Here is a 72,089-nt window from a genome sequence, read left to right as displayed (position 1 = left end):
TAAAAGACTGACTGACTCGAACTCTACTAAAACCTGCTTTAGATCCTGGTGCTAGCAATGTTCCATTCGAGGAAATTGCTGTCTTTGAGGCTGAAATGCACCATCTCACTTATGAAAAGTAGTGTTAAATTCTCACGGTAGGAAGCTCATCTAACCTCTTCTCCAACACTCTATATGTTTGACTCTGATACTCAAGATGGATTGTTGTTAAGGATAGTCCGTCTATGTACCTCCATCCCACTTTCAAGAAGGACACAGTGCTTTGACTGGTTCAGATTCCTTTACCATTCCCTCTCCTACGTGGCTGGAAGTCATGAATACAGATAGTAAGCTACTGCATAACTTCTGATATCTCATCCTCCTGTGTGGTCAGCTTCCACAAGGACAATTGGTCCAGGGGTGTCTGACATCATAAAGCTAAAGCTAAAGCAAGAAGTTGTCTGACATGAGATGCCATTCTGTTGCCTAGCAGTCTGAGATCATAAAGCTAAAGCAAGATGCTTTCTGACTAGAGGGCCACTCTGTTGCGTAGCAGCTGACATTATTAAGGTCAATCAAGATGTTGTCTGACATGAGAGCCGCTCGGTTGCCTAACAAGGAGTAGCATACATTTATCTAGGTAATTGTATGAGTTGCAGGATAGACAGGTTGCCCAACTGAAAGATGAGGTGGTAAGATGAAAGAAATTAGGACTTTATTTAGACTTATACATTTGTATGAACGGAAGTTTGAGCATAAAAGACTCAACTTCACTGTTGATGAACTGGTAGGATTTGGCTAAAGAGAAGATGGAAATGATGCTATTCATATTTTCTATTATTCCCGTTAACTGTAGCATAACCCTTAATCTCTCAACTTATCAGCTGGCTTCATTGCTACTGGTGTACCATATCCTAAAACAAAAGAAGTGAGAAGGGTGTGCTGCCTCTTGGCTGGCAAAAAGATCTAGGTCCTAATGTACATGCTACAATTGTTTAGAGAGTGTTAGCAAATGAGGCAAGGGAATGCAGAGAAGTATGGGAGGTTATAAACACAAATTGAGATTTGATTTTTTTTATTCAGCTGTTGATTTTCACTATAAAACTGACTCCATAGTTTAGATCTGGTTACCCTTTATAAAAATCTAAACGTTTTGTATTGCTTATATTAAATGTACTAACAGTGGACTTTTCCATCTGCAGATTATACTGAATGACCAGCAGTGGCAGTGTTTCACAGCAGAGTTTCTCTGAATTGCCAAGACTGAAGCAAACAAAAAAAAAAGGAAGTCTTGTGGCATACTGCATCATTTTATCAATTTATGTGGTAAGTAAAACGCCCAATCATTCTTTTAGGCATTAAAAAGATGTTCATAGCATCGGAATGTCCTCACTACTTTATAGTGGGAGCCTGTGCCTGAATATAATTTCTGTTAAGAAAGAAGTAATATGGATCACATTATGTTGGTCATGATATTTAATAAAAGACTGACTGACTCGAACTCTACTAAAACCTGCTTTAGATCCTGGTGCTAGCAATGTTCCATTCGAGGAAATTGCTGTCTTTGAGGCTGAAATGCACCATCTCACTTATGAAAAGTAGTGTAAAATTCTCACGGTAGGAAGCTCATCTAACCTCTTCTCCAACACTCTATATGTTTGACTCTGATACTCAAGATGGATTGTTGTTAAGGATAGTCCGTCTATGTACCTCCATCCCACTTTCAAGAAGGACACAGTGCTTTGACTGGTTCAGATTCCTTTACCATTCCCTCTCCTACGTGGCTGGAAGTCATGAATACAGATAGTAAGCTACTGCATAACTTCTGATATCTCATCCTCCTGTGTGGTCAGCTTCCACAAGGACAATTGGTCCAGGGGTGTCTGACATCATAAAGCTAAAGCTAAAGCAAGAAGTTGTCTGACATGAGATGCCATTCTGTTGCCTAGCAGTCTGACATCATAAAGCTAAAGCAAGATGCTTTCTGACTAGAGGGCCACTCTGTTGCGTAGCAGCTGACATCATTAAGGTCAATCAAGATGTTGTCTGACATGAGAGCCGCTCGGTTGCCTAACAAGGAGTAGGATACATTTATCTAGGTAATTGTATGAGTTGCAGGATAGACAGGTTGCCCAACTGAAAGATGAGGTGGTAAGATGAAAGAAATTAGGACTTTATTTAGACTTATACATTTGTATGAACGGAAGTTTGAGCATAAAAGACTCAACTTCACTGTTGCTGAACTGGTAGGATTTGGCTAAAGAGAAGATGGAAATGATGCTATTCATAGTTTCTATTATTTCCGTTAACTGTAGCATAACCCTTAATCTCTCAACTTATCAGCTGGCTTCATTGCTACTGGTGTACCATATCCTAAAACAAAGGAAGTGAGAGGGGTGTGCTGCCTCTTGGCTGGCAAAAAGATCTAGGTCCTAATGTACATGCTACAATTGTTTAGAGAGTGTTAGCAAATGAGGCAAGGGAATGCAGAGAAGTATGGGAGGTTATAAACACAAATTGAGATTTGATTTTTTTTCTTAAGCTGTTGATTTTCACTATAAAACTGACTCCATAGTTTAGATCTGGTTACCCTTTATAAAAATCTAAACTTTTTGTATTGCTTATATTAAATGTACTAACAGTGGACTTTTCCATCTGCAGATTATACCGAATGACCAGCAGTGGCAGTGTTTCACAGCAGAGTTTCTCTGAATTGCCAAGACTGAAGCAAACAAAAAAAAAGGAAGTCTTGTGGCATACTGCATCATTTTATCAATTTATGTGGTAAGTAAAACGCCCAATCATTCTTTTAGGCATTAAAAAGATGTTCATAGCATCAGAATGTCCTCACTACTTTATAGTGGGAGCCTGTGCCTGAATATAATTTCTGTTAAGAAAGAAGTAATATGGATCACATTATGTTGGTCATGATATTTAATAAAAGACTGACTGACTCGAACTCTACTAAAACCTGCTTTAGATCCTGGTGCTAGCAATGTTCCATTCGAGGAAATTGCTGTCTTTGAGGCTGAAATGCACCATCTCACTTATGAAAAGTAGTGTTAAATTCTCACGGTAGGAAGCTCATCTAACCTCTTCCCCAACACTCTATATGTTTGACTCTGATACTCAAGATGGATTGTTGTTAAGGATAGTCCGTCTATGTACCTCCATCCCACTTTCAAGAAGGACACAGTGCTTTGACTGGTTCAGATTCCTTTACCATTCCCTCTCCTACGTGGCTGGAAGTCATGAATACAGATAGTAAGCTACTGCATAACTTCTGATATCTCATCCTCCTGTGTGGTCAGCTTCCACAAGGACAATTGGTCCAGGGGTGTCTGACATCATAAAGCTAAAGCAAGAAGTTGTCTGACATGAGATGCCATTCTGTTGCCTAGCAGTCTGAGATCATAAAGCTAAAGCAAGATGCTTTCTGACTAGAGGGCCACTCTGTTGCGTAGCAGCTGACATCATTAAGGTCAATCAAGATGTTGTCTGACATGAGAGCCGCTCGGTTGCCTAACAAGGAGTAGCATACATTTATCTAGGTAATTGTATGAGTTGCAGGATAGACAGGTTGCCCAACTGAAAGATGAGGTGGTAAGATGAAAGCAATTAGGACTTTATTTAGACTTATACATTTGTATGAACGGAAGTTTGAGCATAAAAGACTCAACTTCACTGTTGCTGAACTGGTAGGATTTGGCTAAAGAGAAGATGGAAATGATGCTATTCATAGTTTCTATTATTCCCGTTAACTGTAGCATAACCCTTAATCTCTCAACTTATCAGCTGGCTTCATTGCTACTGGTGTACCATATCCTAAAAGAAAGGAAGTGAGAGGGGTGTGCTGCCTCTTGGCTGGCAAAAAGATCTAGGTCCTAATGTACATGCTACAATTGTTTAGAGAGTGTTAGCAAATGAGGCAAGGGAATGCAGAGAAGTATGGGAGGTTATAAACACAAATTGAGATTTGATTTTTTTTATTCAGCTGTTGATTTTCACTATAAAACTGACTCCATAGTTTAGATCTGGTTACCCTTTATAAAAATCTAAACTTTTTGTATTGCTTATATTAAATGTACTAACAGTGGACTTTTCCATCTGCAGATTATACTGAATGACCAGCAGTGGCAGTGTTTCACAGCAGAGTTTCTCTGAATTGCCAAGACTGAAGCAAACAAAAAAAAAGGAAGTCTTGTGGCATACTGCATCATTTTATCAATTTATGTGGTAAGTAAAACGCCCAATCATTCTTTTAGGCATTAAAAAGATGTTCATAGCATCGGAATGTCCTCACTACTTTATAGTGGGAGCCTGTGCCTGAATATAATTTCTGTTAAGAAAGAAGTAATATGGATCACATTATGTTGGTCATGATATTTAATAAAAGACTGACTGACTCGAACTCTACTAAACCTGCTTTAGATCCTGGTGCTAGCAATGTTCCATTCAAGGAAATTGCTGTCTTTGAGGCTGAAATGCACCATCTCACTTATGAAAAGTAGTGTTAAATTCTCACGGTAGGAAGCTCATCTAACCTCTTCTCCAACACTCTATATGTTTGACTCTGATACTCAAGATGGATTGTTGTTAAGGATAGTCCGTCTATGTACCTCCATCCCACTTTCAAGAAGGACACAGTGCTTTGACTGGTTCAGATTCCTTTACCATTCCCTCTCCTACGTGGCTGGAAGTCATGAATACAGATAGTAAGCTACTGCATAACTTCTGATATCTCATCCTCCTGTGTGGTCAGCTTCCACAAGGACAATTGGTCCAGGGGTGTCTGACATCATAAAGCTAAAGCTAAAGCAAGAAGTTGTCTGACATGAGATGCCATTCTGTTGCCTAGCAGTCTGAGATCATAAAGCTAAAGCAAGATGCTTTCTGACTAGAGGGCCACTCTGTTGCGTAGCAGCTGACATCATTAAGGTCAATCAAGATGTTGTCTGACATGAGAGCCGCTCGGTTGCCTAACAAGGAGTAGCATACATTTATCTAGGTAATTTTATGAGTTGCAGGATAGACAGGTTGCCCAACTGAAAGATGAGGTGGTAAGATGAAAGAAATTAGGACTTTATTTAGACTTATACATTTGTATGAACGGAAGTTTGAGCATAAAAGACTCAACTTCACTGTTGCTGAACTGGTGGGATTTGGCTAAAGAGAAGATGGAAATGATGCTATTCATAGTTTCTATTATTCCCGTTAACTGTAGCATAACCCTTAATCTCTCAACTTATCAGCTGGCTTCATTGCTACTGGTGTACCATATCCTAAAACAAAGGAAGTGAGAAGGGTGTGCTGCCTCTTGGCTGGCAAAAAGATCTAGGTCCTAATGTACATGCTACAATTGTTTAGAGAGTGTTAGCAAATGAGGCAAGGGAATGCAGAGAAGTATGGGAGGTTATAAACACAAATTGAGATTTGATTTTTTTTCTTCAGCTGTTGATTTTCACTATAAAACTGACTCCATAGTTTAGATCTGGTTACCCTTTATAAAAATCTAAACTTTTTGTATTGCTTATATTAAATGTACTAACAGTGGACTTTTCCATCTGCAGATTATACTGAATGACCAGCAGTGGCAGTGTTTCACAGCAGAGTTTCTCTGAATTGCCAAGACTGAAGCAAACAAAAAAAAAAGGAAGTCTTGTGGCATACTGCATCATTTTATCAATTTATGTGGTAAGTAAAACGCCCAATCATTCTTTTAGGCATTAAAAAGATGTTCATAGCATCGGAATGTCCTCACTACTTTATAGTGGGAGCCTGTGCCTGAATATAATTTCTGTTAAGAAAGAAGTAATATGGATCACATTATGTTGGTCATGATATTTAATAAAAGACTGACTGACTCGAACTCTACTAAACCTGCTTTAGATCCTGGTGCTAGCAATGTTCCATTCAAGGAAATTGCTGTCTTTGAGGCTGAAATGCACCATCTCACTTATGAAAAGTAGTGTTAAATTCTCACGGTAGGAAGCTCATCTAACCTCTTCTCCAACACTCTATATGTTTGACTCTGATACTCAAGATGGATTGTTGTTAAGGATAGTCCGTCTATGTACCTCCATCCCACTTTCAAGAAGGACACAGTGCTTTGACTGGTTCAGATTCCTTTACCATTCCCTCTCCTACGTGGCTGGAAGTCATGAATACAGATAGTAAGCTACTGCATAACTTCTGATATCTCATCCTCCTGTGTGGTCAGCTTCCACAAGGACAATTGGTCCAGGGGTGTCTGACATCATAAAGCTAAAGCTAAAGCAAGAAGTTGTCTGACATGAGATGCCATTCTGTTGCCTAGCAGTCTGAGATCATAAAGCTAAAGCAAGATGCTTTCTGACTAGAGGGCCACTCTGTTGCGTAGCAGCTGACATCATTAAGGTCAATCAAGATGTTGTCTGACATGAGAGCCGCTCGGTTGCCTAACAAGGAGTAGCATACATTTATCTAGGTAATTGTATGAGTTGCAGGATAGACAGGTTGCCCAACTGAAAGATGAGGTGGTAAGATGAAAGAAATTAGGACTTTATTTAGACTTATACATTTGTATGAACGGAAGTTTGAGCATAAAAGACTCAACTTCACTGTTGCTGAACTGGTAGGATTTGGCTAAAGAGAAGATGGAAATGATGCTATTCATAGTTTCTATTATTCCCGTTAACTGTAGCATAACCCTTAATCTCTCAACTTATCAGCTGGCTTCATTGCTACTGGTGTACCATATCCTAAAACAAAGGAAGTGAGAGGGGTGTGCTGCCTCTTGGCTGGCAAAAAGATCTAGGTCCTAATGTACATGCTACAATTGTTTAGAGAGTGTTAGCAAATGAGGCAAGGGAATGCAGAGAAGTATGGGAGGTTATAAACACAAATTGAGATTTGATTTTTTTTATTCAGCTGTTGATTTTCACTATAAAACTGACTCCATAGTTTAGATCTGGTTACCCTTTATAAAAATCTAAACTTTTTGTATTGCTTATATTAAATGTACTAACAGTGGACTTTTCCACCTGCAGATTATACTGAATGACCAGCAGTGGCAGTGTTTCACAGCAGAGTTTCTCTGAATTGCCAAGACTGAAGCAAACAAAAGAAAAAAGGAAGTCTTGTGGCATACTGCATCATTTTATCAATTTATGTGGTAAGTAAAACGCCCAATCATTCTTTTAGGCATTAAAAAGATGTTCATAGCATCGGAATGTCCTCACTACTTTATAGTGGGAGCCTGTGCCTGAATATAATTTCTGTTAAGAAAGAAGTAATATGGATCACATTATGTTGGTCATGATATTTAATAAAAGACTGACTGACTCGAACTCTACTAAAACCTGCTTTAGATCCTGGTGCTAGCAATGTTCCATTCGAGGAAATTGCTGTCTTTGAGGCTGAAATGCACCATCTCACTTATGAAAAGTAGTGTTAAATTCTCACGGTAGGAAGCTCATCTAACCTCTTCTCCAACACTCTATATGTTTGACTCTGATACTCAAGATGGATTGTTGTTAAGGATAGTCCGTCTATGTACCTCCATCCCACTTTCAAGAAGGACACAGTGCTTTGACTGGTTCAGATTCCTTTACCATTCCCTCTCCTACGTGGCTGGAAGTCATGAATACAGATAGTAAGCTACTGCATAACTTCTGATATCTCATCCTCCTGTGTGGTCAGCTTCCACAAGGACAATTGGTCCAGGGGTGTCTGACATCATAAAGCTAAAGCTAAAGCAAGAAGTTGTCTGACATGAGATGCCATTCTGTTGCCTAGCAGTCTGAGATCATAAAGCTAAAGCAAGATGCTTTCTGACTAGAGGGCCACTCTGTTGCGTAGCAGCTGACATCATTAAGGTCAATCAAGATGTTGTCTGACATGAGAGCCGCTCGGTTGCCTAACAAGGAGTAGCATACATTTATCTAGGTAATTGTATGAGTTGCAGGATAGACAGGTTGCCCAACTGAAAGATGAGGTGGTAAGATGAAAGAAATTAGGACTTTATTTAGACTTATACATTTGTATGAACGGAAGTTTGAGCATAAAAGACTCAACTTCACTGTTGCTGAACTGGCAGGATTTGGCTAAAGAGAAGATGGAAATGATGCTATTCATAGTTTCTATTATTCCCGTTAACTGTAGCATAACCCTTAATCTCTCAACTTATCAGCTGGCTTCATTGCTACTGGTGTACCATATCCTAAAACAAAGGAAGTGAGAGGGGTGTGCTGCCTCTTGGCTGGCAAAAAGATCTAGGTCCTAATGTACATGCTACAATTGTTTAGAGAGTGTTAGCAAATGAGGCAAGGGAATGCAGAGAAGTATGGGAGGTTATAAACACAAATTGAGATTTGATTTTTTTTATTCAGCTGTTGATTTTCACTATAAAACTGACTCCATAGTTTAGATCTGGTTACCCTTTATAAAAATCTAAACTTTTTGTATTGCTTATATTAAATGTACTAACAGTGGACTTTTCCATCTGCAGATTATACTGAATGACCAGCAGTGGCAGTGTTTCACAGCAGAGTTTCTCTGAATTGCCAAGACTGAAGCAAACAAAAAAAAAGGAAGTCTTGTGGCATACTGCATCATTTTATCAATTTATGTGGTAAGTAAAACGCCCAATCATTCTTTTAGGCATTAAAAAGATGTTCATAGCATCAGAATGTCCTCACTACTTTATAGTGGGAGCCTGTGCCTGAATATAATTTCTGTTAAGAAAGAAGTAATATGGATCACATTATGTTGGTCATGATATTTAATAAAAGACTGACTGACTCGAACTCTACTAAAACCTGCTTTAGATCCTGGTGCTAGCAATGTTCCATTCGAGGAAATTGCTGTCTTTGAGGCTGAAATGCACCATCTCACTTATGAAAAGTAGTGTTAAATTCTCACGGTAGGAAGCTCATCTAACCTCTTCTCCAACACTCTATATGTTTGACTCTGATACTCAAGATGGATTGTTGTTAAGGATAGTCCGTCTATGTACCTCCATCCCACTTTCAAGAAGGACACAGTGCTTTGACTGGTTCAGATTCCTTTACCATTCCCTCTCCTACGTGGCTGGAAGTCATGAATACAGATAGTAAGCTACTGCCTAACTTCTGATATCTCATCCTCCTGTGTGGTCAGCTTCCACAAGGACAATTGGTCCAGGGGTGTCTGACATCATAAAGCTAAAGCAAGAAGTTGTCTGACATGAGATGCCATTCTGTTGCCTAGCAGTCTGACATCATAAAGCTAAAGCAAGATGCTTTCTGACTAGAGGGCCACTCTGTTGCGTAGCAGCTGACATCATTAAGGTCAATCAAGATGTTGTCTGACATGAGAGCCGCTCGGTTGCCTAACAAGGAGTAGGATACATTTATCTAGGTAATTGTATGAGTTGCAGGATAGACAGGTTGCCCAACTGAAAGATGAGGTGGTAAGATGAAAGAAATTAGGACTTTATTTAGACTTATACATTTGTATGAACGGAAGTTTGAGCATAAAAGACTCAACTTCACTGTTGCTGAACTGGTAGGATTTGGCTAAAGAGAAGATGGAAATGATGCTATTCATAGTTTCTATTATTCCCGTTAACTGTAGCATAACCCTTAATCTCTCAACTTATCAGCTGGCTTCATTGCTACTGGTGTACCATATCCTAAAACAAAGGAAGTGAGAGGGGTGTGCTGCCTCTTGGCTGGCAAAAAGATCTAGGTCCTAATGTACATGCTACAATTGTTTAGAGAGTGTTAGCAAATGAGGCAAGGGAATGCAGAGAAGTATGGGAGGTTATAAACACAAATTGAGATTTGATTTTTTTTCTTCAGCTGTTGATTTTCACTATAAAACTGACTCCATAGTTTAGATCTGGTTACCCTTTATAAAAATCTAAACTTTTTGTATTGCTTATATTAAATGTACTAACAGTGGACTTTTCCATCTGCAGATTATACTGAATGACCAGCAGTGGCAGTGTTTCACAGCAGAGTTTCTCTGAATTGCCAAGACTGAAGCAAACAAAAAAAAAGGAAGTCTTGTGGCATACTGCATCATTTTATCAATTTATGTGGTAAGTAAAACGCCCAATCATTCTTTTAGGCATTAAAAAGATGTTCATAGCATCGGAATGTCCTCACTACTTTATAGTGGGAGCCTGTGCCTGAATATAATTTCTGTTAAGAAAGAAGTAATATGGATCACATTATGTTGGTCATGATATTTAATAAAAGACTGACTGACTCGAACTCTACTAAACCTGCTTTAGATCCTGGTGCTAGCAATGTTCTATTCAAGGAAATTGCTGTCTTTGAGGCTGAAATGCACCATCTCACTTATGAAAAGTAGTGTTAAATTCTCACGGTAGGAAGCTCATCTAACCTCTTCTCCAACACTCTATATGTTTGACTCTGATACTCAAGATGGATTGTTGTTAAGGATATTCCGTCTATGTACCTCCATCCCACTTTCAAGAAGGACACAGTGCTTTGACTGGTTCAGATTCCTTTACCATTCCCTCTCCTACGTGGCTGGAAGTCATGAATACAGATAGTAAGCTACTGCATAACTTCTGATATCTCATCCTCCTGTGTGGTCAGCTTCCACAAGGACAATTGGTCCAGGGGTGTCTGACATCATAAAGCTAAAGCTAAAGCAAGAAGTTGTCTGACATGAGATGCCATTCTGTTGCCTAGCAGTCTGAGATCATAAAGCTAAAGCAAGATGCTTTCTGACTAGAGGGCCACTCTGTTGCGTAGCAGCTGACATCATTAAGGTCAATCAAGATGTTGTCTGACATGAGAGCCGCTCGGTTGCCTAACAAGGAGTAGCATACATTTATCTAGGTAATTGTATGAGTTGCAGGATAGACAGGTTGCCCAACTGAAAGATGAGGTGGTAAGATGAAAGAAATTAGGACTTTATTTAGACTTATACATTTGTATGAACGGAAGTTTGAGCATAAAAGACTCAACTTCACTGTTGCTGAACTGGTAGGATTTGGCTAAAGAGAAGATGGAAATGATGCTATTCATAGTTTCTATTATTCCCGTTAACTGTAGCATAACCCTTAATCTCTCAACTTATCAGCTGGCTTCATTGCTACTGGTGTACCATATCCTAAAACAAAGGAAGTGAGAGGGGTGTGCTGCCTCTTGGCTGGCAAAAAGATCTAGGTCCTAATGTACATGCTACAATTGTTTAGAGAGTGTTAGCAAATGAGGCAAGGGAATGCAGAGAAGTATGGGAGGTTATAAACACAAATTGAGATTTGATTTTTTTTCTTCAGCTGTTGATTTTCACTATAAAACTGACTCCATAGTTTAGATCTGGTTACCCTTTATAAAAATCTAAACTTTTTGTATTGCTTATATTAAATGTACTAACAGTGGACTTTTCCATCTGCAGATTATACTGAATGACCAGCAGTGGCAGTGTTTCACAGCAGAGTTTCTCTGAATTGCCAAGACTGAAGCAAACAAAAAAAAAAGGAAGTCTTGTGGCATACTGCATCATTTTATCAATTTATGTGGTAAGTAAAACGCCCAATCATTCTTTTAGGCATTAAAAAGATGTTCATAGCATCAGAATGTCCTCACTACTTTATAGTGGGAGCCTGTGCCTGAATATAATTTCTGTTAAGAAAGAAGTAATATGGATCACATTATGTTGGTCATGATATTTAATAAAAGACTGACTGACTCGAACTCTACTAAAACCTGCTTTAGATCCTGGTGCTAGCAATGTTCCATTCGAGGAAATAGCTGTCTTTGAGGCTGAAATGCACCATCTCACTTATGAAAAGTAGTGTTAAATTCTCACGGTAGGAAGTTCATCTAACCTCTTCTCCTGCACTCTATATGTTTGACTCTGATACTCAAGATGGATTGTTGTTAAGGATAGTCCGTCTATGTACCTCCATCCCACTTTGAAGAAGGACACAGTGCTTTGACTGGTTCAGATTCCTTTACCATTCCCTCTCCTACGTGGCTGGAAGTCATGAATACAGATAGTAAGCTACTGCATAACTTCTGATATCTCATCCTCCTGTGTGGTCAGCTTCCACAAGGACAATTGGTCCAGGGGTGTCTGACATCATAAAGCTAAAGCTAAAGCAAGAAGTTGTCTGACATGAGATGCCATTCTGTTGCCTAGCAGTCTGACATCATAAAGCTAAAGCAAGATGCTTTCTGACTAGAGGGCCACTCTGTTGCGTAGCAGCTGACATCATTAAGGTCAATCAAGATGTTGTCTGACATGAGAGCCGCTCGGTTGCCTAACAAGGAGTAGGATACATTTATCTAGGTAATTGTATGAGTTGCAGGATAGACAGGTTGCCCAACTGAAAGATGAGGTGGTAAGATGAAAGAAATTAGGACTTTATTTAGACTTATACATTTGTATGAACGGAAGTTTGAGCATAAAAGACTCAACTTCACTGTTGCTGAACTGGTAGGATTTGGCTAAAGAGAAGATGGAAATGATGCTATTCATAGTTTCTATTATTCCCGTTAACTGTAGCATAACCCTTAATCTCTCAACTTATCAGCTGGCTTCATTGCTACTGGTGTACCATATCCTAAAACAAAGGAAGTGAGAGGGGTGTGCTGCCTCTTGGCTGGCAAAAAGATCTAGGTCCTAATGTACATGCTACAATTGTTTAGAGAGTGTTAGCAAATGAGGCAAGGGAATGCAGAGAAGTATGGGAGGTTATAAACACAAATTGAGATTTGATTTTTTTTATTCAGCTGTTGATTTTCACTATAAAACTGACTCCATAGTTTAGATCTGGTTACCCTTTATAAAAATCTAAACTTTTTGTATTGCTTATATTAAATGTACTAACAGTGGACTTTTCCATCTGCAGATTATACTGAATGACCAGCAGTGGCAGTGTTTCACAGCAGAGTTTCTCTGAATTGCCAAGACTGAAGCAAACAAAAAAAAAAGGAAGTCTTGTGGCATACTGCATCATTTTATCAATTTATGTGGTAAGTAAAACGCCCAATCATTCTTTTAGGCATTAAAAAGATGTTCATAGCATCAGAATGTCCTCACTACTTTATAGTGGGAGCCTGTGCCTGAATATAATTTCTGTTAAGAAAGAAGTAATATGGATCACATTATGTTGGTCATGATATTTAATAAAAGACTGACTGACTCGAACTCTACTAAAACCTGCTTTAGATCCTGGTGCTAGCAATGTTCCATTCGAGGAAATTGCTGTCTTTGAGGCTGAAATGCACCATCTCACTTATGAAAAGTAGTGTTAAATTCGCACGGTAGGAAGCTCATCTAACCTCTTCTCCAACACTCTATATGTTTGACTCTGATACTCAAGATGGATTGTTGTTAAGGATAGTCCGTCTATGTACCTCCATCCCACTTTCAAGAAGGACACAGTGCTTTGACTGGTTCAGATTCCTTTACCATTCCCTCTCCTACGTGGCTGGAAGTCATGAATACAGATAGTAAGCTACTGCATAACTTCTGATATCTCATCCTCCTGTGTGGTCAGCTTCCACAAGGACAATTGGTCCAGGGGTGTCTGACATCATAAAGCTAAAGCTAAAGCAAGAAGTTGTCTGACATGAGATGCCATTCTGTTGCCTAGTAGTCTGAGATCATAAAGCTAAAGCAAGATCCTTTCTGACTAGAGGGCCACTCTGTTGCGTAGCAGCTGACATCATTAAGGTCAATCAAGATGTTGTCTGACATGAGAGCCGCTCGGTTGCCTAACAAGGAGTAGGATACATTTATCTAGGTAATTGTATGAGTTGCAGGATAGACAGGTTGCCCAACTGAAAGATGAGGTGGTAAGATGAAAGAAATTAGGACTTTATTTAGACTTATACATTTGTATGAACGGAAGTTTGAGCATAAAAGACTCAACTTCACTGTTGCTGAACTGGTAGGATTTGGCTAAAGAGAAGATGGAAATGATGCTATTCATAGTTTCTATTATTCCCGTTAACTGTAGCATAACCCTTAATCTCTCAACTTATCAGCTGGCTTCATTGCTACTGGTGTACCATATCCTAAAACAAAGGAAGTGAGAAGGGTGTGCTGCCTCTTGGCTGGCAAAAAGATCTAGGTCCTAATGTACATGCTACAATTGTTTAGAGAGTGTTAGCAAATGAGGCAAGGGAATGCAGAGAAGTATGGGAGGTTATAAACACAAATTGAGATTTGATTTTTTTTCTTCAGCTGTTGATTTTCACTATAAAACTGACTCCATAGTTTAGATCTGGTTACCCTTTATAAAAATCTAAACTTTTTGTATTGCTTATATTAAATGTACTAACAGTGGACTTTTCCATCTGCAGATTATACTGAATGACCAGCAGTGGCAGTGTTTCACAGCAGAGTTTCTCTGAATTGCCAAGACTGAAGCAAACAAAAAAAAAAGGAAGTCTTGTGGCATACTGCATCATTTTATCAATTTATGTGGTAAGTAAAACGCCCAATCATTCTTTTAGGCATTAAAAAGATGTTCATAGCATCAGAATGTCCTCACTACTTTATAGTGGGAGCCTGTGCCTGAATATAATTTCTGTTAAGAAAGAAGTAATATGGATCACATTATGTTGGTCATGATATTTAATAAAAGACTGACTGACTCGAACTCTACTAAAACCTGCTTTAGATCCTGGTGCTAGCAATGTTCCATTCGAGGAAATAGCTGTCTTTGAGGCTGAAATGCACCATCTCACTTATGAAAAGTAGTGTTAAATTCTCACGGTAGGAAGTTCATCTAACCTCTTCTCCTGCACTCTATATGTTTGACTCTGATACTCAAGATGGATTGTTGTTAAGGATAGTCCGTCTATGTACCTCCATCCCACTTTGAAGAAGGACACAGTGCTTTGACTGGTTCAGATTCCTTTACCATTCCCTCTCCTACGTGGCTGGAAGTCATGAATACAGATAGTAAGCTACTGCATAACTTCTGATATCTCATCCTCCTGTGTGGTCAGCTTCCACAAGGACAATTGGTCCAGGGGTGTCTGACATCATAAAGCTAAAGCTAAAGCAAGAAGTTGTCTGACATGAGATGCCATTCTGTTGCCTAGCAGTCTGACATCATAAAGCTAAAGCAAGATGCTTTCTGACTAGAGGGCCACTCTGTTGCGTAGCAGCTGACATCATTAAGGTCAATCAAGATGTTGTCTGACATGAGAGCCGCTCGGTTGCCTAACAAGGAGTAGGATACATTTATCTAGGTAATTGTATGAGTTGCAGGATAGACAGGTTGCCCAACTGAAAGATGAGGTGGTAAGATGAAAGAAATTAGGACTTTATTTAGACTTATACATTTGTATGAACGGAAGTTTGAGCATAAAAGACTCAACTTCACTGTTGCTGAACTGGTAGGATTTGGCTAAAGAGAAGATGGAAATGATGCTATTCATAGTTTCTATTATTCCCGTTAACTGTAGCATAACCCTTAATCTCTCAACTTATCAGCTGGCTTCATTGCTACTGGTGTACCATATCCTAAAACAAAGGAAGTGAGAGGGGTGTGCTGCCTCTTGGCTGGCAAAAAGATCTAGGTCCTAATGTACATGCTACAATTGTTTAGAGAGTGTTAGCAAATGAGGCAAGGGAATGCAGAGAAGTATGGGAGGTTATAAACACAAATTGAGATTTGATTTTTTTTCTTCAGCTGTTGATTTTCACTATAAAACTGACTCCATAGTTTAGATCTGGTTACCCTTTATAAAAATCTAAACTTTTTGTATTGCTTATATTAAATGTACTAACAGTGGACTTTTCCATCTGCAGATTATACTGAATGACCAGCAGTGGCAGTGTTTCACAGCAGAGTTTCTCTGAATTGCCAAGACTGAAGCAAACAAAAAAAAAAGGAAGTCTTGTGGCATACTGCATCATTTTATCAATTTATGTGGTAAGTAAAACGCCCAATCATTCTTTTAGGCATTAAAAAGATGTTCATAGCATCGGAATGTCCTCACTACTTTATAGTGGGAGCCTGTGCCTGAATATAATTTCTGTTAAGAAAGAAGTAATATGGATCACATTATGTTGGTCATGATATTTAATAAAAGACTGACTGACTCGAACTCTACTAAAACCTGCTTTAGATCCTGGTGCTAGCAATGTTCCATTCGAGGAAATTGCTGTCTTTGAGGCTGAAATGCACCATCTCACTTATGAAAAGTAGTGTTAAATTCTCACGGTAGGAAGCTCATCTAACCTCTTCTCCAACACTCTATATGTTTGACTCTGATACTCAAGATGGATTGTTGTTAAGGATAGTCCGTCTATGTACCTCCATCCCACTTTCAAGAAGGACACAGTGCTTTGACTGGTTCAGATTCCTTTACCATTCCCTCTCCTACGTGGCTGGAAGTCATGAATACAGATAGTAAGCTACTGCATAACTTCTGATATCTCATCCTCCTGTGTGGTCAGCTTCCACAAGGACAATTGGTCCAGGGGTGTCTGACATCATAAAGCTAAAGCTAAAGCAAGAAGTTGTCTGACATGAGATGCCATTCTGTTGCCTAGCAGTCTGAGATCATAAAGCTAAAGCAAGATGCTTTCTGACTAGAGGGCCACTCTGTTGCGTAGCAGCTGACATTATTAAGGTCAATCAAGATGTTGTCTGACATGAGAGCCGCTCGGTTGCCTAACAAGGAGTAGCATACATTTATCTAGGTAATTGTATGAGTTGCAGGATAGACAGGTTGCCCAACTGAAAGATGAGGTGGTAAGATGAAAGAAATTAGGACTTTATTTAGACTTATACATTTGTATGAACGGAAGTTTGAGCATAAAAGACTCAACTTCACTGTTGATGAACTGGTAGGATTTGGCTAAAGAGAAGATGGAAATGATGCTATTCATATTTTCTATTATTCCCGTTAACTGTAGCATAACCCTTAATCTCTCAACTTATCAGCTGGCTTCATTGCTACTGGTGTACCATATCCTAAAACAAAGGAAGTGAGAAGGGTGTGCTGCCTCTTGGCTGGCAAAAAGATCTAGGTCCTAATGTACATGCTACAATTGTTTAGAGAGTGTTAGCAAATGAGGCAAGGGAATGCAGAGAAGTATGGGAGGTTATAAACACAAATTGAGATTTGATTTTTTTTCTTCAGCTGTTGATTTTCACTATAAAACTGACTCCATAGTTTAGATCTGGTTACCCTTTATAAAAATCTAAACGTTTTGTATTGCTTATATTAAATGTACTAACAGTGCACTTTTCCATCTGCAGATTATACTGAATGACCAGCAGTGGCAGTGTTTCACAGCAGAGTTTCTCTGAATTGCCAAGACTGAAGCAAACAAAACAAAAAGGAAGTCTTGTGGCATACTGCATCATTTTATCCATTTATGTGGTAAGTAAAACGCCCAATCATTCTTTTAGGCATTAAAAAGATGTTCATAGCATCGGAATGTCCTCACTACTTTATAGTGGGAGCCTGTGCCTGAATATAATTTCTGTTAAGAAAGAAGTAATATGGATCACATTATGTTGGTCATGATATTTAATAAAAGACTGACTGACTCGAACTCTACTAAAACCTGCTTTAGATCCTGGTGCTAGCAATGTTCCATTCGAGGAAATTGCTGTCTTTGAGGCTGAAATGCACCATCTCACTTATGAAAAGTAGTGTTAAATTCTCACGGTAGGAAGCTCATCTAACCTCTTCTCCAACACTCTATATGTTTGACTCTGATACTCAAGATGGATTGTTGTTAAGGATAGTCCGTCTATGTACCTCCATCCCACTTTCAAGAAGGACACAGTGCTTTGACTGGTTCAGATTCCTTTACCATTCCCTCTCCTACGTGGCTGGAAGTCATGAATACAGATAGTAAGCTACTGCATAACTTCTGATATCTCATCCTCCTGTGTGGTCAGCTTCCACAAGGACAATTGGTCCAGGGGTGTCTGACATCATAAAGCTAAAGCTAAAGCAAGAAGTTGTCTGACATGAGATGCCATTCTGTTGCCTAGCAGTCTGAGATCATAAAGCTAAAGCAAGATGCTTTCTGACTAGAGGGCCACTCTGTTGCGTAGCAGCTGACATCATTAAGGTCAATCAAGATGTTGTCTGACATGAGAGCCGCTCGGTTGCCTAACAAGGAGTAGCATACATTTATCTAGGTAATTGTATGAGTTGCAGGATAGACAGGTTGCCCAACTGAAAGATGAGGTGGTAAGATGAAAGGAATTAGGACTTTATTTAGACTTATACATTTGTATGAACGGAAGTTTGAGCATAAAAGACTCAACTTCACTGTTACTGAACTGGTAGGATTTGGCTAAAGAGAAGATTGAAATGATGCTATTCATATTTTCTATTATTCCCGTTAACTGTAGCATAACCCTTAATCTCTCAACTTATCAGCTGGCTTCATTGCTACTGGTGTACCATATCCTAAAACAAAGGAAGTGAGAGGGGTGTGCTGCCTCTTGGCTGGCAAAAAGATCTAGGTCCTAATGTACATGCTACAATTGTTTAGAGAGTGTTAGCAAATGAGGCAAGGGAATGCAGAGAAGTATGGGAGGTTATAAACACAAATTGAGATTTGATTTTTTTTCTTCAGCTGTTGATTTTCACTATAAAACTGACTCCATAGTTTAGATCTGGTTACCCTTTATAAAAATCTAAACTTTTTGTATTGCTTATATTAAATGTACTAACAGTGGACTTTTCCATCTGCAGATTATACTGAATGACCAGCAGTGGCAGTGTTTCACAGCAGAGTTTCTCTGAATTGCCAAGACTGAAGCAAACAAAAAAAAAAGGAAGTCTTGTGGCATACTGCATCATTTTATCAATTTATGTGGTAAGTAAAACGCCCAATCATTCTTTTAGGCATTAAAAAGATGTTCATAGCATCAGAATGTCCTCACTACTTTATAGTGGGAGCCTGTGCCTGAATATAATTTCTGTTAAGAAAGAAGTAATATGGATCACATTATGTTGGTCATGATATTTAATAAAAGACTGACTGACTCGAACTCTACTAAAACCTGCTTTAGATCCTGGTGCTAGCAATGTTCCATTCGAGGAAATAGCTGTCTTTGAGGCTGAAATGCACCATCTCACTTATGAAAAGTAGTGTTAAATTCTCACGGTAGGAAGTTCATCTAACCTCTTCTCCTGCACTCTATATGTTTGACTCTGATACTCAAGATGGATTGTTGTTAAGGATAGTCCGTCTATGTACCTCCATCCCACTTTGAAGAAGGACACAGTGCTTTGACTGGTTCAGATTCCTTTACCATTCCCTCTCCTACGTGGCTGGAAGTCATGAATACAGATAGTAAGCTACTGCATAACTTCTGATATCTCATCCTCCTGTGTGGTCAGCTTCCACAAGGACAATTGGTCCAGGGGTGTCTGACATCATAAAGCTAAAGCTAAAGCAAGAAGTTGTCTGACATGAGATGCCATTCTGTTGCCTAGCAGTCTGAGATCATAAAGCTAAAGCAAGATGCTTTCTGACTAGAGGGCCACTCTGTTGCGTAGCAGCTGACATCATTAAGGTCAATCAAGATGTTGTCTGACATGAGAGCCGCTCGGTTGCCTAACAAGGAGTAGGATACATTTATCTAGGTAATTGTATGAGTTGCAGGATAGACAGGTTGCCCAACTGAAAGATGAGGTGGTAAGATGAAAGAAATTAGGACTTTATTTAGACTTATACATTTGTATGAAAGGAAGTTTGAGCATAAAAGACTCAACTTCACTGTTGCTGAACTGGTAGGATTTGGCTAAAGAGAAGATGGAAATGATGCTATTCATAGTTTCTATTATTCCCGTTAACTGTAGCATAACCCTTAATCTCTCAACTTATCAGCTGGCTTCATTGCTACTGGTGTACCATATCCTAAAACAAAGGAAGTGAGAGGGGTGTGCTGCCTCTTGGCTGGCAAAAAGATCTAGGTCCTAATGTACATGCTACAATTGTTTAGAGAGTGTTAGCAAATGAGGCAAGGGAATGCAGAGAAGTATGGGAGGTTATAAACACAAATTGAGATTTGATTTTTTTTCTTCAGCTGTTGATTTTCACTATAAAACTGACTCCATAGTTTAGATCTGGTTACCCTTTATAAAAATCTAAACTTTTTGTATTACTTATATTAAATGTACTAACAGTGGACTTTTCCATCTGCAGATTATACTGAATGACCAGCAGTGGCAGTGTTTCACAGCAGAGTTTCTCTGAATTGCCAAGACTGAAGCAAACAAAAAAAAAAGGAAGTCTTGTGGCATACTGCATCATTTTATCAATTTATGTGGTAAGTAAAACGCCCAATCATTCTTTTAGGCATTAAAAAGATGTTCATAGCATCAGAATGTCCTCACTACTTTATAGTGGGAGCCTGTGCCTGAATATAATTTCTGTTAAGAAAGAAGTAATATGGATCACATTATGTTGGTCATGATATTTAATAAAAGACTGACTGACTCGAACTCTACTAAAACCTGCTTTAGATCCTGGTGCTAGCAATGTTCCATTCGAGGAAATTGCTGTCTTTGAGGCTGAAATGCACCATCTCACTTATGAAAAGTAGTGTTAAATTCTCACGGTAGGAAGCTCATCTAACCTCTTCTCCAACACTCTATATGTTTGACTCTGATACTCAAGATGGATTGTTGTTAAGGATAGTCCGTCTATGTACCTCCATCCCACTTTCAAGAAGGACACAGTGCTTTGACTGGTTCAGATTCCTTTACCATTCCCTCTCCTACGTGGCTGGAAGTCATGAATACAGATAGTAAGCTACTGCATAACTTCTGATATCTCATCCTCCTGTGTGGTCAGCTTCCACAAGGACAATTGGTCCAGGGGTGTCTGACATCATAAAGCTAAAGCTAAAGCAAGAAGTTGTCTGACATGAGATGCCATTCTGTTGCCTAGCAGTCTGAGATCATAAAGCTAAAGCAAGATGCTTTCTGACTAGAGGGCCACTCTGTTGCGTAGCAGCTGACATTATTAAGGTCAATCAAGATGTTGTCTGACATGAGAGCCGCTCGGTTGCCTAACAAGGAGTAGCATACATTTATCTAGGTAATTGTATGAGTTGCAGGATAGACAGGTTGCCCAACTGAAAGATGAGGTGGTAAGATGAAAGAAATTAGGACTTTATTTAGACTTATACATTTGTATGAACGGAAGTTTGAGCATAAAAGACTCAACTTCACTGTTGATGAACTGGTAGGATTTGGCTAAAGAGAAGATGGAAATGATGCTATTCATATTTTCTATTATTCCCGTTAACTGTAGCATAACCCTTAATCTCTCAACTTATCAGCTGGCTTCATTGCTACTGGTGTACCATATCCTAAAACAAAGGAAGTGAGAAGGGTGTGCTGCCTCTTGGCTGGCAAAAAGATCTAGGTCCTAATGTACATGCTACAATTGTTTAGAGAGTGTTAGCAAATGAGGCAAGGGAATGCAGAGAAGTATGGGAGGTTATAAACACAAATTGAGATTTGATTTTTTTTCTTCAGCTGTTGATTTTCACTATAAAACTGACTCCATAGTTTAGATCTGGTTACCCTTTATAAAAATCTAAACGTTTTGTATTGCTTATATTAAATGTACTAACAGTGCACTTTTCCATCTGCAGATTATACTGAATGACCAGCAGTGGCAGTGTTTCACAGCAGAGTTTCTCTGAATTGCCAAGACTGAAGCAAACAAAACAAAAAGGAAGTCTTGTGGCATACTGCATCATTTTATCCATTTATGTGGTAAGTAAAACGCCCAATCATTCTTTTAGGCATTAAAAAGATGTTCATAGCATCGGAATGTCCTCACTACTTTATAGTGGGAGCCTGTGCCTGAATATAATTTCTGTTAAGAAAGAAGTAATATGGATCACATTATGTTGGTCATGATATTTAATAAAAGACTGACTGACTCGAACTCTACTAAAACCTGCTTTAGATCCTGGTGCTAGCAATGTTCCATTCGAGGAAATTGCTGTCTTTGAGGCTGAAATGCACCATCTCACTTATGAAAAGTAGTGTTAAATTCTCACGGTAGGAAGCTCATCTAACCTCTTCTCCAACACTCTATATGTTTGACTCTGATACTCAAGATGGATTGTTGTTAAGGATAGTCCGTCTATGTACCTCCATCCCACTTTCAAGAAGGACACAGTGCTTTGACTGGTTCAGATTCCTTTACCATTCCCTCTCCTACGTGGCTGGAAGTCATGAATACAGATAGTAAGCTACTGCATAACTTCTGATATCTCATCCTCCTGTGTGGTCAGCTTCCACAAGGACAATTGGTCCAGGGGTGTCTGACATCATAAAGCTAAAGCTAAAGCAAGAAGTTGTCTGACATGAGATGCCATTCTGTTGCCTAGCAGTCTGAGATCATAAAGCTAAAGCAAGATGCTTTCTGACTAGAGGGCCACTCTGTTGCGTAGCAGCTGACATCATTAAGGTCAATCAAGATGTTGTCTGACATGAGAGCCGCTCGGTTGCCTAACAAGGAGTAGCATACATTTATCTAGGTAATTGTATGAGTTGCAGGATAGACAGGTTGCCCAACTGAAAGATGAGGTGGTAAGATGAAAGGAATTAGGACTTTATTTAGACTTATACATTTGTATGAACGGAAGTTTGAGCATAAAAGACTCAACTTCACTGTTACTGAACTGGTAGGATTTGGCTAAAGAGAAGATTGAAATGATGCTATTCATATTTTCTATTATTCCCGTTAACTGTAGCATAACCCTTAATCTCTCAACTTATCAGCTGGCTTCATTGCTACTGGTGTACCATATCCTAAAACAAAGGAAGTGAGAGGGGTGTGCTGCCTCTTGGCTGGCAAAAAGATCTAGGTCCTAATGTACATGCTACAATTGTTTAGAGAGTGTTAGCAAATGAGGCAAGGGAATGCAGAGAAGTATGGGAGGTTATAAACACAAATTGAGATTTGATTTTTTTTCTTCAGCTGTTGATTTTCACTATAAAACTGACTCCATAGTTTAGATCTGGTTACCCTTTATAAAAATCTAAACTTTTTGTATTGCTTATATTAAATGTACTAACAGTGGACTTTTCCATCTGCAGATTATACTGAATGACCAGCAGTGGCAGTGTTTCACAGCAGAGTTTCTCTGAATTGCCAAGACTGAAGCAAACAAAAAAAAAAGGAAGTCTTGTGGCATACTGCATCATTTTATCAATTTATGTGGTAAGTAAAACGCCCAATCATTCTTTTAGGCATTAAAAAGATGTTCATAGCATCAGAATGTCCTCACTACTTTATAGTGGGAGCCTGTGCCTGAATATAATTTCTGTTAAGAAAGAAGTAATATGGATCACATTATGTTGGTCATGATATTTAATAAAAGACTGACTGACTCGAACTCTACTAAAACCTGCTTTAGATCCTGGTGCTAGCAATGTTCCATTCGAGGAAATAGCTGTCTTTGAGGCTGAAATGCACCATCTCACTTATGAAAAGTAGTGTTAAATTCTCACGGTAGGAAGTTCATCTAACCTCTTCTCCTGCACTCTATATGTTTGACTCTGATACTCAAGATGGATTGTTGTTAAGGATAGTCCGTCTATGTACCTCCATCCCACTTTGAAGAAGGACACAGTGCTTTGACTGGTTCAGATTCCTTTACCATTCCCTCTCCTACGTGGCTGGAAGTCATGAATACAGATAGTAAGCTACTGCATAACTTCTGATATCTCATCCTCCTGTGTGGTCAGCTTCCACAAGGACAATTGGTCCAGGGGTGTCTGACATCATAAAGCTAAAGCTAAAGCAAGAAGTTGTCTGACATGAGATGCCATTCTGTTGCCTAGCAGTCTGAGATCATAAAGCTAAAGCAAGATGCTTTCTGACTAGAGGGCCACTCTGTTGCGTAGCAGCTGACATCATTAAGGTCAATCAAGATGTTGTCTGACATGAGAGCCGCTCGGTTGCCTAACAAGGAGTAGCATACATTTATCTAGGTAATTGTATGAGTTGCAGGATAGACAGGTTGCCCAACTGAAAGATGAGGTGGTAAGATGAAAGAAATTAGGACTTTATTTAGACTTATACATTTGTATGAACGGAAGTTTGAGCATAAAAGACTCAACTTCACTGTTGCTGAACTGGTAGGATTTGGCTAAAGAGAAGATGGAAATGATGCTATTCATAGTTTCTATTATTCCCGTTAACTGTAGCATAACCCTTAATCTCTCAACTTATCAGCTGGCTTCATTGCTACTGGTGTACCATATCCTAAAACAAAGGAAGTGAGAGGGGTGTGCTGCCTCTTGGCTGGCAAAAAGATCTAGGTCCTAATGTACATGCTACAATTGTTTAGAGAGTGTTAGCAAATGAGGCAAGGGAATGCAGAGAAGTATGGGAGGTTATAAACACAAATTGAGATTTGATTTTTTTTCTTCAGCTGTTGATTTTCACTATAAAACTGACTCCATAGTTTAGATCTGGTTACCCTTTATAAAAATCTAAACTTTTTGTATTACTTATATTAAATGTACTAACAGTGGACTTTTCCATCTGCAGATTATACTGAATGACCAGCAGTGGCAGTGTTTCACAGCAGAGTTTCTCTGAATTGCCAAGACTGAAGCAAACAAAAAAAAAAGGAAGTCTTGTGGCATACTGCATCATTTTATCAATTTATGTGGTAAGTAAAACGCCCAATCATTCTTTTAGGCATTAAAAAGATGTTCATAGCATCAGAATGTCCTCACTACTTTATAGTGGGAGCCTGTGCCTGAATATAATTTCTGTTAAGAAAGAAGTAATATGGATCACATGTTGGTCATGATATTTAATAAAAGACTGACTGACTCGAACTCTACTAAAACCTGCTTTAGATCCTGGTGCTAGCAATGTTCCATTCGAGGAAATAGCTGTCTTTGAGGCTGAAATGCACCATCTCACTTATGAAAAGTAGTGTTAAATTCTCACGGTAGGAAGTTCATCTAACCTCTTCTCCTGCACTCTATATGTTTGACTCTGATACTCAAGATGGATTGTTGTTAAGGATAGTCCGTCTATGTACCTCCATCCCACTTTGAAGAAGGACACAGTGCTTTGACTGGTTCAGATTCCTTTACCATTCCCTCTCCTACGTGGCTGGAAGTCATGAATACAGATAGTAAGCTACTGCATAACTTCTGATATCTCATCCTCCTGTGTGGTCAGCTTCCACAAGGACAATTGGTCCAGGGGTGTCTGACATCATAAAGCTAAAGCTAAAGCAAGAAGTTGTCTGACATGAGATGCCATTCTGTTGCCTAGCAGTCTGACATCATAAAGCTAAAGCAAGATGCTTTCTGACTAGAGGGCCACTCTGTTGCGTAGCAGCTGACATCATTAAGGTCAATCAAGATGTTGTCTGACATGAGAGCCGCTCGGTTGCCTAACAAGGAGTAGGATACATTTATCTAGGTAATTGTATGAGTTGCAGGATAGACAGGTTGCCCAACTGAAAGATGAGGTGGTAAGATGAAAGAAATTAGGACTTTATTTAGACTTATACATTTGTATGAACGGAAGTTTGAGCATAAAAGACTCAACTTCACTGTTGCTGAACTGGTAGGATTTGGCTAAAGAGAAGATGGAAATGATGCTATTCATAGTTTCTATTATTCCCGTTAACTGTAGCATAACCCTTAATCTCTCAACTTATCAGCTGGCTTCATTGCTACTGGTGTACCATATCCTAAAACAAAGGAAGTGAGAGGGGTGTGCTGCCTCTTGGCTGGCAAAAAGATCTAGGTCCTAATGTACATGCTACAATTGTTTAGAGAGTGTTAGCAAATGAGGCAAGGGAATGCAGAGAAGTATGGGAGGTTATAAACACAAATTGAGATTTGATTTTTTTTCTTCAGCTGTTGATTTTCACTATAAAACTGACTCCATAGTTTAGATCTGGTTACCCTTTATAAAAATCTAAACTTTTTGTATTACTTATATTAAATGTACTAACAGTGGACTTTTCCATCTGCAGATTATACTGAATGACCAGCAGTGGCAGTGTTTCACAGCAGAGTTTCTCTGAATTGCCAAGACTGAAGCAAACAAAAAAAAAAGGAAGTCTTGTGGCATACTGCATCATTTTATCAATTTATGTGGTAAGTAAAACGCCCAATCATTCTTTTAGGCATTAAAAAGATGTTCATAGCATCAGAATGTCCTCACTACTTTATAGTGGGAGCCTGTGCCTGAATATAATTTCTGTTAAGAAAGAAGTAATATGGATCACATGTTGGTCATGATATTTAATAAAAGACTGACTGACTCGAACTCTACTAAAACCTGCTTTAGATCCTGGTGCTAGCAATGTTCCATTCGAGGAAATAGCTGTCTTTGAGGCTGAAATGCACCATCTCACTTATGAAAAGTAGTGTTAAATTCTCACGGTAGGAAGTTCATCTAACCTCTTCTCCTGCACTCTATATGTTTGACTCTGATACTCAAGATGGATTGTTGTTAAGGATAGTCCGTCTATGTACCTCCATCCCACTTTGAAGAAGGACACAGTGCTTTGACTGGTTCAGATTCCTTTACCATTCCCTCTCCTACGTGGCTGGAAGTCATGAATACAGATAGTAAGCTACTGCATAACTTCTGATATCTCATCCTCCTGTGTGGTCAGCTTCCACAAGGACAATTGGTCCAGGGGTGTCTGACATCATAAAGCTAAAGCTAAAGCAAGAAGTTGTCTGACATGAGATGCCATTCTGTTGCCTAGCAGTCTGACATCATAAAGCTAAAGCAAGATGCTTTCTGACTAGAGGGCCACTCTGTTGCGTAGCAGCTGACATCATTAAGGTCAATCAAGATGTTGTCTGACATGAGAGCCGCTCGGTTGCCTAACAAGGAGTAGGATACATTTATCTAGGTAATTGTATGAGTTGCAGGATAGACAGGTTGCCCAACTGAAAGATGAGGTGGTAAGATGAAAGAAATTAGGACTTTATTTAGACTTATACATTTGTATGAACGGAAGTTTGAGCATAAAAGACTCAACTTCACTGTTGCTGAACTGGTAGGATTTGGCTAAAGAGAAGATGGAAATGATGCTATTCATAGTTTCTATTATTCCCGTTAACTGTAGCATAACCCTTAATCTCTCAACTTATCAGCTGGCTTCATTGCTACTGGTGTACCATATCCTAAAACAAAGGAAGTGAGAGGGGTGTGCTGCCTCTTGGCTGGCAAAAAGATCTAGGTCCTAATGTACATGCTACAATTGTTTAGAGAGTGTTAGCAAATGAGGCAAGGGAATGCAGAGAAGTATGGGAGGTTATAAACACAAATTGAGATTTGATTTTTTTTCTTCAGCTGTTGATTTTCACTATAAAACTGACTCCATAGTTTAGATCTGGTTACCCTTTATAAAAATCTAAACTTTTTGTATTGCTTATATTAAATGTACTAACAGTGGACTTTTCCATCTGCAGATTATACTGAATGACCAGCAGTGGCAGTGTTTCACAGCAGAGTTTCTCTGAATTGCCAAGACTGAAGCAAACAAAAAAAAAAGGAAGTCTTGTGGCATACTGCATCATTTTATCAATTTATGTGGTAAGTAAAACGCCCAATCATTCTTTTAGGCATTAAAAAGATGTTCATAGCATCGGAATGTCCTCACTACTTTATAGTGGGAGCCTGTGCCTGAATATAATTTCTGTTAAGAAAGAAGTAATATGGATCACATTATGTTGGTCATGATATTTAATAAAAGACTGACTGACTCGAACTCTACTAAAACCTGCTTTAGATCCTGGTGCTAGCAATGTTCCATTCGAGGAAATTGCTGTCTTTGAGGCTGAAATGCACCATCTCACTTATGAAAAGTAGTGTTAAATTCTCACGGTAGGAAGCTCATCTAACCTCTTCTCCAACACTCTATATGTTTGACTCTGATACTCAAGATGGATTGTTGTTAAGGATAGTCCGTCTATGTACCTCCATCCCACTTTCAAGAAGGACACAGTGCTTTGACTGGTTCAGATTCCTTTACCATTCCCTCTCCTACGTGGCTGGAAGTCATGAATACAGATAGTAAGCTACTGCATAACTTCTGATATCTCATCCTCCTGTGTGGTCAGCTTCCACAAGGACAATTGGTCCAGGGGTGTCTGACATCATAAAGCTAAAGCTAAAGCAAGAAGTTGTCTGACATGAGATGCCATTCTGTTGCCTAGCAGTCTGAGATCATAAAGCTAAAGCAAGATGCTTTCTGACTAGAGGGCCACTCTGTTGCGTAGCAGCTGACATTATTAAGGTCAATCAAGATGTTGTCTGACATGAGAGCCGCTCGGTTGCCTAACAAGGAGTAGCATACATTTATCTAGGTAATTGTATGAGTTGCAGGATAGACAGGTTGCCCAACTGAAAGATGAGGTGGTAAGATGAAAGAAATTAGGACTTTATTTAGACTTATACATTTGTATGAACGGAAGTTTGAGCATAAAAGACTCAACTTCACTGTTGCTGAACTGGTAGGATTTGGCTAAAGAGAAGATGGAAATGATGCTATTCATATTTTCTATTATTCCCGTTAACTGTAGCATAACCCTTAATCTCTCAACTTATCAGCTGGCTTCATTGCTACTGGTGTACCATATCCTAAAACAAAGGAAGTGAGAAGGGTGTGCTGCCTCTTGGCTGGCAAAAAGATCTAGGTCCTAATGTACATGCTACAATTGTTTAGAGAGTGTTAGCAAATGAGGCAAGGGAATGCAGAGAAGTATGGGAGGTTATAAACACAAATTGAGATTTGATTTTTTTTCTTCAGCTGTTGATTTTCACTATAAAACTGACTCCATAGTTTAGATCTGGTTACCCTTTATAAAAATCTAAACTTTTTGTATTGCTTATATTAAATGTACTAACAGTGGACTTTTCCATCTGCAGATTATACTGAATGACCAGCAGTGGCAGTGTTTCACAGCAGAGTTTCTCTGAATTGCCAAGACTGAAGCAAACAAAAAAAAAAAGGAAGTCTTGTGGCATACTGCATCATTTTATCAATTTATGTGGTAAGTAAAACGCCCAATCATTCTTTTAGGCATTAAAAAGATGTTCATAGCATCGGAATGTCCTCACTACTTTATAGTGGGAGCCTGTGCCTGAATATAATTTCTGTTAAGAAAGAAGTAATATGGATCACATTATGTTGGTCATGATATTTAATAAAAGACTGACTGACTCGAACTCTACTAAAACCTGCTTTAGATCCTGGTGCTAGCAATGTTCCATTCGAGGAAATTGCTGTCTTTGAGGCTGAAATGCACCATCTCACTTATGAAAAGTAGTGTTAAATTCTCACGGTAGGAAGCTCATCTAACCTCTTCTCCAACACTCTATATGTTTGACTCTGATACTCAAGATGGATTGTTGTTAAGGATAGTCCGTCTATGTACCTCCATCCCACTTTCAAGAAGGACACAGTGCTTTGACTGGTTCAGATTCCTTTACCATTCCCTCTCCTACGTGGCTGGAAGTCATGAATACAGATAGTAAGCTACTGCATAACTTCTGATATCTCATCCTCCTGTGTGGTCAGCTTCCACAAGGACAATTGGTCCAGGGGTGTCTGACATCATAAAGCTAAAGCTAAAGCAAGAAGTTGTCTGACATGAGATGCCATTCTGTTGCCTAGCAGTCTGAGATCATAAAGCTAAAGCAAGATGCTTTCTGACTAGAGGGCCACTCTGTTGCGTAGCAGCTGACATTATTAAGGTCAATCAAGATGTTGTCTGACATGAGAGCCGCTCGGTTGCCTAACAAGGAGTAGCATACATTTATCTAGGTAATTGTATGAGTTGCAGGATAGACAGGTTGCCCAACTGAAAGATGAGGTGGTAAGATGAAAGAAATTAGGACTTTATTTAGACTTATACATTTGTATGAACGGAAGTTTGAGCATAAAAGACTCAACTTCACTGTTGCTGAACTGGTAGGATTTGGCTAAAGAGAAGATGGAAATGATGCTATTCATATTTTCTATTATTCCCGTTAACTGTAGCATAACCCTTAATCTCTCAACTTATCAGCTGGCTTCATTGCTACTGGTGTACCATATCCTAAAACAAAGGAAGTGAGAAGGGTGTGCTGCCTCTTGGCTGGCAAAAAGATCTAGGTCCTAATGTACATGCTACAATTGTTTAGAGAGTGTTAGCAAATGAGGCAAGGGAATGCAGAGAAGTATGGGAGGTTATAAACACAAATTGAGATTTGATTTTTTTTCTTCAGCTGTTGATTTTCACTATAAAACTGACTCCATAGTTTAGATTTTTATAAAGGGTAACCAGATCTAAACGTTTTGTATTGCTTATATTAAATGTACTAACAGTGCACTTTTCCATCTGCAGATTATACTGAATGACCAGCAGTGGCAGTGTTTCACAGCAGAGTTTCTCTGAATTGCCAAGACTGAAGCAAACAAAAAAAAAGGAAGTCTTGTGGCATACTGCATCATTTTATCCATTTATGTGGTAAGTAAAACGCCCAATCATTCTTTTAGGCATTAAAAAGATGTTCATAGCATCGGAATGTCCTCACTACTTTATAGTGGGAGCCTGTGCCTGAATATAATTTCTGTTAAGAAAGAAGTAATATGGATCACATTATGTTGGTCATGATATTTAATAAAAGACTGACTGACTCGAACTCTACTAAAACCTGCTTTAGATCCTGGTGCTAGCAATGTTCCATTCGAGGAAATTGCTGTCTTTGAGGCTGAAATGCACCATCTCACTTATGAAAAGTAGTGTTAAATTCTCACGGTAGGAAGCTCATCTAACCTCTTCTCCAACACTCTATATGTTTGACTCTGATACTCAAGATGGATTGTTGTTAAGGATAGTCCGTCTATGTACCTCCATCCCACTTTCAAGAAGGACACAGTGCTTTGACTGGTTCAGATTCCTTTACCATTCCCTCTCCTACGTGGCTGGAAGTCATGAATACAGATAGTAAGCTACTGCATAACTTCTGATATCTCATCCTCCTGTGTGGTCAGCTTCCACAAGGACAATTGGTCCAGGGGTGTCTGACATCATAAAGCTAAAGCTAAAGCAAGAAGTTGTCTGACATGAGATGCCATTCTGTTGCCTAGCAGTCTGAGATCATAAAGCTAAAGCAAGATGCTTTCTGACTAGAGGGCCACTCTGTTGCGTAGCAGCTGACATCATTAAGGTCAATCAAGATGTTGTCTGACATGAGAGCCGCTCGGTTGCCTAACAAGGAGTAGCATACATTTATCTAGGTAATTGTATGAGTTGCAGGATAGACAGGTTGCCCAACTGAAAGATGAGGTGGTAAGATGAAAGGAATTAGGACTTTATTTAGACTTATACATTTGTATGAACGGAAGTTTGAGCATAAAAGACTCAACTTCACTGTTACTGAACTGGTAGGATTTGGCTAAAGAGAAGATGGAAATGATGCTATTCATATTTTCTATTATTCCCGTTAACTGTAGCATAACCCTTAATCTCTCAACTTATCAGCTGGCTTCATTGCTACTGGTGTACCATATCCTAAAACAAAAGAAGTGAGAAGGGTGTGCTGCCTCTTGGCTGGCAAAAAGATCTAGGTCCTAATGTACATGCTACAATTGTTTAGAGAGTGTTAGCAAATGAGGCAAGGGAATGCAGAGAAGTATGGGAGGTTATAAACACAAATTGAGATTTGATTTTTTTTCTTCAGCTGTTGATTTTCACTATAAAACTGACTCCATAGTTTAGATCTGGTTACCCTTTATAAAAATCTAAACTTTTTGTATTGCTTATATTAAATGTACTAACAGTGGACTTTTCCATCTGCAGATTATACTGAATGACCAGCAGTGGCAGTGTTTCACAGCAGAGTTTCTCTGAATTGCCAAGACTGAAGCAAACAAAAAAAAAAGGAAGTCTTGTGGCATACTGCATCATTTTATCAATTTATGTGGTAAGTAAAACGCCCAATCATTCTTTTAGGCATTAAAAAGATGTTCATAGCATCGGAATGTCCTCACTACTTTATAGTGGGAGCCTGTGCCTGAATATAATTTCTGTTAAGAAAGAAGTAATATGGATCACATTATGTTGGTCATGATATTTAATAAAAGACTGACTGACTCGAACTCTACTAAAACCTGCTTTAGATCCTGGTGCTAGCAATGTTCCATTCGAGGAAATTGCTGTCTTTGAGGCTGAAATGCACCATCTCACTTATGAAAAGTAGTGTTAAATTCTCACGGTAGGAAGCTCATCTAACCTCTTCTCCAACACTCTATATGTTTGACTCTGATACTCAAGATGGATTGTTGTTAAGGATAGTCCGTCTATGTACCTCCATCCCACTTTCAAGAAGGACACAGTGCTTTGACTGGTTCAGATTCCTTTACCATTCCCTCTCCTACGTGGCTGGAAGTCATGAATACAGATAGTAAGCTACTGCATAACTTCTGATATCTCATCCTCCTGTGTGGTCAGCTTCCACAAGGACAATTGGTCCAGGGGTGTCTGACATCATAAAGCTAAAGCTAAAGCAAGAAGTTGTCTGACATGAGATGCCATTCTGTTGCCTAGCAGTCTGAGATCATAAAGCTAAAGCAAGATGCTTTCTGACTAGAGGGCCACTCTGTTGCGTAGCAGCTGACATTATTAAGGTCAATCAAGATGTTGTCTGACATGAGAGCCGCTCGGTTGCCTAACAAGGAGTAGCATACATTTATCTAGGTAATTGTATGAGTTGCAGGATAGACAGGTTGCCCAACTGAAAGATGAGGTGGTAAGATGAAAGAAATTAGGACTTTATTTAGACTTATACATTTGTATGAACGGAAGTTTGAGCATAAAAGACTCAACTTCACTGTTGCTGAACTGGTAGGATTTGGCTAAAGAGAAGATGGAAATGATGCTATTCATATTTTCTATTATTCCCGTTAACTGTAGCATAACCCTTAATCTCTCAACTTATCAGCTGGCTTCATTGCTACTGGTGTACCATATCCTAAAACAAAGGAAGTGAGAAGGGTGTGCTGCCTCTTGGCTGGCAAAAAGATCTAGGTCCTAATGTACATGCTACAATTGTTTAGAGAGTGTTAGCAAATGAGGCAAGGGAATGCAGAGAAGTATGGGAGGTTATAAACACAAATTGAGATTTGATTTTTTTTCTTCAGCTGTTGATTTTCACTATAAAACTGACTCCATAGTTTAGATTTTTATAAAGGGTAACCAGATCTAAACGTTTTGTATTGCTTATATTAAATGTACTAACAGTGCACTTTTCCATCTGCAGATTATACTGAATGACCAGCAGTGGCAGTGTTTCACAGCAGAGTTTCTCTGAATTGCCAAGACTGAAGCAAACAAAAAAAAAGGAAGTCTTGTGGCATACTGCATCATTTTATCCATTTATGTGGTAAGTAAAACGCCCAATCATTCTTTTAGGCATTAAAAAGATGTTCATAGCATCGGAATGTCCTCACTACTTTATAGTGGGAGCCTGTGCCTGAATATAATTTCTGTTAAGAAAGAAGTAATATGGATCACATTATGTTGGTCATGATATTTAATAAAAGACTGACTGACTCGAACTCTACTAAAACCTGCTTTAGATCCTGGTGCTAGCAATGTTCCATTCGAGGAAATTGCTGTCTTTGAGGCTGAAATGCACCATCTCACTTATGAAAAGTAGTGTTAAATTCTCACGGTAGGAAGCTCATCTAACCTCTTCTCCAACACTCTATATGTTTGACTCTGATACTCAAGATGGATTGTTGTTAAGGATAGTCCGTCTATGTACCTCCATCCCACTTTCAAGAAGGACACAGTGCTTTGACTGGTTCAGATTCCTTTACCATTCCCTCTCCTACGTGGCTGGAAGTCATGAATACAGATAGTAAGCTACTGCATAACTTCTGATATCTCATCCTCCTGTGTGGTCAGCTTCCACAAGGACAATTGGTCCAGGGGTGTCTGACATCATAAAGCTAAAGCTAAAGCAAGAAGTTGTCTGACATGAGATGCCATTCTGTTGCCTAGCAGTCTGAGATCATAAAGCTAAAGCAAGATGCTTTCTGACTAGAGGGCCACTCTGTTGCGTAGCAGCTGACATCATTAAGGTCAATCAAGATGTTGTCTGACATGAGAGCCGCTCGGTTGCCTAACAAGGAGTAGCATACATTTATCTAGGTAATTGTATGAGTTGCAGGATAGACAGGTTGCCCAACTGAAAGATGAGGTGGTAAGATGAAAGGAATTAGGACTTTATTTAGACTTATACATTTGTATGAACGGAAGTTTGAGCATAAAAGACTCAACTTCACTGTTACTGAACTGGTAGGATTTGGCTAAAGAGAAGATGGAAATGATGCTATTCATATTTTCTATTATTCCCGTTAACTGTAGCATAACCCTTAATCTCTCAACTTATCAGCTGGCTTCATTGCTACTGGTGTACCATATCCTAAAACAAAAGAAGTGAGAAGGGTGTGCTGCCTCTTGGCTGGCAAAAAGATCTAGGTCCTAATGTACATGCTACAATTGTTTAGAGAGTGTTAGCAAATGAGGCAAGGGAATGCAGAGAAGTATGGGAGGTTATAAACACAAATTGAGATTTGATTTTTTTTCTTCAGCTGTTGATTTTCACTATAAAACTGACTCCATAGTTTAGATCTGGTTACCCTTTATAAAAATCTAAACTTTTTGTATTGCTTATATTAAATGTACTAACAGTGGACTTTTCCATCTGCAGATTATACTGAATGACCAGCAGTGGCAGTGTTTCACAGCAGAGTTTCTCTGAATTGCCAAGACTGAAGCAAACAAAAAAAAAAGGAAGTCTTGTGGCATACTGCATCATTTTATCAATTTATGTGGTAAGTAAAACGCCCAATCATTCTTTTAGGCATTAAAAAGATGTTCATAGCATCGGAATGTCCTCACTACTTTATAGTGGGAGCCTGTGCCTGAATATAATTTCTGTTAAGAAAGAAGTAATATGGATCACATTATGTTGGTCATGATATTTAATAAAAGACTGACTGACTCGAACTCTACTAAAACCTGCTTTAGATCCTGGTGCTAGCAATGTTCCATTCGAGGAAATTGCTGTCTTTGAGGCTGAAATGCACCATCTCACTTATGAAAAGTAGTGTTAAATTCTCACGGTAGGAAGCTCATCTAACCTCTTCTCCAACACTCTATATGTTTGACTCTGATACTCAAGATGGATTGTTGTTAAGGATAGTCCGTCTATGTACCTCCATCCCACTTTCAAGAAGGACACAGTGCTTTGACTGGTTCAGATTCCTTTACCATTCCCTCTCCTACGTGGCTGGAAGTCATGAATACAGATAGTAAGCTACTGCATAACTTCTGATATCTCATCCTCCTGTGTGGTCAGCTTCCACAAGGACAATTGGTCCAGGGGTGTCTGACATCATAAAGCTAAAGCTAAAGCAAGAAGTTGTCTGACATGAGATGCCATTCTGTTGCCTAGCAGTCTGAGATCATAAAGCTAAAGCAAGATGCTTTCTGACTAGAGGGCCACTCTGTTGCGTAGCAGCTGACATCATTAAGGTCAATCAAGATGTTGTCTGACATGAGAGCCGCTCGGTTGCCTAACAAGGAGTAGCATACATTTATCTAGGTAATTGTATGAGTTGCAGGATAGAAAGGTTGCCCAACTGAAAGATGAGGTGGTAAGATGAAAGCAATTAGGACTTTATTTAGACTTATACATTTGTATGAACGGAAGTTTGAGCATAAAAGACTCAACTTCACTGTTGCTGAACTGGTAGGATTTGGCTAAAGAGAAGATGGAAATGATGCTATTCATAGTTTCTATTATTCCCGTTAACTGTAGCATAACCCTTAATCTCTCAACTTATCAGCTGGCTTCATTGCTACTGGTGTACCATATCCTAAAAGAAAGGAAGTGAGAGGGGTGTGCTGCCTCTTGGCTGGCAAAAAGATCTAGGTCCTAATGTACATGCTACAATTGTTTAGAGAGTGTTAGCAAATGAGGCAAGGGAATGCAGAGAAGTATGGGAGGTTATAAACACAAATTGAGATTTGATTTTTTTTATTCAGCTGTTGATTTTCACTATAAAACTGACTCCATAGTTTAGATCTGGTTACCCTTTATAAAAATCTAAACTTTTTGTATTGCTTATATTAAATGTACTAACAGTGGACTTTTCCATCTGCAGATTATACTGAATGACCAGCAGTGGCAGTGTTTCACAGCAGAGTTTCTCTGAATTGCCAAGACTGAAGCAAACAAAAAAAAAGGAAGTCTTGTGGCATACTGCATCATTTTATCAATTTATGTGGTAAGTAAAACGCCCAATCATTCTTTTAGGCATTAAAAAGATGTTCATAGCATCGGAATGTCCTCACTACTTTATAGTGGGAGCCTGTGCCTGAATATAATTTCTGTTAAGAAAGAAGTAATATGGATCACATTATGTTGGTCATGATATTTAATAAAAGACTGACTGACTCGAACTCTACTAAACCTGCTTTAGATCCTGGTGCTAGCAATGTTCCATTCAAGGAAATTGCTGTCTTTGAGGCTGAAATGCACCATCTCACTTATGAAAAGTAGTGTTAAATTCTCACGGTAGGAAGCTCATCTAACCTCTTCTCCAACACTCTATATGTTTGACTCTGATACTCAAGATGGATTGTTGTTAAGGATAGTCCGTCTATGTACCTCCATCCCACTTTCAAGAAGGACACAGTGCTTTGACTGGTTCAGATTCCTTTACCATTCCCTCTCCTACGTGGCTGGAAGTCATGAATACAGATAGTAAGCTACTGCATAACTTCTGATATCTCATCCTCCTGTGTGGTCAGCTTCCACAAGGACAATTGGTCCAGGGGTGTCTGACATCATAAAGCTAAAGCTAAAGCAAGAAGTTGTCTGACATGAGATGCCATTTTGTTGCCTAGCAGTCTGAGATCATAAAGCTAAAGCAAGATGCTTTCTGACTAGAGGGCCACTCTGTTGCGTAGCAGCTGACATCATTAAGGTCAATCAAGATGTTGTCTGACATGAGAGCCGCTCGGTTGCCTAACAAGGAGTAGCATACATTTATCTAGGTAATTTTATGAGTTGCAGGATAGACAGGTTGCCCAACTGAAAGATGAGGTGGTAAGATGAAAGAAATTAGGACTTTATTTAGACTTATACATTTGTATGAACGGAAGTTTGAGCATAAAAGACTCAACTTCACTGTTGCTGAACTGGTGGGATTTGGCTAAAGAGAAGATGGAAATGATGCTATTCATAGTTTCTATTATTCCCGTTAACTGTAGCATAACCCTTAATCTCTCAACTTATCAGCTGGCTTCATTGCTACTGGTGTACCATATCCTAAAACAAAGGAAGTGAGAAGGGTGTGCTGCCTCTTGGCTGGCAAAAAGATCTAGGTCCTAATGTACATGCTACAATTGTTTAGAGAGTGTTAGCAAATGAGGCAAGGGAATGCAGAGAAGTATGGGAGGTTATAAACACAAATTGAGATTTGATTTTTTTTCTTCAGCTGTTGATTTTCACTATAAAACTGACTCCATAGTTTAGATCTGGTTACCCTTTATAAAAATCTAAACTTTTTGTATTGCTTATATTAAATGTACTAACAGTGGACTTTTCCATCTGCAGATTATACTGAATGACCAGCAGTGGCAGTGTTTCACAGCAGAGTTTCTCTGAATTGCCAAGACTGAAGCAAACAAAAAAAAAAGGAAGTCTTGTGGCATACTGCATCATTTTATCAATTTATGTGGTAAGTAAAACGCCCAATCATTCTTTTAGGCATTAAAAAGATGTTCATAGCATCGGAATGTCCTCACTACTTTATAGTGGGAGCCTGTGCCTGAATATAATTTCTGTTAAGAAAGAAGTAATATGGATCACATTATGTTGGTCATGATATTTAATAAAAGACTGACTGACTCGAACTCTACTAAAACCTGCTTTAGATCCTGGTGCTAGCAATGTTCCATTCGAGGAAATTGCTGTCTTTGAGGCTGAAATGCACCATCTCACTTATGAAAAGTAGTGTTAAATTCTCACGGTAGGAAGCTCATCTAACCTCTTCTCCAACACTCTATATGTTTGACTCTGATACTCAAGATGGATTGTTGTTAAGGATAGTCCGTCTATGTACCTCCATCCCACTTTCAAGAAGGACACAGTGCTTTGACTGGTTCAGATTCCTTTACCATTCCCTCTCCTACGTGGCTGGAAGTCATGAATACAGATAGTAAGCTACTGCATAACTTCTGATATCTCATCCTCCTGTGTGGTCAGCTTCCACAAGGACAATTGGTCCAGGGGTGTCTGACATCATAAAGCTAAAGCTAAAGCAAGAAGTTGTCTGACATGAGATGCCATTCTGTTGCCTAGCAGTCTGAGATCATAAAGCTAAAGCAAGATGCTTTCTGACTAGAGGGCCACTCTGTTGCGTAGCAGCTGACATCATTAAGGTCAATCAAGATGTTGTCTGACATGAGAGCCGCTCGGTTGCCTAACAAGGAGTAGCATACATTTATCTAGGTAATTGTATGAGTTGCAGGATAGACAGGTTGCCCAACTGAAAGATGAGGTGGTAAGATGAAAGCAATTAGGACTTTATTTAGACTTATACATTTGTATGAACGGAAGTTTGAGCATAAAAGACTCAACTTCACTGTTGCTGAACTGGTAGGATTTGGCTAAAGAGAAGATGGAAATGATGCTATTCATAGTTTCTATTATTCCCGTTAACTGTAGCATAACCCTTAATCTCTCAACTTATCAGCTGGCTTCATTGCTACTGGTGTACCATATCCTAAAAGAAAGGAAGTGAGAGGGGTGTGCTGCCTCTTGGCTGGCAAAAAGATCTAGGTCCTAATGTACATGCTACAATTGTTTAGAGAGTGTTAGCAAATGAGGCAAGGGAATGCAGAGAAGTATGGGAGGTTATAAACACAAATTGAGATTTGATTTTTTTTATTCAGCTGTTGATTTTCACTATAAAACTGACTCCATAGTTTAGATCTGGTTACCCTTTATAAAAATCTAAACTTTTTGTATTGCTTATATTAAATGTACTAACAGTGGACTTTTCCATCTGCAGATTATACTGAATGACCAGCAGTGGCAGTGTTTCACAGCAGAGTTTCTCTGAATTGCCAAGACTGAAGCAAACAAAAAAAAAGGAAGTCTTGTGGCATACTGCATCATTTTATCAATTTATGTGGTAAGTAAAACGCCCAATCATTCTTTTAGGCATTAAAAAGATGTTCATAGCATCGGAATGTCCTCACTACTTTATAGTGGGAGCCTGTGCCTGAATATAATTTCTGTTAAGAAAGAAGTAATATGGATCACATTATGTTGGTCATGATATTTAATAAAAGACTGACTGACTCGAACTCTACTAAACCTGCTTTAGATCCTGGTGCTAGCAATGTTCCATTCAAGGAAATTGCTGTCTTTGAGGCTGAAATGCACCATCTCACTTATGAAAAGTAGTGTTAAATTCTCACGGTAGGAAGCTCATCTAACCTCTTCTCCAACACTCTATATGTTTGACTCTGATACTCAAGATGGATTGTTGTTAAGGATAGTCCGTCTATGTACCTCCATCCCACTTTCAAGAAGGACACAGTGCTTTGACTGGTTCAGATTCCTTTACCATTCCCTCTCCTACGTGGCTGGAAGTCATGAATACAGATAGTAAGCTACTGCATAACTTCTGATATCTCATCCTCCTGTGTGGTCAGCTTCCACAAGGACAATTGGTCCAGGGGTGTCTGACATCATAAAGCTAAAGCTAAAGCAAGAAGTTGTCTGACATGAGATGCCATTTTGTTGCCTAGCAGTCTGAGATCATAAAGCTAAAGCAAGATGCTTTCTGACTAGAGGGCCACTCTGTTGCGTAGCAGCTGACATCATTAAGGTCAATCAAGATGTTGTCTGACATGAGAGCCGCTCGGTTGCCTAACAAGGAGTAGCATACATTTATCTAGGTAATTTTATGAGTTGCAGGATAGACAGGTTGCCCAACTGAAAGATGAGGTGGTAAGATGAAAGAAATTAGGACTTTATTTAGACTTATACATTTGTATGAACGGAAGTTTGAGCATAAAAGACTCAACTTCACTGTTGCTGAACTGGTGGGATTTGGCTAAAGAGAAGATGGAAATGATGCTATTCATAGTTTCTATTATTCCCGTTAACTGTAGCATAACCCTTAATCTCTCAACTTATCAGCTGGCTTCATTGCTACTGGTGTACCATATCCTAAAACAAAGGAAGTGAGAAGGGTGTGCTGCCTCTTGGCTGGCAAAAAGATCTAGGTCCTAATGTACATGCTACAATTGTTTAGAGAGTGTTAGCAAATGAGGCAAGGGAATGCAGAGAAGTATGGGAGGTTATAAACACAAATTGAGATTTGATTTTTTTTCTTCAGCTGTTGATTTTCACTATAAAACTGACTCCATAGTTTAGATCTGGTTACCCTTTATAAAAATCTAAACTTTTTGTATTGCTTATATTAAATGTACTAACAGTGGACTTTTCCATCTGCAGATTATACTGAATGACCAGCAGTGGCAGTGTTTCACAGCAGAGTTTCTCTGAATTGCCAAGACTGAAGCAAACAAAAAAAAAAGGAAGTCTTGTGGCATACTGCATCATTTTATCAATTTATGTGGTAAGTAAAACGCCCAATCATTCTTTTAGGCATTAAAAAGATGTTCATAGCATCGGAATGTCCTCACTACTTTATAGTGGGAGCCTGTGCCTGAATATAATTTCTGTTAAGAAAGAAGTAATATGGATCACATTATGTTGGTCATGATATTTAATAAAAGACTGACTGACTCGAACTCTACTAAAACCTGCTTTAGATCCTGGTGCTAGCAATGTTCCATTCGAGGAAATTGCTGTCTTTGAGGCTGAAATGCACCATCTCACTTATGAAAAGTAGTGTTAAATTCTCACGGTAGGAAGCTCATCTAACCTCTTCTCCAACACTCTATATGTTTGACTCTGATACTCAAGATGGATTGTTGTTAAGGATAGTCCGTCTATGTACCTCCATCCCACTTTCAAGAAGGACACAGTGCTTTGACTGGTTCAGATTCCTTTACCATTCCCTCTCCTACGTGGCTGGAAGTCATGAATACAGATAGTAAGCTACTGCATAACTTCTGATATCTCATCCTCCTGTGTGGTCAGCTTCCACAAGGACAATTGGTCCAGGGGTGTCTGACATCATAAAGCTAAAGCTAAAGCAAGAAGTTGTCTGACATGAGATGCCATTCTGTTGCCTAGCAGTCTGAGATCATAAAGCTAAAGCAAGATGCTTTCTGACTAGAGGGCCACTCTGTTGCGTAGCAGCTGACATCATTAAGGTCAATCAAGATGTTGTCTGACATGAGAGCCGCTCGGTTGCCTAACAAGGAGTAGCATACATTTATCTAGGTAATTGTATGAGTTGCAGGATAGACAGGTTGCCCAACTGAAAGATGAGGTGGTAAGATGAAAGCAATTAGGACTTTATTTAGACTTATACATTTGTATGAACGGAAGTTTGAGCATAAAAGACTCAACTTCACTGTTGCTGAACTGGTAGGATTTGGCTAAAGAGAAGATGGAAATGATGCTATTCATAGTTTCTATTATTCCCGTTAACTGTAGCATAACCCTTAATCTCTCAACTTATCAGCTGGCTTCATTGCTACTGGTGTACCATATCCTAAAAGAAAGGAAGTGAGAGGGGTGTGCTGCCTCTTGGCTGGCAAAAAGATCTAGGTCCTAATGTACATGCTACAATTGTTTAGAGAGTGTTAGCAAATGAGGCAAGGGAATGCAGAGAAGTATGGGAGGTTATAAACACAAATTGAGATTTGATTTTTTTTATTCAGCTGTTGATTTTCACTATAAAACTGACTCCATAGTTTAGATCTGGTTACCCTTTATAAAAATCTAAACTTTTTGTATTGCTTATATTAAATGTACTAACAGTGGACTTTTCCATCTGCAGATTATACTGAATGACCAGCAGTGGCAGTGTTTCACAGCAGAGTTTCTCTGAATTGCCAAGACTGAAGCAAACAAAAAAAAAGGAAGTCTTGTGGCATACTGCATCATTTTATCAATTTATGTGGTAAGTAAAACGCCCAATCATTCTTTTAGGCATTAAAAAGATGTTCATAGCATCGGAATGTCCTCACTACTTTATAGTGGGAGCCTGTGCCTGAATATAATTTCTGTTAAGAAAGAAGTAATATGGATCACATTATGTTGGTCATGATATTTAATAAAAGACTGACTGACTCGAACTCTACTAAACCTGCTTTAGATCCTGGTGCTAGCAATGTTCCATTCAAGGAAATTGCTGTCTTTGAGGCTGAAATGCACCATCTCACTTATGAAAAGTAGTGTTAAATTCTCACGGTAGGAAGCTCATCTAACCTCTTCTCCAACACTCTATATGTTTGACTCTGATACTCAAGATGGATTGTTGTTAAGGATAGTCCGTCTATGTACCTCCATCCCACTTTCAAGAAGGACACAGTGCTTTGACTGGTTCAGATTCCTTTACCATTCCCTCTCCTACGTGGCTGGAAGTCATGAATACAGATAGTAAGCTACTGCATAACTTCTGATATCTCATCCTCCTGTGTGGTCAGCTTCCACAAGGACAATTGGTCCAGGGGTGTCTGACATCATAAAGCTAAAGCTAAAGCAAGAAGTTGTCTGACATGAGATGCCATTTTGTTGCCTAGCAGTCTGAGATCATAAAGCTAAAGCAAGATGCTTTCTGACTAGAGGGCCACTCTGTTGCGTAGCAGCTGACATCATTAAGGTCAATCAAGATGTTGTCTGACATGAGAGCCGCTCGGTTGCCTAACAAGGAGTAGCATACATTTATCTAGGTAATTTTATGAGTTGCAGGATAGACAGGTTGCCCAACTGAAAGATGAGGTGGTAAGATGAAAGAAATTAGGACTTTATTTAGACTTATACATTTGTATGAACGGAAGTTTGAGCATAAAAGACTCAACTTCACTGTTGCTGAACTGGTGGGATTTGGCTAAAGAGAAGATGGAAATGATGCTATTCATAGTTTCTATTATTCCCGTTAACTGTAGCATAACCCTTAATCTCTCAACTTATCAGCTGGCTTCATTGCTACTGGTGTACCATATCCTAAAACAAAGGAAGTGAGAAGGGTGTGCTGCCTCTTGGCTGGCAAAAAGATCTAGGTCCTAATGTACATGCTACAATTGTTTAGAGAGTGTTAGCAAATGAGGCAAGGGAATGCAGAGAAGTATGGGAGGTTATAAACACAAATTGAGATTTGATTTTTTTTCTTCAGCTGTTGATTTTCACTATAAAACTGACTCCATAGTTTAGATCTGGTTACCCTTTATAAAAATCTAAACTTTTTGTATTGCTTATTTTAAATGTACTAACAGTGGACTTTTCCATCTGCAGATTATACTGAATGACCAGCAGTGGCAGTGTTTCACAGCAGAGTTTCTCTGAATTGCCAAGACTGAAGCAAACAAAAAAAAAAGGAAGTCTTGTGGCATACTGCATCATTTTATCAATTTATGTGGTAAGTAAAACGCCCAATCATTCTTTTAGGCATTAAAAAGATGTTCATAGCATCGGAATGTCCTCACTACTTTATAGTGGGAGCCTGTGCCTGAATATAATTTCTGTTAAGAAAGAAGTAATATGGATCACATTATGTTGGTCATGATATTTAATAAAAGACTGACTGACTCGAACTCTACTAAACCTGCTTTAGATCCTGGTGCTAGCAATGTTCCATTCAAGGAAATTGCTGTCTTTGAGGCTGAAATGCACCATCTCACTTATGAAAAGTAGTGTTAAATTCTCACGGTAGGAAGCTCATCTAACCTCTTCTCCAACACTCTATATGTTTGACTCTGATACTCAAGATGGATTGTTGTTAAGGATAGTCCGTCTATGTACCTCCATCCCACTTTCAAGAAGGACACAGTGCTTTGACTGGTTCAGATTCCTTTACCATTCCCTCTCCTACGTGGCTGGAAGTCATGAATACAGATAGTAAGCTACTGCATAACTTCTGATATCTCATCCTCCTGTGTGGTCAGCTTCCACAAGGACAATTGGTCCAGGGGTGTCTGACATCATAAAGCTAAAGCTAAAGCAAGAAGTTGTCTGACATGAGATGCCATTCTGTTGCCTAGCAGTCTGAGATCATAAAGCTAAAGCAAGATGCTTTCTGACTAGAGGGCCACTCTGTTGCGTAGCAGCTGACATCATTAAGGTCAATCAAGATGTTGTCTGACATGAGAGCCGCTCGGTTGCCTAACAAGGAGTAGCATACATTTATCTAGGTAATTGTATGAGTTGCAGGATAGACAGGTTGCCCAACTGAAAGATGAGGTGGTAAGATGAAAGAAATTAGGACTTTATTTAGACTTATACATTTGTATGAACGGAAGTTTGAGCATAAAAGACTCAACTTCACTGTTGCTGAACTGGTAGGATTTGGCTAAAGAGAAGATGGAAATGATGCTATTCATAGTTTCTATTATTCCCGTTAACTGTAGCATAACCCTTAATCTCTCAACTTATCAGCTGGCTTCATTGCTACTGGTGTACCATATCCTAAAACAAAGGAAGTGAGAGGGGTGTGCTGCCTCTTGGCTGGCAAAAAGATCTAGGTCCTAATGTACATGCTACAATTGTTTAGAGAGTGTTAGCAAATGAGGCAAGGGAATGCAGAGAAGTATGGGAGGTTATAAACACAAATTGAGATTTGATTTTTTTTATTCAGCTGTTGATTTTCACTATAAAACTGACTCCATAGTTTAGATCTGGTTACCCTTTATAAAAATCTAAACTTTTTGTATTGCTTATATTAAATGTACTAACAGTGGACTTTTCCACCTGCAGATTATACTGAATGACCAGCAGTGGCAGTGTTTCACAGCAGAGTTTCTCTGAATTGCCAAGACTGAAGCAAACAAAAGAAAAAAGGAAGTCTTGTGGCATACTGCATCATTTTATCAATTTATGTGGTAAGTAAAACGCCCAATCATTCTTTTAGGCATTAAAAAGATGTTCATAGCATCGGAATGTCCTCACTACTTTATAGTGGGAGCCTGTGCCTGAATATAATTTCTGTTAAGAAAGAAGTAATATGGATCACATTATGTTGGTCATGATATTTAATAAAAGACTGACTGACTCGAACTCTACTAAAACCTGCTTTAGATCCTGGTGCTAGCAATGTTCCATTCGAGGAAATTGCTGTCTTTGAGGCTGAAATGCACCATCTCACTTATGAAAAGTAGTGTTAAATTCTCACGGTAGGAAGCTCATCTAACCTCTTCTCCAACACTCTATATGTTTGACTCTGATACTCAAGATGGATTGTTGTTAAGGATAGTCCGTCTATGTACCTCCATCCCACTTTCAAGAAGGACACAGTGCTTTGACTGGTTCAGATTCCTTTACCATTCCCTCTCCTACGTGGCTGGAAGTCATGAATACAGATAGTAAGCTACTGCATAACTTCTGATATCTCATCCTCCTGTGTGGTCAGCTTCCACAAGGACAATTGGTCCAGGGGTGTCTGACATCATAAAGCTAAAGCTAAAGCAAGAAGTTGTCTGACATGAGATGCCATTCTGTTGCCTAGCAGTCTGAGATCATAAAGCTAAAGCAAGATGCTTTCTGACTAGAGGGCCACTCTGTTGCGTAGCAGCTGACATCATTAAGGTCAATCAAGATGTTGTCTGACATGAGAGCCGCTCGGTTGCCTAACAAGGAGTAGCATACATTTATCTAGGTAATTGTATGAGTTGCAGGATAGACAGGTTGCCCAACTGAAAGATGAGGTGGTAAGATGAAAGAAATTAGGACTTTATTTAGACTTATACATTTGTATGAACGGAAGTTTGAGCATAAAAGACTCAACTTCACTGTTGCTGAACTGGCAGGATTTGGCTAAAGAGAAGATGGAAATGATGCTATTCATAGTTTCTATTATTCCCGTTAACTGTAGCATAACCCTTAATCTCTCAACTTATCAGCTGGCTTCATTGCTACTGGTGTACCATATCCTAAAACAAAGGAAGTGAGAGGGGTGTGCTGCCTCTTGGCTGGCAAAAAGATCTAGGTCCTAATGTACATGCTACAATTGTTTAGAGAGTGTTAGCAAATGAGGCAAGGGAATGCAGAGAAGTATGGGAGGTTATAAACACAAATTGAGATTTGATTTTTTTTATTCAGCTGTTGATTTTCACTATAAAACTGACTCCATAGTTTAGATCTGGTTACCCTTTATAAAAATCTAAACTTTTTGTATTGCTTATATTAAATGTACTAACAGTGGACTTTTCCATCTGCAGATTATACTGAATGACCAGCAGTGGCAGTGTTTCACAGCAGAGTTTCTCTGAATTGCCAAGACTGAAGCAAACAAAAAAAAAGGAAGTCTTGTGGCATACTGCATCATTTTATCAATTTATGTGGTAAGTAAAACGCCCAATCATTCTTTTAGGCATTAAAAAGATGTTCATAGCATCAGAATGTCCTCACTACTTTATAGTGGGAGCCTGTGCCTGAATATAATTTCTGTTAAGAAAGAAGTAATATGGATCACATTATGTTGGTCATGATATTTAATAAAAGACTGACTGACTCGAACTCTACTAAAACCTGCTTTAGATCCTGGTGCTAGCAATGTTCCATTCGAGGAAATTGCTGTCTTTGAGGCTGAAATGCACCATCTCACTTATGAAAAGTAGTGTTAAATTCTCACGGTAGGAAGCTCATCTAACCTCTTCTCCAACACTCTATATGTTTGACTCTGATACTCAAGATGGATTGTTGTTAAGGATAGTCCGTCTATGTACCTCCATCCCACTTTCAAGAAGGACACAGTGCTTTGACTGGTTCAGATTCCTTTACCATTCCCTCTCCTACGTGGCTGGAAGTCATGAATACAGATAGTAAGCTACTGCATAACTTCTGATATCTCATCCTCCTGTGTGGTCAGCTTCCACAAGGACAATTGGTCCAGGGGTGTCTGACATCATAAAGCTAAAGCAAGAAGTTGTCTGACATGAGATGCCATTCTGTTGCCTAGCAGTCTGACATCATAAAGCTAAAGCAAGATGCTTTCTGACTAGAGGGCCACTCTGTTGCGTAGCAGCTGACATCATTAAGGTCAATCAAGATGTTGTCTGACATGAGAGCCGCTCGGTTGCCTAACAAGGAGTAGGATACATTTATCTAGGTAATTGTATGAGTTGCAGGATAGACAGGTTGCCCAACTGAAAGATGAGGTGGTAAGATGAAAGAAATTAGGACTTTATTTAGACTTATACATTTGTATGAACGGAAGTTTGAGCATAAAAGACTCAACTTCACTGTTGCTGAACTGGTAGGATTTGGCTAAAGAGAAGATGGAAATGATGCTATTCATAGTTTCTATTATTCCCGTTAACTGTAGCATAACCCTTAATCTCTCAACTTATCAGCTGGCTTCATTGCTACTGGTGTACCATATCCTAAAACAAAGGAAGTGAGAGGGGTGTGCTGCCTCTTGGCTGGCAAAAAGATCTAGGTCCTAATGTACATGCTACAATTGTTTAGAGAGTGTTAGCAAATGAGGCAAGGGAATGCAGAGAAGTATGGGAGGTTATAAACACAAATTGAGATTTGATTTTTTTTCTTCAGCTGTTGATTTTCACTATAAAACTGACTCCATAGTTTAGATCTGGTTACCCTTTATAAAAATCTAAACTTTTTGTATTGCTTATATTAAATGTACTAACAGTGGACTTTTCCATCTGCAGATTATACTGAATGACCAGCAGTGGCAGTGTTTCACAGCAGAGTTTCTCTGAATTGCCAAGACTGAAGCAAACAAAAAAAAAGGAAGTCTTGTGGCATACTGCATCATTTTATCAATTTATGTGGTAAGTAAAACGCCCAATCATTCTTTTAGGCATTAAAAAGATGTTCATAGCATCGGAATGTCCTCACTACTTTATAGTGGGAGCCTGTGCCTGAATATAATTTCTGTTAAGAAAGAAGTAATATGGATCACATTATGTTGGTCATGATATTTAATAAAAGACTGACTGACTCGAACTCTACTAAACCTGCTTTAGATCCTGGTGCTAGCAATGTTCTATTCAAGGAAATTGCTGTCTTTGAGGCTGAAATGCACCATCTCACTTATGAAAAGTAGTGTTAAATTCTCACGGTAGGAAGCTCATCTAACCTCTTCTCCAACACTCTATATGTTTGACTCTGATACTCAAGATGGATTGTTGTTAAGGATATTCCGTCTATGTACCTCCATCCCACTTTCAAGAAGGACACAGTGCTTTGACTGGTTCAGATTCCTTTACCATTCCCTCTCCTACGTGGCTGGAAGTCATGAATACAGATAGTAAGCTACTGCATAACTTCTGATATCTCATCCTCCTGTGTGGTCAGCTTCCACAAGGACAATTGGTCCAGGGGTGTCTGACATCATAAAGCTAAAGCTAAAGCAAGAAGTTGTCTGACATGAGATGCCATTCTGTTGCCTAGCAGTCTGAGATCATAAAGCTAAAGCAAGATGCTTTCTGACTAGAGGGCCACTCTGTTGCGTAGCAGCTGACATCATTAAGGTCAATCAAGATGTTGTCTGACATGAGAGCCGCTCGGTTGCCTAACAAGGAGTAGCATACATTTATCTAGGTAATTGTATGAGTTGCAGGATAGACAGGTTGCCCAACTGAAAGATGAGGTGGTAAGATGAAAGAAATTAGGACTTTATTTAGACTTATACATTTGTATAAACGGAAGTTTGAGCATAAAAGACTCAACTTCACTGTTGCTGAACTGGTAGGATTTGGCTAAAGAGAAGATGGAAATGATGCTATTCATAGTTTCTATTATTCCCGTTAACTGTAGCATAACCCTTAATCTCTCAACTTATCAGCTGGCTTCATTGCTACTGGTGTACCATATCCTAAAACAAAGGAAGTGAGAGGGGTGTGCTGCCTCTTGGCTGGCAAAAAGATCTAGGTCCTAATGTACATGCTACAATTGTTTAGAGAGTGTTAGCAAATGAGGCAAGGGAATGCAGAGAAGTATGGGAGGTTATAAACACAAATTGAGATTTGATTTTTTTTCTTCAGCTGTTGATTTTCACTATAAAACTGACTCCATAGTTTAGATCTGGTTACCCTTTATAAAAATCTAAACTTTTTGTATTACTTATATTAAATGTACTAACAGTGGACTTTTCCATCTGCAGATTATACTGAATGACCAGCAGTGGCAGTGTTTCACAGCAGAGTTTCTCTGAATTGCCAAGACTGAAGCAAACAAAAAAAAAAGGAAGTCTTGTGGCATACTGCATCATTTTATCAATTTATGTGGTAAGTAAAACGCCCAATCATTCTTTTAGGCATTAAAAAGATGTTCATAGCATCAGAATGTCCTCACTACTTTATAGTGGGAGCCTGTGCCTGAATATAATTTCTGTTAAGAAAGAAGTAATATGGATCACATTATGTTGGTCATGATATTTAATAAAAGACTGACTGACTCGAACTCTACTAAAACCTGCTTTAGATCCTGGTGCTAGCAATGTTCCATTCGAGGAAATAGCTGTCTTTGAGGCTGAAATGCACCATCTCACTTATGAAAAGTAGTGTTAAATTCTCACGGTAGGAAGTTCATCTAACCTCTTCTCCTGCACTCTATATGTTTGACTCTGATACTCAAGATGGATTGTTGTTAAGGATAGTCCGTCTATGTACCTCCATCCCACTTTGAAGAAGGATACAGTGCTTTGACTGGTTCAGATTCCTTTACCATTCCCTCTCCTACGTGGCTGGAAGTCATGAATACAGATAGTAAGCTACTGCATAACTTCTGATATCTCATCCTCCTGTGTGGTCAGCTTCCACAAGGACAATTGGTCCAGGGGTGTCTGACATCATAAAGCTAAAGCTAAAGCAAGAAGTTGTCTGACATGAGATGCCATTCTGTTGCCTAGCAGTCTGAGATCATAAAGCTAAAGCAAGATGCTTTCTGACTAGAGGGCCACTCTGTTGCGTAGCAGCTGACATTATTAAGGTCAATCAAGATGTTGTCTGACATGAGAGCCGCTCGGTTGCCTAACAAGGAGTAGCATACATTTATCTAGGTAATTGTATGAGTTGCAGGATAGACAGGTTGCCCAACTGAAAGATGAGGTGGTAAGATGAAAGAAATTAGGACTTTATTTAGACTTATACATTTGTATGAACGGAAGTTTGAGCATAAAAGACTCAACTTCACTGTTGATGAACTGGTAGGATTTGGCTAAAGAGAAGATGGAAATGATGCTATTCATATTTTCTATTATTCCCGTTAACTGTAGCATAACCCTTAATCTCTCAACTTATCAGCTGGCTTCATTGCTACTGGTGTACCATATCCTAAAACAAAGGAAGTGAGAAGGGTGTGCTGCCTCTTGGCTGGCAAAAAGATCTAGGTCCTAATGTACATGCTACAATTGTTTAGAGAGTGTTAGCAAATGAGGCAAGGGAATGCAGAGAAGTATGGGAGGTTATAAACACAAATTGAGATTTGATTTTTTTTCTTCAGCTGTTGATTTTCACTATAAAACTGACTCCATAGTTTAGATCTGGTTACCCTTTATAAAAATCTAAACGTTTTGTATTGCTTATATTAAATGTACTAACAGTGCACTTTTCCATCTGCAGATTATACTGAATGACCAGCAGTGGCAGTGTTTCACAGCAGAGTTTCTCTGAATTGCCAAGACTGAAGCAAACAAAACAAAAAGGAAGTCTTGTGGCATACTGCATCATTTTATCCATTTATGTGGTAAGTAAAACGCCCAATCATTCTTTTAGGCATTAAAAAGATGTTCATAGCATCGGAATGTCCTCACTACTTTATAGTGGGAGCCTGTGCCTGAATATAATTTCTGTTAAGAAAGAAGTAATATGGATCACATTATGTTGGTCATGATATTTAATAAAAGACTGACTGACTCGAACTCTACTAAAACCTGCTTTAGATCCTGGTGCTAGCAATGTTCCATTCGAGGAAATTGCTGTCTTTGAGGCTGAAATGCACCATCTCACTTATGAAAAGTAGTGTTAAATTCTCACGGTAGGAAGCTCATCTAACCTCTTCTCCAACACTCTATATGTTTGACTCTGATACTCAAGATGGATTGTTGTTAAGGATAGTCCGTCTATGTACCTCCATCCCACTTTCAAGAAGGACACAGTGCTTTGACTGGTTCAGATTCCTTTACCATTCCCTCTCCTACGTGGCTGGAAGTCATGAATACAGATAGTAAGCTACTGCATAACTTCTGATATCTCATCCTCCTGTGTGGTCAGCTTCCACAAGGACAATTGGTCCAGGGGTGTCTGACATCATAAAGCTAAAGCTAAAGCAAGAAGTTGTCTGACATGAGATGCCATTCTGTTGCCTAGCAGTCTGAGATCATAAAGCTAAAGCAAGATGCTTTCTGACTAGAGGGCCACTCTGTTGCGTAGCAGCTGACATCATTAAGGTCAATCAAGATGTTGTCTGACATGAGAGCCGCTCGGTTGCCTAACAAGGAGTAGCATACATTTATCTAGGTAATTGTATGAGTTGCAGGATAGACAGGTTGCCCAACTGAAAGATGAGGTGGTAAGATGAAAGGAATTAGGACTTTATTTAGACTTATACATTTGTATGAACGGAAGTTTGAGCATAAAAGACTCAACTTCACTGTTACTGAACTGGTAGGATTTGGCTAAAGAGAAGATTGAAATGATGCTATTCATATTTTCTATTATTCCCGTTAACTGTAGCATAACCCTTAATCTCTCAACTTATCAGCTGGCTTCATTGCTACTGGTGTACCATATCCTAAAACAAAGGAAGTGAGAGGGGTGTGCTGCCTCTTGGCTGGCAAAAAGATCTAGGTCCTAATGTACATGCTACAATTGTTTAGAGAGTGTTAGCAAATGAGGCAAGGGAATGCAGAGAAGTATGGGAGGTTATAAACACAAATTGAGATTTGATTTTTTTTCTTCAGCTGTTGATTTTCACTATAAAACTGACTCCATAGTTTAGATCTGGTTACCCTTTATAAAAATCTAAACTTTTTGTATTACTTATATTAAATGTACTAACAGTGGACTTTTCCATCTGCAGATTATACTGAATGACCAGCAGTGGCAGTGTTTCACAGCAGAGTTTCTCTGAATTGCCAAGACTGAAGCAAACAAAAAAAAAAGGAAGTCTTGTGGCATACTGCATCATTTTATCAATTTATGTGGTAAGTAAAACGCCCAATCATTCTTTTAGGCATTAAAAAGATGTTCATAGCATCAGAATGTCCTCACTACTTTATAGTGGGAGCCTGTGCCTGAATATAATTTCTGTTAAGAAAGAAGTAATATGGATCACATGTTGGTCATGATATTTAATAAAAGACTGACTGACTCGAACTCTACTAAAACCTGCTTTAGATCCTGGTGCTAGCAATGTTCCATTCGAGGAAATAGCTGTCTTTGAGGCTGAAATGCACCATCTCACTTATGAAAAGTAGTGTTAAATTCTCACGGTAGGAAGTTCATCTAACCTCTTCTCCTGCACTCTATATGTTTGACTCTGATACTCAAGATGGATTGTTGTTAAGGATAGTCCGTCTATGTACCTCCATCCCACTTTGAAGAAGGACACAGTGCTTTGACTGGTTCAGATTCCTTTACCATTCCCTCTCCTACGTGGCTGGAAGTCATGAATACAGATAGTAAGCTACTGCATAACTTCTGATATCTCATCCTCCTGTGTGGTCAGCTTCCACAAGGACAATTGGTCCAGGGGTGTCTGACATCATAAAGCTAAAGCTAAAGCAAGAAGTTGTCTGACATGAGATGCCATTCTGTTGCCTAGCAGTCTGACATCATAAAGCTAAAGCAAGATGCTTTCTGACTAGAGGGCCACTCTGTTGCGTAGCAGCTGACATCATTAAGGTCAATCAAGATGTTGTCTGACATGAGAGCCGCTCGGTTGCCTAACAAGGAGTAGGATACATTTATCTAGGTAATTGTATGAGTTGCAGGATAGACAGGTTGCCCAACTGAAAGATGAGGTGGTAAGATGAAAGAAATTAGGACTTTATTTAGACTTATACATTTGTATGAACGGAAGTTTGAGCATAAAAGACTCAACTTCACTGTTGCTGAACTGGTAGGATTTGGCTAAAGAGAAGATGGAAATGATGCTATTCATAGTTTCTATTATTCCCGTTAACTGTAGCATAACCCTTAATCTCTCAACTTATCAGCTGGCTTCATTGCTACTGGTGTACCATATCCTAAAACAAAGGAAGTGAGAGGGGTGTGCTGCCTCTTGGCTGGCAAAAAGATCTAGGTCCTAATGTACATGCTACAATTGTTTAGAGAGTGTTAGCAAATGAGGCAAGGGAATGCAGAGAAGTATGGGAGGTTATAAACACAAATTGAGATTTGATTTTTTTTCTTCAGCTGTTGATTTTCACTATAAAACTGACTCCATAGTTTAGATCTGGTTACCCTTTATAAAAATCTAAACTTTTTGTATTGCTTATATTAAATGTACTAACAGTGGACTTTTCCATCTGCAGATTATACTGAATGACCAGCAGTGGCAGTGTTTCACAGCAGAGTTTCTCTGAATTGCCAAGACTGAAGCAAACAAAAAAAAAAGGAAGTCTTGTGGCATACTGCATCATTTTATCAATTTATGTGGTAAGTAAAACGCCCAATCATTCTTTTAGGCATTAAAAAGATGTTCATAGCATCGGAATGTCCTCACTACTTTATAGTGGGAGCCTGTGCCTGAATATAATTTCTGTTAAGAAAGAAGTAATATGGATCACATTATGTTGGTCATGATATTTAATAAAAGACTGACTGACTCGAACTCTACTAAAACCTGCTTTAGATCCTGGTGCTAGCAATGTTCCATTCGAGGAAATTGCTGTCTTTGAGGCTGAAATGCACCATCTCACTTATGAAAAGTAGTGTTAAATTCTCACGGTAGGAAGCTCATCTAACCTCTTCTCCAACACTCTATATGTTTGACTCTGATACTCAAGATGGATTGTTGTTAAGGATAGTCCGTCTATGTACCTCCATCCCACTTTCAAGAAGGACACAGTGCTTTGACTGGTTCAGATTCCTTTACCATTCCCTCTCCTACGTGGCTGGAAGTCATGAATACAGATAGTAAGCTACTGCATAACTTCTGATATCTCATCCTCCTGTGTGGTCAGCTTCCACAAGGACAATTGGTCCAGGGGTGTCTGACATCATAAAGCTAAAGCTAAAGCAAGAAGTTGTCTGACATGAGATGCCATTCTGTTGCCTAGCAGTCTGAGATCATAAAGCTAAAGCAAGATGCTTTCTGACTAGAGGGCCACTCTGTTGCGTAGCAGCTGACATTATTAAGGTCAATCAAGATGTTGTCTGACATGAGAGCCGCTCGGTTGCCTAACAAGGAGTAGCATACATTTATCTAGGTAATTGTATGAGTTGCAGGATAGACAGGTTGCCCAACTGAAAGATGAGGTGGTAAGATGAAAGAAATTAGGACTTTATTTAGACTTATACATTTGTATGAACGGAAGTTTGAGCATAAAAGACTCAACTTCACTGTTGCTGAACTGGTAGGATTTGGCTAAAGAGAAGATGGAAATGATGCTATTCATATTTTCTATTATTCCCGTTAACTGTAGCATAACCCTTAATCTCTCAACTTATCAGCTGGCTTCATTGCTACTGGTGTACCATATCCTAAAACAAAGGAAGTGAGAAGGGTGTGCTGCCTCTTGGCTGGCAAAAAGATCTAGGTCCTAATGTACATGCTACAATTGTTTAGAGAGTGTTAGCAAATGAGGCAAGGGAATGCAGAGAAGTATGGGAGGTTATAAACACAAATTGAGATTTGATTTTTTTTCTTCAGCTGTTGATTTTCACTATAAAACTGACTCCATAGTTTAGATCTGGTTACCCTTTATAAAAATCTAAACTTTTTGTATTGCTTATATTAAATGTACTAACAGTGGACTTTTCCATCTGCAGATTATACTGAATGACCAGCAGTGGCAGTGTTTCACAGCAGAGTTTCTCTGAATTGCCAAGACTGAAGCAAACAAAAAAAAAAAGGAAGTCTTGTGGCATACTGCATCATTTTATCAATTTATGTGGTAAGTAAAACGCCCAATCATTCTTTTAGGCATTAAAAAGATGTTCATAGCATCGGAATGTCCTCACTACTTTATAGTGGGAGCCTGTGCCTGAATATAATTTCTGTTAAGAAAGAAGTAATATGGATCACATTATGTTGGTCATGATATTTAATAAAAGACTGACTGACTCGAACTCTACTAAAACCTGCTTTAGATCCTGGTGCTAGCAATGTTCCATTCGAGGAAATTGCTGTCTTTGAGGCTGAAATGCACCATCTCACTTATGAAAAGTAGTGTTAAATTCTCACGGTAGGAAGCTCATCTAACCTCTTCTCCAACACTCTATATGTTTGACTCTGATACTCAAGATGGATTGTTGTTAAGGATAGTCCGTCTATGTACCTCCATCCCACTTTCAAGAAGGACACAGTGCTTTGACTGGTTCAGATTCCTTTACCATTCCCTCTCCTACGTGGCTGGAAGTCATGAATACAGATAGTAAGCTACTGCATAACTTCTGATATCTCATCCTCCTGTGTGGTCAGCTTCCACAAGGACAATTGGTCCAGGGGTGTCTGACATCATAAAGCTAAAGCTAAAGCAAGAAGTTGTCTGACATGAGATGCCATTCTGTTGCCTAGCAGTCTGAGATCATAAAGCTAAAGCAAGATGCTTTCTGACTAGAGGGCCACTCTGTTGCGTAGCAGCTGACATTATTAAGGTCAATCAAGATGTTGTCTGACATGAGAGCCGCTCGGTTGCCTAACAAGGAGTAGCATACATTTATCTAGGTAATTGTATGAGTTGCAGGATAGACAGGTTGCCCAACTGAAAGATGAGGTGGTAAGATGAAAGAAATTAGGACTTTATTTAGACTTATACATTTGTATGAACGGAAGTTTGAGCATAAAAGACTCAACTTCACTGTTGCTGAACTGGTAGGATTTGGCTAAAGAGAAGATGGAAATGATGCTATTCATATTTTCTATTATTCCCGTTAACTGTAGCATAACCCTTAATCTCTCAACTTATCAGCTGGCTTCATTGCTACTGGTGTACCATATCCTAAAACAAAGGAAGTGAGAAGGGTGTGCTGCCTCTTGGCTGGCAAAAAGATCTAGGTCCTAATGTACATGCTACAATTGTTTAGAGAGTGTTAGCAAATGAGGCAAGGGAATGCAGAGAAGTATGGGAGGTTATAAACACAAATTGAGATTTGATTTTTTTTCTTCAGCTGTTGATTTTCACTATAAAACTGACTCCATAGTTTAGATCTGGTTACCCTTTATAAAAATCTAAACTTTTTGTATTGCTTATATTAAATGTACTAACAGTGGACTTTTCCATCTGCAGATTATACTGAATGACCAGCAGTGGCAGTGTTTCACAGCAGAGTTTCTCTGAATTGCCAAGACTGAAGCAAACAAAAAAAAAAAGGAAGTCTTGTGGCATACTGCATCATTTTATCAATTTATGTGGTAAGTAAAACGCCCAATCATTCTTTTAGGCATTAAAAAGATGTTCATAGCATCGGAATGTCCTCACTACTTTATAGTGGGAGCCTGTGCCTGAATATAATTTCTGTTAAGAAAGAAGTAATATGGATCACATTATGTTGGTCATGATATTTAATAAAAGACTGACTGACTCGAACTCTACTAAAACCTGCTTTAGATCCTGGTGCTAGCAATGTTCCATTCGAGGAAATTGCTGTCTTTGAGGCTGAAATGCACCATCTCACTTATGAAAAGTAGTGTTAAATTCTCACGGTAGGAAGCTCATCTAACCTCTTCTCCAACACTCTATATGTTTGACTCTGATACTCAAGATGGATTGTTGTTAAGGATAGTCCGTCTATGTACCTCCATCCCACTTTCAAGAAGGACACAGTGCTTTGACTGGTTCAGATTCCTTTACCATTCCCTCTCCTACGTGGCTGGAAGTCATGAATACAGATAGTAAGCTACTGCATAACTTCTGATATCTCATCCTCCTGTGTGGTCAGCTTCCACAAGGACAATTGGTCCAGGGGTGTCTGACATCATAAAGCTAAAGCAAGAAGTTGTCTGACATGAGATGCCATTCTGTTGCCTAGCAGTCTGAGATCATAAAGCTAAAGCAAGATGCTTTCTGACTAGAGGGCCACTCTGTTGCGTAGCAGCTGACATTATTAAGGTCAATCAAGATGTTGTCTGACATGAGAGCCGCTCGGTTGCCTAACAAGGAGTAGCATACATTTATCTAGGTAATTGTATGAGTTGCAGGATAGACAGGTTGCCCAACTGAAAGATGAGGTGGTAAGATGAAAGAAATTAGGACTTTATTTAGACTTATACATTTGTATGAACGGAAGTTTGAGCATAAAAGACTCAACTTCACTGTTGCTGAACTGGTAGGATTTGGCTAAAGAGAAGATGGAAATGATGCTATTCATATTTTCTATTATTCCCGTTAACTGTAGCATAACCCTTAATCTCTCAACTTATCAGCTGGCTTCATTGCTACTGGTGTACCATATCCTAAAACAAAGGAAGTGAGAAGGGTGTGCTGCCTCTTGGCTGGCAAAAAGATCTAGGTCCTAATGTACATGCTACAATTGTTTAGAGAGTGTTAGCAAATGAGGCAAGGGAATGCAGAGAAGTATGGGAGGTTATAAACACAAATTGAGATTTGATTTTTTTTCTTCAGCTGTTGATTTTCACTATAAAACTGACTCCATAGTTTAGATCTGGTTACCCTTTATAAAAATCTAAACGTTTTGTATTGCTTATATTAAATGTACTAACAGTGCACTTTTCCATCTGCAGATTATACTGAATGACCAGCAGTGGCAGTGTTTCACAGCAGAGTTTCTCTGAATTGCCAAGACTGAAGCAAACAAAAAAAAAGGAAGTCTTGTGGCATACTGCATCATTTTATCCATTTATGTGGTAAGTAAAACGCCCAATCATTCTTTTAGGCATTAAAAAGATGTTCATAGCATCGGAATGTCCTCACTACTTTATAGTGGGAGCCTGTGCCTGAATATAATTTCTGTTAAGAAAGAAGTAATATGGATCACATTATGTTGGTCATGATATTTAATAAAAGACTGACTGACTCGAACTCTACTAAAACCTGCTTTAGATCCTGGTGCTAGCAATGTTCCATTCGAGGAAATTGCTGTCTTTGAGGCTGAAATGCACCATCTCACTTATGAAAAGTAGTGTTAAATTCTCACGGTAGGAAGCTCATCTAACCTCTTCTCCAACACTCTATATGTTTGACTCTGATACTCAAGATGGATTGTTGTTAAGGATAGTCCGTCTATGTACCTCCATCCCACTTTCAAGAAGGACACAGTGCTTTGACTGGTTCAGATTCCTTTACCATTCCCTCTCCTACGTGGCTGGAAGTCATGAATACAGATAGTAAGCTACTGCATAACTTCTGATATCTCATCCTCCTGTGTGGTCAGCTTCCACAAGGACAATTGGTCCAGGGGTGTCTGACATCATAAAGCTAAAGCTAAAGCAAGAAGTTGTCTGACATGAGATGCCATTCTGTTGCCTAGCAGTCTGAGATCATAAAGCTAAAGCAAGATGCTTTCTGACTAGAGGGCCACTCTGTTGCGTAGCAGCTGACATCATTAAGGTCAATCAAGATGTTGTCTGACATGAGAGCCGCTCGGTTGCCTAACAAGGAGTAGCATACATTTATCTAGGTAATTGTATGAGTTGCAGGATAGACAGGTTGCCCAACTGAAAGATGAGGTGGTAAGATGAAAGGAATTAGGACTTTATTTAGACTTATACATTTGTATGAACGGAAGTTTGAGCATAAAAGACTCAACTTCACTGTTACTGAACTGGTAGGATTTGGCTAAAGAGAAGATGGAAATGATGCTATTCATATTTTCTATTATTCCCGTTAACTGTAGCATAACCCTTAATCTCTCAACTTATCAGCTGGCTTCATTGCTACTGGTGTACCATATCCTAAAACAAAAGAAGTGAGAAGGGTGTGCTGCCTCTTGGCTGGCAAAAAGATCTAGGTCCTAATGTACATGCTACAATTGTTTAGAGAGTGTTAGCAAATGAGGCAAGGGAATGCAGAGAAGTATGGGAGGTTATAAACACAAATTGAGATTTGATTTTTTTTCTTCAGCTGTTGATTTTCACTATAAAACTGACTCCATAGTTTAGATCTGGTTACCCTTTATAAAAATCTAAACTTTTTGTATTGCTTATATTAAATGTACTAACAGTGGACTTTTCCATCTGCAGATTATACTGAATGACCAGCAGTGGCAGTGTTTCACAGCAGAGTTTCTCTGAATTGCCAAGACTGAAGCAAACAAAAAAAAAAGGAAGTCTTGTGGCATACTGCATCATTTTATCAATTTATGTGGTAAGTAAAACGCCCAATCATTCTTTTAGGCATTAAAAAGATGTTCATAGCATCGGAATGTCCTCACTACTTTATAGTGGGAGCCTGTGCCTGAATATAATTTCTGTTAAGAAAGAAGTAATATGGATCACATTATGTTGGTCATGATATTTAATAAAAGACTGACTGACTCGAACTCTACTAAAACCTGCTTTAGATCCTGGTGCTAGCAATGTTCCATTCGAGGAAATTGCTGTCTTTCAGGCTGAAATGCACCATCTCACTTATGAAAAGTAGTGTTAAATTCTCACGGTAGGAAGCTCATCTAACCTCTTCTCCAACACTCTATATGTTTGACTCTGATACTCAAGATGGATTGTTGTTAAGGATAGTCCGTCTATGTACCTCCATCCCACTTTCAAGAAGGACACAGTGCTTTGACTGGTTCAGATTCCTTTACCATTCCCTCTCCTACGTGGCTGGAAGTCATGAATACAGATAGTAAGCTACTGCATAACTTCTGATATCTCATCCTCCTGTGTGGTCAGCTTCCACAAGGACAATTGGTCCAGGGGTGTCTGACATCATAAAGCTAAAGCTAAAGCAAGAAGTTGTCTGACATGAGATGCCATTCTGTTGCCTAGCAGTCTGAGATCATAAAGCTAAAGCAAGATGCTTTCTGACTAGAGGGCCACTCTGTTGCGTAGCAGCTGACATCATTAAGGTCAATCAAGATGTTGTCTGACATGAGAGCCGCTCGGTTGCCTAACAAGGAGTAGCATACATTTATCTAGGTAATTGTATGAGTTGCAGGATAGACAGGTTGCCCAACTGAAAGATGAGGTGGTAAGATGAAAGGAATTAGGACTTTATTTAGACTTATACATTTGTATGAACGGAAGTTTGAGCATAAAAGACTCAACTTCACTGTTACTGAACTGGTAGGATTTGGCTAAAGAGAAGATGGAAATGATGCTATTCATATTTTCTATTATTCCCGTTAACTGTAGCATAACCCTTAATCTCTCAACTTATCAGCTGGCTTCATTGCTACTGGTGTACCATATCCTAAAACAAAAGAAGTGAGAAGGGTGTGCTGCCTCTTGGCTGGCAAAAAGATCTAGGTCCTAATGTACATGCTACAATTGTTTAGAGAGTGTTAGCAAATGAGGCAAGGGAATGCAGAGAAGTATGGGAGGTTATAAACACAAATTGAGATTTGATTTTTTTTCTTCAGCTGTTGATTTTCACTATAAAACTGACTCCATAGTTTAGATCTGGTTACCCTTTATAAAAATCTAAACGTTTTGTATTGCTTATATTAAATGTACTAACAGTGCACTTTTCCATCTGCAGATTATACTGAATGACCAGCAGTGGCAGTGTTTCACAGCAGAGTTTCTCTGAATTGCCAAGACTGAAGCAAACAAAAGAAAAGGAAGTCTTGTGGCATACTGCATCATTTTATCCATTTATGTGGTAAGTAAAACGCCCAATCATTCTTTTAGGCATTAAAAAGATGTTCATAGCATCGGAATGTCCTCACTACTTTATAGTGGGAGCCTGTGCCTGAATATAATTTCTGTTAAGAAAGAAGTAATATGGATCACATTATGTTGGTCATGATATTTAATAAAAGACTGACTGACTCGAACTCTACTAAAACCTGCTTTAGATCCTGGTGCTAGCAATGTTCCATTCGAGGAAATTGCTGTCTTTGAGGCTGAAATGCACCATCTCACTTATGAAAAGTAGTGTTAAATTCTCACGGTAGGAAGCTCATCTAACCTCTTCTCCAACACTCTATATGTTTGACTCTGATACTCAAGATGGATTGTTGTTAAGGATAGTCCGTCTATGTACCTCCATCCCACTTTCAAGAAGGACACAGTGCTTTGACTGGTTCAGATTCCTTTACCATTCCCTCTCCTACGTGGCTAGAAGTCATGAATACAGATAGTAAGCTACTGCATAACTTCTGATATCTCATCCTCCTGTGTGGTCAGCTTCCACAAGGACAATTGGTCCAGGGGTGTCTGACATCATAAAGCTAAAGCTAAAGCAAGAAGTTGTCTGACATGAGATGCCATTCTGTTGCCTAGCAGTCTGAGATCATAAAGCTAAAGCAAGATGCTTTCTGACTAGAGGGCCACTCTGTTGCGTAGCAGCTGACATCATTAAGGTCAATCAAGATGTTGTCTGACATGAGAGCCGCTCGGTTGCCTAACAAGGAGTAGCATACATTTATCTAGGTAATTGTATGAGTTGCAGGATAGACAGGTTGCCCAACTGAAAGATGAGGTGGTAAGATGAAAGGAATTAGGACTTTATTTAGACTTATACATTTGTATGAACGGAAGTTTGAGCATAAAAGACTCAACTTCACTGTTACTGAACTGGTAGGATTTGGCTAAAGAGAAGATGGAAATGATGCTATTCATATTTTCTATTATTCCCGTTAACTGTAGCATAACCCTTAATCTCTCAACTTATCAGCTGGCTTCATTGCTACTGGTGTACCATATCCTAAAACAAAAGAAGTGAGAAGGGTGTGCTGCCTCTTGGCTGGCAAAAAGATCTAGGTCCTAATGTACATGCTACAATTGTTTAGAGAGTGTTAGCAAATGAGGCAAGGGAATGCAGAGAAGTATGGGAGGTTATAAACACAAATTGAGATTTGATTTTTTTTCTTCAGCTGTTGATTTTCACTATAAAACTGACTCCATAGTTTAGATCTGGTTACCCTTTATAAAAATCTAAACTTTTTGTATTGCTTATATTAAATGTACTAACAGTGGACTTTTCCATCTGCAGATTATACTGAATGACCAGCAGTGGCAGTGTTTCACAGCAGAGTTTCTCTGAATTGCCAAGACTGAAGCAAACAAAAAAAAAAGGAAGTCTTGTGGCATACTGCATCATTTTATCAATTTATGTGGTAAGTAAAACGCCCAATCATTCTTTTAGGCATTAAAAAGATGTTCATAGCATCGGAATGTCCTCACTACTTTATAGTGGGAGCCTGTGCCTGAATATAATTTCTGTTAAGAAAGAAGTAATATGGATCACATTATGTTGGTCATGATATTTAATAAAAGACTGACTGACTCGAACTCTACTAAAACCTGCTTTAGATCCTGGTGCTAGCAATGTTCCATTCGAGGAAATTGCTGTCTTTCAGGCTGAAATGCACCATCTCACTTATGAAAAGTAGTGTTAAATTCTCACGGTAGGAAGCTCATCTAACCTCTTCTCCAACACTCTATATGTTTGACTCTGATACTCAAGATGGATTGTTGTTAAGGATAGTCCGTCTATGTACCTCCATCCCACTTTCAAGAAGGACACAGTGCTTTGACTGGTTCAGATTCCTTTACCATTCCCTCTCCTACGTGGCTGGAAGTCATGAATACAGATAGTAAGCTACTGCATAACTTCTGATATCTCATCCTCCTGTGTGGTCAGCTTCCACAAGGACAATTGGTCCAGGGGTGTCTGACATCATAAAGCTAAAGCTAAAGCAAGAAGTTGTCTGACATGAGATGCCATTCTGTTGCCTAGCAGTCTGAGATCATAAAGCTAAAGCAAGATGCTTTCTGACTAGAGGGCCACTCTGTTGCGTAGCAGCTGACATCATTAAGGTCAATCAAGATGTTGTCTGACATGAGAGCCGCTCGGTTGCCTAACAAGGAGTAGCATACATTTATCTAGGTAATTGTATGAGTTGCAGGATAGACAGGTTGCCCAACTGAAAGATGAGGTGGTAAGATGAAAGGAATTAGGACTTTATTTAGACTTATACATTTGTATGAACGGAAGTTTGAGCATAAAAGACTCAACTTCACTGTTACTGAACTGGTAGGATTTGGCTAAAGAGAAGATGGAAATGATGCTATTCATATTTTCTATTATTCCCGTTAACTGTAGCATAACCCTTAATCTCTCAACTTATCAGCTGGCTTCATTGCTACTGGTGTACCATATCCTAAAACAAAAGAAGTGAGAAGGGTGTGCTGCCTCTTGGCTGGCAAAAAGATCTAGGTCCTAATGTACATGCTACAATTGTTTAGAGAGTGTTAGCAAATGAGGCAAGGGAATGCAGAGAAGTATGGGAGGTTATAAACACAAATTGAGATTTGATTTTTTTTCTTCAGCTGTTGATTTTCACTATAAAACTGACTCCATAGTTTAGATCTGGTTACCCTTTATAAAAATCTAAACGTTTTGTATTGCTTATATTAAATGTACTAACAGTGCACTTTTCCATCTGCAGATTATACTGAATGACCAGCAGTGGCAGTGTTTCACAGCAGAGTTTCTCTGAATTGCCAAGACTGAAGCAAACAAAAGAAAAGGAAGTCTTGTGGCATACTGCATCATTTTATCCATTTATGTGGTAAGTAAAACGCCCAATCATTCTTTTAGGCATTAAAAAGATGTTCATAGCATCGGAATGTCCTCACTACTTTATAGTGGGAGCCTGTGCCTGAATATAATTTCTGTTAAGAAAGAAGTAATATGGATCACATTATGTTGGTCATGATATTTAATAAAAGACTGACTGACTCGAACTCTACTAAAACCTGCTTTAGATCCTGGTGCTAGCAATGTTCCATTCGAGGAAATTGCTGTCTTTGAGGCTGAAATGCACCATCTCACTTATGAAAAGTAGTGTTAAATTCTCACGGTAGGAAGCTCATCTAACCTCTTCTCCAACACTCTATATGTTTGACTCTGATACTCAAGATGGATTGTTGTTAAGGATAGTCCGTCTATGTACCTCCATCCCACTTTCAAGAAGGACACAGTGCTTTGACTGGTTCAGATTCCTTTACCATTCCCTCTCCTACGTGGCTAGAAGTCATGAATACAGATAGTAAGCTACTGCATAACTTCTGATATCTCATCCTCCTGTGTGGTCAGCTTCCACAAGGACAATTGGTCCAGGGGTGTCTGACATCATAAAGCTAAAGCTAAAGCAAGAAGTTGTCTGACATGAGATGCCATTCTGTTGCCTAGCAGTCTGAGATCATAAAGCTAAAGCAAGATGCTTTCTGACTAGAGGGCCACTCTGTTGCGTTGCAGCTGACATCATTAAGGTCAATCAAGATGTTGTCTGACATGAGAGCCGCTCGGTTGCCTAACAAGGAGTAGCATACATTTATCTAGGTAATTGTATGAGTTGCAGGATAGACAGGTTGCCCAACTGAAAGATGAGGTGGTAAGATGAAAGGAATTAGGACTTTATTTAGACTTATACATTTGTATGAACGGAAGTTTGAGCATAAAAGACTCAACTTCACTGTTACTGAACTGGTAGGATTTGGCTAAAGAGAAGATGGAAATGATGCTATTCATATTTTCTATTATTCCCGTTAACTGTAGCATAACCCTTAATCTCTCAACTTATCAGCTGGCTTCATTGCTACTGGTGTACCATATCCTAAAACAAAAGAAGTGAGAAGGGTGTGCTGCCTCTTGGCTGGCAAAAAGATCTAGGTCCTAATGTACATGCTACAATTGTTTAGAGAGTGTTAGCAAATGAGGCAAGGGAATGCAGAGAAGTATGGGAGGTTATAAACACAAATTGAGATTTGATTTTTTTTCTTCAGCTGTTGATTTTCACTATAAAACTGACTCCATAGTTTAGATCTGGTTACCCTTTATAAAAATCTAAACTTTTTGTATTGCTTATATTAAATGTACTAACAGTGGACTTTTCCATCTGCAGATTATACTGAATGACCAGCAGTGGCAGTGTTTCACAGCAGAGTTTCTCTGAATTGCCAAGACTGAAGCAAACAAAAAAAAAAGGAAGTCTTGTGGCATACTGCATCATTTTATCAATTTATGTGGTAAGTAAAACGCCCAATCATTCTTTTAGGCATTAAAAAGATGTTCATAGCATCGGAATGTCCTCACTACTTTATAGTGGGAGCCTGTGCCTGAATATAATTTCTGTTAAGAAAGAAGTAATATGGATCACATTATGTTGGTCATGATATTTAATAAAAGACTGACTGACTCGAACTCTACTAAAACCTGCTTTAGATCCTGGTGCTAGCAATGTTCCATTCGAGGAAATTGCTGTCTTTGAGGCTGAAATGCACCATCTCACTTATGAAAAGTAGTGTTAAATTCTCACGGTAGGAAGCTCATCTAACCTCTTCTCCAACACTCTATATGTTTGACTCTGATACTCAAGATGGATTGTTGTTAAGGATAGTCCGTCTATGTACCTCCATCCCACTTTCAAGAAGGACACAGTGCTTTGACTGGTTCAGATTCCTTTACCATTCCCTCTCCTACGTGGCTGGAAGTCATGAATACAGATAGTAAGCTACTGCATAACTTCTGATATCTCATCCTCCTGTGTGGTCAGCTTCCACAAGGACAATTGGTCCAGGGGTGTCTGACATCATAAAGCTAAAGCTAAAGCAAGAAGTTGTCTGACATGAGATGCCATTCTGTTGCCTAGCAGTCTGAGATCATAAAGCTAAAGCAAGATGCTTTCTGACTAGAGGGCTACTCTGTTGCGTAGCAGCTGACATTATTAAGGTCAATCAAGATGTTGTCTGACATGAGAGCCGCTCGGTTGCCTAACAAGGAGTAGCATACATTTATCTAGGTAATTGTATGAGTTGCAGGATAGACAGGTTGCCCAACTGAAAGATGAGGTGGTAAGATGAAAGAAATTAGGACTTTATTTAGACTTATACATTTGTATGAACGGAAGTTTGAGCATAAAAGACTCAACTTCACTGTTGCTGAACTGGTAGGATTTGGCTAAAGAGAAGATGGAAATGATGCTATTCATATTTTCTATTATTCCCGTTAACTGTAGCATAACCCTTAATCTCTCAACTTATCAGCTGGCTTCATTGCTACTGGTGTACCATATCCTAAAACAAAGGAAGTGAGAAGGGTGTGCTGCCTCTTGGCTGGCAAAAAGATCTAGGTCCTAATGTACATGCTACAATTGTTTAGAGAGTGTTAGCAAATGAGGCAAGGGAATGCAGAGAAGTATGGGAGGTTATAAACACAAATTGAGATTTGATTTTTTTTCTTCAGCTGTTGATTTTCACTATAAAACTGACTCCATAGTTTAGATCTGGTTACCCTTTATAAAAATCTAAACTTTTTGTATTGCTTATATTAAATGTACTAACAGTGGACTTTTCCATCTGCAGATTATACTGAATGACCAGCAGTGGCAGTGTTTCACAGCAGAGTTTCTCTGAATTGCCAAGACTGAAGCAAACAAAAAAAAAAAGGAAGTCTTGTGGCATACTGCATCATTTTATCAATTTATGTGGTAAGTAAAACGCCCAATCATTCTTTTAGGCATTAAAAAGATGTTCATAGCATCGGAATGTCCTCACTACTTTATAGTGGGAGCCTGTGCCTGAATATAATTTCTGTTAAGAAAGAAGTAATATGGATCACATTATGTTGGTCATGATATTTAATAAAAGACTGACTGACTCGAACTCTACTAAAACCTGCTTTAGATCCTGGTGCTAGCAATGTTCCATTCGAGGAAATTGCTGTCTTTGAGGCTGAAATGCACCATCTCACTTATGAAAAGTAGTGTTAAATTCTCACGGTAGGAAGCTCATCTAACCTCTTCTCCAACACTCTATATGTTTGACTCTGATACTCAAGATGGATTGTTGTTAAGGATAGTCCGTCTATGTACCTCCATCCCACTTTCAAGAAGGACACAGTGCTTTGACTGGTTCAGATTCCTTTACCATTCCCTCTCCTACGTGGCTGGAAGTCATGAATACAGATAGTAAGCTACTGCATAACTTCTGATATCTCATCCTCCTGTGTGGTCAGCTTCCACAAGGACAATTGGTCCAGGGGTGTCTGACATCATAAAGCTAAAGCTAAAGCAAGAAGTTGTCTGACATGAGATGCCATTCTGTTGCCTAGCAGTCTGAGATCATAAAGCTAAAGCAAGATGCTTTCTGACTAGAGGGCCACTCTGTTGCGTAGCAGCTGACATTATTAAGGTCAATCAAGATGTTGTCTGACATGAGAGCCGCTCGGTTGCCTAACAAGGAGTAGCATACATTTATCTAGGTAATTGTATGAGTTGCAGGATAGACAGGTTGCCCAACTGAAAGATGAGGTGGTAAGATGAAAGAAATTAGGACTTTATTTAGACTTATACATTTGTATGAACGGAAGTTTGAGCATAAAAGACTCAACTTCACTGTTGCTGAACTGGTAGGATTTGGCTAAAGAGAAGATGGAAATGATGCTATTCATATTTTCTATTATTCCCGTTAACTGTAGCATAACCCTTAATCTCTCAACTTATCAGCTGGCTTCATTGCTACTGGTGTACCATATCCTAAAACAAAGGAAGTGAGAAGGGTGTGCTGCCTCTTGGCTGGCAAAAAGATCTAGGTCCTAATGTACATGCTACAATTGTTTAGAGAGTGTTAGCAAATGAGGCAAGGGAATGCAGAGAAGTATGGGAGGTTATAAACACAAATTGAGATTTGATTTTTTTTCTTCAGCTGTTGATTTTCACTATAAAACTGACTCCATAGTTTAGATCTGGTTACCCTTTATAAAAATCTAAACGTTTTGTATTGCTTATATTAAATGTACTAACAGTGCACTTTTCCATCTGCAGATTATACTGAATGACCAGCAGTGGCAGTGTTTCACAGCAGAGTTTCTCTGAATTGCCAAGACTGAAGCAAACAAAAGAAAAGGAAGTCTTGTGGCATACTGCATCATTTTATCCATTTATGTGGTAAGTAAAACGCCCAATCATTCTTTTAGGCATTAAAAAGATGTTCATAGCATCGGAATGTCCTCACTACTTTATAGTGGGAGCCTGTGCCTGAATATAATTTCTGTTAAGAAAGAAGTAATATGGATCACATTATGTTGGTCATGATATTTAATAAAAGACTGACTGACTCGAACTCTACTAAAACCTGCTTTAGATCCTGGTGCTAGCAATGTTCCATTCGAGGAAATTGCTGTCTTTGAGGCTGAAATGCACCATCTCACTTATGAAAAGTAGTGTTAAATTCTCACGGTAGGAAGCTCATCTAACCTCTTCTCCAACACTCTATATGTTTGACTCTGATACTCAAGATGGATTGTTGTTAAGGATAGTCCGTCTATGTACCTCCATCCCACTTTCAAGAAGGACACAGTGCTTTGACTGGTTCAGATTCCTTTACCATTCCCTCTCCTACGTGGCTAGAAGTCATGAATACAGATAGTAAGCTACTGCATAACTTCTGATATCTCATCCTCCTGTGTGGTCAGCTTCCACAAGGACAATTGGTCCAGGGGTGTCTGACATCATAAAGCTAAAGCTAAAGCAAGAAGTTGTCTGACATGAGATGCCATTCTGTTGCCTAGCAGTCTGAGATCATAAAGCTAAAGCAAGATGCTTTCTGACTAGAGGGCCACTCTGTTGCGTTGCAGCTGACATCATTAAGGTCAATCAAGATGTTGTCTGACATGAGAGCCGCTCGGTTGCCTAACAAGGAGTAGCATACATTTATCTAGGTAATTGTATGAGTTGCAGGATAGACAGGTTGCCCAACTGAAAGATGAGGTGGTAAGATGAAAGGAATTAGGACTTTATTTAGACTTATACATTTGTATGAACGGAAGTTTGAGCATAAAAGACTCAACTTCACTGTTACTGAACTGGTAGGATTTGGCTAAAGAGAAGATGGAAATGATGCTATTCATATTTTCTATTATTCCCGTTAACTGTAGCATAACCCTTAATCTCTCAACTTATCAGCTGGCTTCATTGCTACTGGTGTACCATATCCTAAAACAAAAGAAGTGAGAAGGGTGTGCTGCCTCTTGGCTGGCAAAAAGATCTAGGTCCTAATGTACATGCTACAATTGTTTAGAGAGTGTTAGCAAATGAGGCAAGGGAATGCAGAGAAGTATGGGAGGTTATAAACACAAATTGAGATTTGATTTTTTTTCTTCAGCTGTTGATTTTCACTATAAAACTGACTCCATAGTTTAGATCTGGTTACCCTTTATAAAAATCTAAACTTTTTGTATTGCTTATATTAAATGTACTAACAGTGGACTTTTCCATCTGCAGATTATACTGAATGACCAGCAGTGGCAGTGTTTCACAGCAGAGTTTCTCTGAATTGCCAAGACTGAAGCAAACAAAAAAAAAAGGAAGTCTTGTGGCATACTGCATCATTTTATCAATTTATGTGGTAAGTAAAACGCCCAATCATTCTTTTAGGCATTAAAAAGATGTTCATAGCATCGGAATGTCCTCACTACTTTATAGTGGGAGCCTGTGCCTGAATATAATTTCTGTTAAGAAAGAAGTAATATGGATCACATTATGTTGGTCATGATATTTAATAAAAGACTGACTGACTCGAACTCTACTAAAACCTGCTTTAGATCCTGGTGCTAGCAATGTTCCATTCGAGGAAATTGCTGTCTTTGAGGCTGAAATGCACCATCTCACTTATGAAAAGTAGTGTTAAATTCTCACGGTAGGAAGCTCATCTAACCTCTTCTCCAACACTCTATATGTTTGACTCTGATACTCAAGATGGATTGTTGTTAAGGATAGTCCGTCTATGTACCTCCATCCCACTTTCAAGAAGGACACAGTGCTTTGACTGGTTCAGATTCCTTTACCATTCCCTCTCCTACGTGGCTGGAAGTCATGAATACAGATAGTAAGCTACTGCATAACTTCTGATATCTCATCCTCCTGTGTGGTCAGCTTCCACAAGGACAATTGGTCCAGGGGTGTCTGACATCATAAAGCTAAAGCTAAAGCAAGAAGTTGTCTGACATGAGATGCCATTCTGTTGCCTAGCAGTCTGAGATCATAAAGCTAAAGCAAGATGCTTTCTGACTAGAGGGCTACTCTGTTGCGTAGCAGCTGACATTATTAAGGTCAATCAAGATGTTGTCTGACATGAGAGCCGCTCGGTTGCCTAACAAGGAGTAGCATACATTTATCTAGGTAATTGTATGAGTTGCAGGATAGACAGGTTGCCCAACTGAAAGATGAGGTGGTAAGATGAAAGAAATTAGGACTTTATTTAGACTTATACATTTGTATGAACGGAAGTTTGAGCATAAAAGACTCAACTTCACTGTTGCTGAACTGGTAGGATTTGGCTAAAGAGAAGATGGAAATGATGCTATTCATATTTTCTATTATTCCCGTTAACTGTAGCATAACCCTTAATCTCTCAACTTATCAGCTGGCTTCATTGCTACTGGTGTACCATATCCTAAAACAAAGGAAGTGAGAAGGGTGTGCTGCCTCTTGGCTGGCAAAAAGATCTAGGTCCTAATGTACATGCTACAATTGTTTAGAGAGTGTTAGCAAATGAGGCAAGGGAATGCAGAGAAGTATGGGAGGTTATAAACACAAATTGAGATTTGATTTTTTTTCTTCAGCTGTTGATTTTCACTATAAAACTGACTCCATAGTTTAGATCTGGTTACCCTTTATAAAAATCTAAACTTTTTGTATTGCTTATATTAAATGTACTAACAGTGGACTTTTCCATCTGCAGATTATACTGAATGACCAGCAGTGGCAGTGTTTCACAGCAGAGTTTCTCTGAATTGCCAAGACTGAAGCAAACAAAAAAAAAAAGGAAGTCTTGTGGCATACTGCATCATTTTATCAATTTATGTGGTAAGTAAAACGCCCAATCATTCTTTTAGGCATTAAAAAGATGTTCATAGCATCGGAATGTCCTCACTACTTTATAGTGGGAGCCTGTGCCTGAATATAATTTCTGTTAAGAAAGAAGTAATATGGATCACATTATGTTGGTCATGATATTTAATAAAAGACTGACTGACTCGAACTCTACTAAAACCTGCTTTAGATCCTGGTGCTAGCAATGTTCCATTCGAGGAAATTGCTGTCTTTGAGGCTGAAATGCACCATCTCACTTATGAAAAGTAGTGTTAAATTCTCACGGTAGGAAGCTCATCTAACCTCTTCTCCAACACTCTATATGTTTGACTCTGATACTCAAGATGGATTGTTGTTAAGGATAGTCCGTCTATGTACCTCCATCCCACTTTCAAGAAGGACACAGTGCTTTGACTGGTTCAGATTCCTTTACCATTCCCTCTCCTACGTGGCTGGAAGTCATGAATACAGATAGTAAGCTACTGCATAACTTCTGATATCTCATCCTCCTGTGTGGTCAGCTTCCACAAGGACAATTGGTCCAGGGGTGTCTGACATCATAAAGCTAAAGCTAAAGCAAGAAGTTGTCTGACATGAGATGCCATTCTGTTGCCTAGCAGTCTGAGATCATAAAGCTAAAGCAAGATGCTTTCTGACTAGAGGGCCACTCTGTTGCGTAGCAGCTGACATTATTAAGGTCAATCAAGATGTTGTCTGACATGAGAGCCGCTCGGTTGCCTAACAAGGAGTAGCATACATTTATCTAGGTAATTGTATGAGTTGCAGGATAGACAG

This window comes from Lissotriton vulgaris, chromosome 11 (genome assembly GCF_964263255.1).
Source record: "Lissotriton vulgaris chromosome 11, aLisVul1.2, whole genome shotgun sequence".
Lineage (NCBI taxonomy): Eukaryota > Metazoa > Chordata > Amphibia > Caudata > Salamandridae > Lissotriton > Lissotriton vulgaris.
The sequence above is the reverse complement of the archived record's forward strand: the minus strand, read 5'-3'. Positions refer to the sequence as shown.